Below are 72,089 nucleotides of genomic sequence, written 5' to 3' on the forward strand. Positions count from 1 at the left end.
ACTGGAAACCAGTCCTTTAGTCCCGAAGCTTCGTCTCCCTGACGGCACATCGGATTGTCTAGATTATGTCCTCCGGTTCTATTTTATTTTATTTTTCTTTATTTAGTTTTAAAGACAAATGGTTAGTTTATTCAAATTGTTTAACCTCGTGGTTACAGGCTTCAGTTCAAGGTACATATTGGTTTGAGAGTGATGGGTGGTGGTAAAAATTACCCAAAATAACGAGTCATGAGATACCTGAGCTTGAAAAAGATACGGCACTCCTAAAAATACCAATTTTTATCTTTTAGAAGTTGATCAAATTTAAATACATGTTTTACATTATATGTGTCAGTCTACCTAGTTTATTTCTCATAATAGTTTCTGAAAACTACCACCGTAACAGGGTTCATTTCCCAGAGGGACTTAGACAGTGAAACCACAGCCATCAAGCACCTCGGTCACTCAAACTCATTTTTATGTGGTCTATGGTCTCTCTATCGCCCCATCTGATCGCCACACTCTCCACCCTTAAGAAAATTCATTTTCGGGGGCACCTGGGTGGCTCAGTCGGTTGAGCGTCCGACTTCGGCTCAGGTCATGATCTTGCTGTCCGTGAGTTCGAGCCCCGCATCAGGCTCTGTGCTGACCGTTCGGAGCCTGGAGCCTGCTTCGGATTCTGTGTCTCCCTCTCTCTCTGCCCCTCTCCCGCTCATGCTCTGTCTCTCTCTGTCAATTATAAATAAACACTAAAAAAAAAAAAAAGAAAAAAAAAAAAAGAAAATTCGTTTTCATAACTAATGTCCAGACTATGGGATCTATCAACCTTCGGCACTTCTGCTGCCCCAACCCTCCCTCCCCAACCCCATCACACACACTTCATTACAAATTGGTACATGCACAGAGCAACCTTAAGGAATTTAAAATCTGCTGGTCTAATATCAGGTCGCTCTTTAAAAACTTTAGCAAGCATAAGGTTACACAGAATTTGTTACTCAAGGCAGATTTTCATGCCTACTCTCAGAGCTTTTGTTTCATTTATTTTAAAGATTTTATTCTTTTCAGCAATCTCTACCCCCAGTGTGGGGCTTGAACTCACGACCCTGAGATCAACAGTCGCATGCTCCACTGAGGGAACCAACCAGGTGCCGCCCCAGAGCTTTTAATTTCATAGTTCTCGGTGAGGAATCAGCATTTTTGACATTTTATTTTATTATTATTTTTTTAAATTTTTTGAAAGGAGAGAGAGAGCGAGCAAGCACGAGTGAGGGAGGGACAGAGAGAGAGAGAGAGAGAGACAGACAGACAGAATCAGAAGCAGGCTCCGGGATCTGAGCTGTCAGCACAGAACCCGAAGCGGAGCTCGAACCCACCAACTGTGAGATCATGACCTGAGCTGAAGTCAGACACTTAACAGACTGAGCCACCCAGGCGCCCCAGTTGTTGGCCTTTTAAACTGCAGCTTGTCTTCTGTGCCCCAGGGTAGGTCCCTCAGTCCTATTCCTCCCAGCTGCAGTTCACAGCTTGGAGTGGGGTTCCCTTCCTTACTTGCCTCCTACTCTCTTGCCCTTCTCGGTGTGGTCTCTCTACCTTTTTTTAAGCAGAAGGTGTTCCGTCAGCCCTCAGTTCTTCCTCAGGAGGACTTGCTCTCAAGTCAGTGTAGAGTTGGTGTGTCCGCGGAGGAGGTGAGTTCAGGGCCTTCCTGCATCGCCGCCATCTTGCCCTGGAACAGAGCCCTCCTCCAGTTCTGCGTCAGCCTGAGACTCTCTCACACCACCTCGGCTCCGGGGCTCACTGTGGTAACGAGGCTTACCTTGTCTCTGATGGTTAAGCAGCTGGCCTTTGCCAATGAGTCTCCATTATTCCCGCTGAAATTAGGGAACCGATCCCAGCACCTGCTGTCACCTCCAGTGGCCATCACAGGGTACTTCGAGGAGGCTGGCCCTCGCCTCACCAACTGACACCTTAACAAAGCGTGAGTCTTTCAGCTCTTCCAGGGAATCCAAGTTGGATCCAGTTCCGACATAACTCATTACCTGGAGCCTTAGGAATTCCTTCCTGATGACCTTATGCTGGGGAAGACCTGGCATTTCGACCTCAGGGATTGCAGGCCCGTGGTTCTCAACCTTCAGTGTCCATCACAATCACCTGAAGGGCTTGCAACACACATTGCTGGGCCCCTTCCCCACGGTTTCAGATTTGGACGGTCTGGGTTGGGGTCGGTGATTCTGCATTTCTAACAACTTCTAGAGTGGTGTTGGTATTGCTACTCTCGGAACGCCCACTAAGCAGGTCCACGCTTTCATTAGCCAATTTAGCAAATTACGAATATTACTCAAGTCTGCTTCGGTCAAACCATTAGTGGCTGCACCCGTATCAACGGACGTGGCTGGATCAAGTCTTATATTCTATCCCTTTCGGTCTGATATGCTTAGAATTCACTCCCATGTATACCCCCCAGATTCTTACTAATACAGATTAGCAAGACACTGTAACTCTTTGGTGTATAACCAGGCCTTCTACCTCTCTCACTGAGTTATTTTGGGGTCTGATGGTCATCATTGGCCGAGGGGCGATGAGAGGTGGAGCCTGAGGAGAGTCATAGCAGCTTGTGAGATAATTAGCTCTTGGGACATGGCCATTTAAAAGCCTTTACAGGGCGCCTGGGTGGCGCAGTCGGTTAAGCGTCCGACTTCAGCCAGGTCACGCTCTCGCGGTCCGGGAGTTCGAGCCCCGCGTCAGGCTCTGGGCTGATGGCTCGGAGCCTGGAGCCTGTTTCTGATTCTGTGTCTCCCTCTCTCTCTGCCCCTCCCCCGTTCATGCTCTGTCTCTCTCTGTCCCAAAAATAAATAAAAACGTTGAAAAAAAAATAAAAAAAAAATTAAAAAAAAAATAATAAGAGCCTTTACACAGGGGTGCCTGGGTGGCTCAGTCGGTTGAACATCTGACGTCAGCTCATGATCCCGCAGTTCGCGAGTTCAAGTCCCATGTCGGGCTCTGTGCTAACAGCCTGGAGCCTGCTTTGGATTCTGTGTCTGCCCCTCCCCCACTTACACTCTGTCTCCCCTCCCCTCTCAAAAATGAACAAACTTAAATAAATTTTTTTTAAATAAGTAAACATTAAAAAAAAAAAAGCTCTGGGGCGACTGGGTGGCCCAGTCGGTTAAGCGTCTGACTTCGGCTCAGGTCGTGATCTCACCGTTTGTGAGTTCGAGCCCCGCATCGGGTTCTGTGCTGACAGCTTAGAGCCTGGAGTCTGCTTCGGATTCTGTGTCTCCTTCTCTCTCTGCCCCTCCCCCACTTGTGCTCTGTCTCTCTATATCTCTCAAAAAATAAATAGATGGAAAAAAAAGTTTTAAAAAATAAAAAAAATAAAATAAAAAAATAAAAGCTTTTATGTAGAGAAAAGTTTACTTCTTGGCAGGGCAGGGTTAAGGAAGGTTGGGAAAGCATGTGTCAGGGGGTGCATTTAGGGGAACTTGGAGGCTCAGGAATTTGTTTATTAAGACTTTGAGAAATTTCATTGGCCTTAGAATTTGAAAGTCTCCCCACACCCACCTAATTCCAAGAGAGAGGCATTTGCGAGGCTTTTCAGTTGAAAACAAAAAACACTTAATTTTAGAATCATTTTAGATTTACAGAGAAGTTACAAAGATAATACAGAGACTTTCCATACACTCTATACCCAGCTTCCCCTATTACTAACGTTTTAGATTCATATGGCATATTTGTCACAATTGATAAACCAATACTGATACATTATTAGTAACTAAAGTCTATACTCAGATTTCCTCAGTTTCTCACTTATCCCTCTTTTTTTCCAAGATACCATCCAGGATACCAGTTTGTATTTAGTAGGAATGTTTCCCTAGGTTCCTCTTGGGTTCAACAGTTTCTCAGACTTTCCTTGTTTTTTGTTTTTGTTTTTATTTAATGTAATTTACTTTTTTTTTTTTTAATGTTTATTTATTTTTGAGAGAGGGAGAGAGAGCAAAAGCGGGGAAGGGGCAGAGAGAGAAGGAGACACAGAACTGGAAGCAGGCTCCAGGCTCTGAGCTGTCAGCACAGAGCCCGACACAGGGCTCGAACTCTCGAACTGCGAGATCATGACCTGAGCCAAAGCTGGACGCTTAACCGACTGGAGCCATCCAGGTGCCCTTAATGTAATTTTTAAAAAATTTTGTTTTTTTTAACGTTTATTTATTTTTGAGACAGGGAGAGACAGAGCATGAACAGGGGAGGGTCAGAGAGAGGGAGACACAGAATCTGAAACAGGCTCCAGGCTCTGAGCTGTCAGCACAGAGCCCGACGCGGGACTAGAACTCACAGACCGCGAGATCATGACCTGAGCCGAAGTCGGCTGCCCAACCGACTGAGCCACCCAGGCGCCCCTGTAATTTATTTTTTTAAGTAAACTCTACACCCAGCGTGGGACTCCAACTCATGAGCCAGAGACCAAGAGTAGCATGCTCTACCAGCTGAGCCAGCCAGGTGCCCCAGACTTTCCTTGTCTTTTGTTGTTGTTGTCGTTGATTTTGTTGTTGTTGTTTGTTTACAACCTTTACTGTTTTGGGGGTACTGGCCAAGTATTTTGTAGAATGTCCCTTAATTTGAGGTGTCTGGTATTTTTCTCATGGTTATACTCGGGTCGTGGTTTTGAGAGAGGAAGAACCACAAGAGGTGAAGTGCCATTCTCATCATGTCGTATCACAGTACATGATATCAACATGACCTTTCACATGATCCTGACCTTGATCACATGACCGAGGTTGTGCTTGTCAGTGTTTATTGATTTATTTTGAGAGGGAGGGAGGGAGGGAGAGAGAGAGAATGAGAGCAGAGGAGAGGGACACAAGGAGAGGTAGAAACCCAAGTAGGCTCCACGCTCGGCATGGCCAGATGCAGGGCTTGCTTGATATCATAACCGTGGGATCATGACCCAAGCCGAAATCAGGTGTCAGATGCTCCGGGCCCCTGGATGGGTCCGTTGGTTAAGTGACTCTTTTTTAAAAAACATTATTTATATTTTTAAATTTACATCCAAATTAGCACATAGTGGAACAATGATTTCAGGGGTAGATTCCTTAAGGCCCCTGACCCATTTAGCCCATCCCCCCCCCACACCCCCTCCCATAACCCTCTGTTTGTTCTCCACATTTAAGAATCTCTTATGTCTTGTCCCCCTCCCTGTTTTTTATATTATTTTTGCTTCCCTCCCCTGTGTTCATCTGTTCTGTGTCTTAAAGTCCTCATATGAGTGAAGTCATATGATATTTGTCTTTCTCTGACTAATTTCGCTTAGCATCATACCCTTTAGTTCCACCCACATAGTTGTAAATGGCAAGATTTCATTCTTTTTGATTGCTGAGTAATACTCCATTGTATATATACACCACATCTTCTTTATCCATTCATCCATCGATGAGCATTTGAGCTCTTTCCATACTTTGGCTATTGTTGATAGTGCTGCTATAAACATTGAGGTGCATGTGTCCCTTCGAAACAGCACACCTGTATCCTTCGGATAAATACCTAGTAGTGCAATTGCTGGGTCATAGAGTATTTCTATTTGTAATTTTTTGAGGAACCTCCATACTGTTTTCCAGAGTGGCTGCACCAGCTTGCATTCTCACCAGCAGTGCAAAAGGGATCCTCTTTCTCCGCGTCCTCGCCAACATCTGTTGTTGCCTGAGTTGTTCATGTGAGCCATTCTGACAGGTGTGAGGTGGTATCTCATGGTGATTTTGATTTCTATTTCCCTGATGATGAGTGATGTGGAGCATTTTTCATGTGCCGGTTGGCCATCTGGATGTCTTCTTTGGAGAAGTGTCTATTCATGTCTTTTGCCCATTTCTTCACTGGATTATTTGTTTTTTGGAGTGTCTGACTCTTGGTTTTGGCACAGGTCATGATCTCATGGTTTGTGAGTTCGAGCCCCACATCAGGCTCTGTGCTGACAGGGCAGATCCTGCTTGGGATTCTCTCTCTCCCTTGCTCTCTGCCCTTCCCCAGCTTACACTCATTTCCTCTCTCTCAAAATAAATAAGTAAACTTAAAAAAAAAAAAAAAGAGTCAGACACTCAATTGACTGAGCCACCCAGGCGTCTATATTATCTTTCAAAGGTATTAAAATAATAATAAAAATGTCATGTTTACCCATGTAAATTACCCTTTTTAGAGATTTTTATTTCCTTTCTGTAGATCCATATTTCCACATGATTTTATTTCATTTTGGCTTCTCCTTTAACATTTCTTATGTTGTGGGTCTGGTGATAATGAATTCTTTTAGCTTCTGTATGCCTGAAAATATTTTATTTAGCCTTCATTTTTGAAATGTATTTTAATGGGTATAGAATTCAAGGTCAATGGTTTTTTTTTTCTTTCAGTACTTTAAATGTTACTCTGCTGACTTCTCACTTGAATTCTTTCTGATAAGAATTCTACTCTCATTTTTATCTTTGTTCCTCTGCACATAGTGTGTGTGTGTGTGTGTGTGTGTGTGTGTGTGTGTGAGTGTGAGTGTGTGTGTGTGTGTGTGTGTGTGTGTGTGTGTGTTTCTGGCTGCTTGTAAGATTTTCCTTTATCATTAGTTTTGAGCTATTTGATTGTGATATACCTTATAGTTTTCTCCATATTTCTTGTGCTTGGGGTTTATTGAGACATTTTGGATAGCTTCTATTGTTGTGTCTTCAAGGTTACTCATCTTTTTTTTTTCTGCAGTGTCTAATCTGCTGTCAATCTGTTCAGTATATTTTTCATCTCAGACATTGTAGTTTTCACCTCTAGAAGTTTGCATGGTTTCTGTTTTTGTTTCTAACTTCTTCTGTCTCTTATGTTTTGGACTATGTGGGACAGACTTACAATTGTTTTAATGTCCTTGTCTGGTAACTCTAATATGAGTCAATTCTGATGGACTGATAATTCTCCTTATTCTGGGTTTTACTTTTCTGCTTTTTTGCATGCTTTTTTTTTTTTAATCAGCTTCCAGATATTATGAATCTCACTTTGTTGGGTGCTACAGTTTTTATAGTCCTATAAATATTCTTGAACTTTGTTCTGGGGTGAGTTATTTGGAAAGTGTTTGATTCTCTCAGGTCTTGCTTTTTAAGATTTGTGATAGCGGGACCATATCCATGCTCATTCTAAGTCTAGTTATTTCCCACTATTTTCTGAGTACTCTATCCCATGCCCCTCGGATCATGAGGTTTTCCGGTCTGCCTGGTGGGAAGGGGCACTATTCCCAACCCCATGTGAATGCTGGGCACTCTTCCCTCTAATCCTTTTGAGTGGTTTTCTTCTGCCTCAGCTAGTTTCTGCACATTCTTGGGCTGATCAATACCCAGCCAAATACTCAAGGGGACCCTCTGCACATCTCTGGAGTTCTTCTCCTGTGCAGCTCTCTCCTTTCTGGTACTCTGCCCTGCAAACTTGATCTGTTTCATCTTCTCAGAATCAGCTCTGTTTCCTCAACTCAGTTTGTTGGGCTCCACCTGGGTTCCCTTTTCCACATCACGGCTGGGGAACTCTTTCAGGGCAGTAAGCTGGGTGATCATAACCATACTACAATCAGCAAGCTGGCTCATCTCATCTTTCTCATCTTCAAGTTTCACTGCCTTTCATTGGCCGGTGTCCAGCGGTGTTGAAAACTGTCGCTTCATATATTGTGTATCGTTGGTTGTTGGTCATTGGCAGGAAGTGGAAGACAGCAGTCCTGCTCCCCAGTGGTCACTGGCATGTCCCTAGTTGCACGTTAATAGTTTTTAATTTCTGTTCTTCCCCTATGTGCTCTGGGGTTCTATGTCGGCCAGAATTAAGTCAAGGAACGCAGAACTACAATGGATATTATAAAGAGTTTATTATAAGAATTAGATTTTGCTCCAGTGTTCTCAAAGTGCAGTCATTAAACCAACAGCATCAAGAAGCAGCATTACCTGAGAGTCTGTTAGAAATGTAAATATCCAGGGGTGCCTGGGTGGCTCAGTTGGTTAAGCATCCGACTTGGGCCCAGGTCGTGAACTCGTGGTTCACGACTTTGAGCCCCGTGTCAGGCTCTGTGCTGACACCTCCGAGCCTGGAGCCTGCTTCGGATTCTACGACTCCCTCTCTTTCTGCCCCTCCTCCATTCGCACTCTGTCCCTCTCTTTCTCAAAAATAAATAAAAACTTTTAAAAAAAGAAAAGAAAGGTAAATGTCGAGGCCCCACCACACCCCTACTGACCCAGAAGCTCTGAAAGTGAGACTCAGCAAACGAGTGTTAATAAGCCCTCCAGCTGAAACAGATGCAGGTTGAAGTCTGAGAGTCACTGCTTCACATATTGGAGAAGAGACTGGAGAAGTAATGGTTCAAATAAGTGTTGGAAAACCAGCGGGGGGGGGGGGGGGGAATCACTCATAGGCCCTTTTCAGCACTAGCCTTGGTGAGCAAGTTAGTGCTTTCAGGGAAATGTGGAAGTGAGGCACATCAGCTGCTGGAATGGGATCACAGAGGGGACTGGAGTAGACGATGGAAGGCTGTTGTCTCTTCATAGCTACACTCTGTGAATTCACAGCAGAGTGGTCTGGTAACGGGTCTGGGATTGCTTCTTTAGCAGAACTAGCAATAAGGAAGGAGAGTTGGACAAGGGAGAAACAAGAAGAAGGATGCACAACAAGGAAAAAGAACAAGGGGAAACTAGAACTTTCTGGCACCTATCACCTCTGACCATGATGACCTTTATATTGTTAATGCAAGCTGCTTCAGTCCCACCTCCCAGATCTTGTGCAAATTTTCTTTGGGCCAACTCTGATCCCTAGCCAAACAGGGAAGGGGATTCTGGGAAAGGCAGGTCCAGATTAGCCCAGCAAACAATTTACAAAACCACAACCCTCCACCCTATGTTCATCTGACATTCAGTCACACTTCTTTTAACCGTATTTAACTTCCAAATAAACAGCAAAATCATGTTTCTGGTTAACATACTCCATTGTTCATCAAAAAATCAAAAGCATACTCTTTTCCCAAAAGAGGATACAAATTCTTGTTTTCTATTTTGAGAAAAAGAGAGAGAGAGAGAGAGAGAGAGAGAGAGAAAATCCGAAGCAGGCTCTGCACTATCAGCACAGAGCACGATGCAGGGCTCAAACCCACGAACTGTGAGAAATAGACCTGAGCCGAATCAAGAGTCAGACACTTAGCTGACTGAGCTACCCCAGGTGCCCCAAGGATACAAATTCTTATGTCACATTATCTTCAGATGATGTTCAAGCCTTTTCTAAAGTAGGTCAAAATTCCCTCTAATCTTTATTGATACATCTTAGATGGTAGAATGAGAAGAGAGAAAAAGAGAATTAGTTAATACATACCTAGTAAGCTTATAGTAAGAAATGTAACTATTATACTCATTTCTACAAGTGGTCATGTGGTCATAAATGGTATCTAGAATTTCTTTCTTCCTTCTTCCACCACCCATTCCATATTTTCTTTGCCCTCTGCAAGGACCTTTGATAGTCCTGATCCCTTGCTTGGAGGAATGACCCAGACCTTCATTCCTGAAGGGTCTGGGCTAGTACTAGTCCAGCCTGTACTAAGTTGTGGTTTTCCACTTTTTGTCACATTATATGGTAAAATTAAGAGTAGCCCCAGAAAATCTGCCGCATTCCGTTCATATTCTTACCTTCTTTGTGTGATCACAACCCAATTTCCCCTTTCAAATCTGGATCAATCACCACAAAGCAGCCCGTTGGTTCATTAGCATAAGAAGCCCAAAGTAGGCAGAAGCCCATGTGGCAATCTCAATTTCCAGTTTAAGGGAACTTCTGCCGAGTTCTCTGGAGGGGCATTCCTCTCTTGGGAACTAAGACTGTTGGACCAGCAGAACCCAAACTTGCCTGATGGCTTGCAGGCAACATCCAATTCATGATGGGCAATTCAGGTAACTTGGTAATGCTTGGTGGTCAGCATTCAGTCCTTCCTAAGGCCCAATAGCAAGCTAGAAACTGTTTCTCAAATGGGGGGAGTAGTTTTTGTCACAGGATGACATAGCTTTTCTTCAAAATCCTAAAGGAGCCTGCCAAAGGCTCTGTACAAGCATCCCTGTCATACGTACTTCAAGGTCGCTGGATCTGCTCCATCAAACAGCCAAGCTGTACTGCAGCTTGGACCTGGTGCAGAGCCTTCTCGTTCTGGGCCACACTTAAAAATGGCGACAATTCAGGGGCACCTGGGTGGCTCAGTCGCTTAAGTGTCCGACTTCAGCTCAGGTCATGATCTCACGGTTTGTGAGTTCGAGCCCCATGTTGGGCTCTGTGCTGACAGCCTGGAGCCTACTTCAGATTCTGTGTCTCCTCCCTTTCTCTGCTTCTCTCAACTCTGTCTCTCAAGGGTAAATAAACGTTAAAAAAAAAAAAAAGGCAACAATTCAGATTTCTCAGCAAATAAGTTAAAGTGGCACACCCAAAGTATATATTACCTTCAAAATGCAAAGAGCCCCACTGGACATTATGCCCCTTTCTTGGCGGTAGGAGAGGCCCGATGTAGCAATTTGTCCTTCACCTAGAAAGGGATATTGCAACATACCGTGGTCCTATGGATCCCTAGAATTCCACTGACGCAGGTCCATGATGTTTTGTTAAATCTATTTCCTATCCTCTAGCATGCTTTTTTATTAAAGCATCTAGGTAGATGCTATATATCCTCATCACATCCATAATATAGTGGGCCAGCATGATATCCTGTAGAATTCAGAGGTGACCAAAGTCTGTGTAGACCAGTAAGAGCGGTAATAGAGACCTGACGTAGGACAATGAAGTCATATTGCTGGTTGTGCCAGTTGTATTGCTGGTCTTTGCTGGGGGGGGGGGGGGGGGGGGGGGGACCCGGGAAGTATTCAACACATCAATAGCTACATACCAGGCCTAAGAGGATGTGATTTTCTCCAGAAAAAAACAAAAAAGCACTTGTGGGATAGCAGTTGAAGTCATCATAATCCACTATCAATCTCTATAATCCATTTGTCTTCTGCATAAACCGAACGCACAGGTGTTGAAAGATATGGTAGGAACAACCAATGTTTCAACTTTCAAGTCTCTGTTGGTGGCACTTTTACAATTTTATCTTTGCTCTTTAGATGGGAAGGTTGATGTCATGTCCCCCTACATTTCCTCACACACACTGTATTGCAGTGAAAGAGGTAGATTTACAACTTTGCTGTAGCTGAGTTTTCAAATCAGGTAATAAGCCCTTTAATTTTTTCAAAATTGTTATGGCATTCCATGAACACAGCACACCTCAAATTTCTTTCATCAGCATTTTTGCAGCTTTTGGCATACAATTCTTGCACACTTTTTGTTAGTTATACCTATTTTTTTGGAGGTTGGGACAAAGCTGTGTGTTCAGCTGTATCTAAATTTCTCATTTAGGTCTTTGATTTCTCATCAGTGTTTTGTGCTTCTTAACATACAAATTCTGTTCATACCGTTAGATTCACTCCTAAGTGAACTTCGTGGGTATGTTTAGCTTACTGAAACATCTGATACCTCACTTCCATGTAGCCCGGACTAACATCTCTCCAAATGATTACTATCTTGGTTCAGTTTAGGTAACGAGAACTGAAAAACTGAAATGAAGATGGTAGACGTTTTCTACACTGAATGAAGGTGCCCACTCAGATTTTATTCAACTGGGCTTACAGAAGTAGTGCTGGGAATGTCTTAACGCCACATCATGTGAATTACTTTAGTAAAATGTTCTCAAATGCAAGCATTCCTAAACACACACACACGCATTTGGAGTTCCAGTGGGCTTTTATTGAGATAAATTAACAAAAACCAAGATTTTATCAACCATTTTTTTCTGAACCTTCTAAACTCAGCAGAGACTCTGGTCCATATATGTGTACATACAACATAACACATCCCAACAAAAACAGAGTCCCACTGGAACATTTGCCAATTAACAAAAAGCCAATTTTCCCTTTCCCCAATGTTTTCAAAATTTTGAGTCCCCACTGTTCACTTCTCAGTGGAACTGGTCCCTTGTGGCTAGGGACATTAGAATTCCATTCCATTTTTACTGAACAAAAAAATATTTTTTCAAGTTTTAGTTTTGTTTCAAAAAAGGGAAGTGACTTTGTTTTCTCCAGGCACCCCTCCCACACAACCACTGGTTAAAATACAGCAGCCTGTATCTTAATAACCCGGCCCCTACCCCCTCCCTTTCCCTGCCCAGTATTGTCTACTGGAGAATTTAAACACACTTCTGCTGGAATCTGTCAGCTGTGGAGGGGCAGAGTCCAGGTGCCAGGCTAGCTCCCTCTAACCTCATGAACTGTTATAACCTTTGGACACTTAACCCTTTACCCCAAAGATGAGTTTTTAGACCAGAGATTTTTCTTTGGGAGTTTTAAAAAGCAATTCTTAAGGATATAAAGTAGGATACAAGCTCACCAGAGTCCACTTAAGTTCACCTAAAAGTTGACTGACTTCAGCTCCCATGAAGCCAAAATTTTGCTGGACAAAAGTGTTTTGTCACAAAATGATTCCACAGTAACAATTTTTAACATACACAGAACGTTGAAAAAAGTAGCAAATTAAAATAACATGGCTTAGTTCCCCCAAAATTATTTCATCTTTTTTTACTCATCTATAAGGTCAGGAGTGTGGCTAAAGGCCATTTCTGATGAGGTTATGAGCTTCCAAAGTGTTTCTAAATCCTTAGTGCAGACACCCTCCCTTTTGGGGCATAGTAACCTCCCTCCCACCCCTATTAAAAAAAAAAAAAAAAAAAAAGAAAAGAAAAAGAAAAAGAAAAAAAAAAAACTAAACAAAGTGATCAGAATGAGATGTTTTGATTCCAACCAATTTACACTCAAGGCTTTGTGCTGAATTGTCTGGTTCTGACCCAAGCATGATGGTATCAAACACAAAGCACACAGCAAAGGAAAGATGCTCCCATCTCATTCTGAAAAAAATAATATTGATAACCAATTGCCTCCCCCCTCCCTCCAGCCACTGGGGCCCACCCATATGATGATGCTGGGACCAACTTGAAAATAATTAAGAGACATATTTAGATTTCCTTCTCCCTTAACTTCTTCCCATGGGAGATCATTTTAGAATAAGTTTATTCCATTCCCAAAGGAAAGCCAAGAAAGTTTCTCCATCAAAATATATGGGAAGAGAAAAACTAAACAGGCCCAGAGGCATCAAGGTGTGTAACGATCCATAAACCATTACACAACTACTACACCACAGGCAAAACCATGAGTTGGACATAATTTAAGTATTAAAAATAGGGAAGTCTCATTCAAATAAACCACTGGAAAAAAAAATACCGCCATTACTTAAAACAGCCAATATTGGAAAGAACACAAAAACAATTTCCAATAACAATACCCCTTAATAGCCTGGGGGGGGGGGGTGTTAAAAAAAAAAAAAAAAAAAAAAAAGAGACTAGGCTTTGACCTAGTCTTTAGAGCATCTTTCCATTTAGCAATTCCTATTCAAGAGTCAAGCACCAAAACTGGACAGCTGCCTCTACAGGACTGTGTCCAATAGTGGTGTCCCAGATAGTTTAAGTGCCACTCCTCATCAGAGGCTATATACTTCAGTAATACTTTCAGTTAAGTCTGTGCTTTAAGAGGGACCCACAGGCATGTGGCACCAGGCACAGTCTGAGGATGGCAAAGGAGACTGCGCGGTTTGTTGTCACCCACACACTCTCTAGCGAGATACCAATTTGCATTTACAAGCTTTTCTTCTATAATGAATGATCCCTCTTATCTCGCCAGAGGTGGGGGAGAAAGAGAGAGCTGCATCAGTACAAGGACAAGATTTTTTGGTCAAAAGTTGATGCCTTCTAAATTCCCTCCCCCCACCCCTCCCCGGAAGAAAAGGATTCCTTAATTAGGGTTTGTATTTAGTAACCAACATTGGCTGGAAAGAACATAGCTTGGATACCAAATATTTGAGCTTATTCTTTTTGGGGTTTGTACTGTGCAGCTCTTGCTACAGTTTTTTTAAGGAGTTAGGGCTATGTCTGATCAGGAGGCATCTGCAGGATTTTGATCCTAAGGAGTTTTGGGTGAGTCACAAATAGTTTTGCTTAGAATTAGAACTAGGCAAGAGTAAAAAAAAAAAAAGCAACTTTGAATAATTGATTTCTTTACCCAGATGAGTTAAGCATGAAAGCGTATGCAGGATTTATCTTGTAATATTTTAGGGTCTGGAAAAAAATGCAGTATGGAAATCAGATTTTTTTCATATTATTTTTTTGCTTTTTTTTAAAACCCTAGATGCCTCCTGACTGACCTAGTACACTGGGTTAAAAGGGAATTAAAAACATTAAAAAAAAAAAGTTCACTGGTTTTGATTCATCTCACTCCTTTTGCCTGGAGATCAGGCCAAACATCAAGCATGTTGGGAGGGGCACAATTTAAAGCAACACTATTAACTGTAAAGCATTTGCCAGCAATTTACAATGCAAAATGACAGATAATTCTTGTCACAAAGCAAGAGGATGGCAAGCAGCTTTCTGTAGCGTGAAAGTTAACAGCTCTCAGGAGTTGCCCATTCCTGGAAGTTTATGTATCAAGGTGGGCGGAGGGCAACACACTTACAGAGTATAGGAAGTGATCCACAGAAAGTAAGCTCCAGAACTGCTAACGTTACCAAAGCTGGTACTGGCTAGTATTCTGAAATGCAAATCCATGCTTTGTACATACACTGCTCAGACACTGCCACTCAACTGAATCCCCACACTGCAAGGGAGATTAATCTTTGTCCCCTTTTGCTGAGCTTGAAAAGTTCCTCAAACTTTTTTTAAGAAGGGGGAAGAAGCACAGTCAGAGAGAGCTTCTCAAAACTAGCATCTTGAATCAGAGGTTTTTGAAGTTTCCTTGCTCTCTCTCGCAGGTGTTCTCCAAAGGTATCAGATGATACAGTGTGGCAGCAAACAGTGAATCCCAGACTTCTGGGTCCCTCTTCCAACACAGGGTCCCCACAGAGGTCTGCTCTCTATAGCAAGAGGCCAAAAGTACTTTTTAGAATTTAGTGTTGCGGAAAACTGAGCCCCTCTCATCTTTAGCTGCTCCCATAATCACTCTAATCCCCTTAATCCCAGCAACCTTCATCCAAAAAAAAAATATATATATATGTATATATATATATGAACCCAGAAAAAAACTTATTTACAAAGTTTATACAAGTATACACACCCAATTTTCTATGGGACACGCTCTGCCACAGAGGAAAGAGGGTCAAGGCTCTGACATGTCTACACATCAAGTGCCATAACTGCTAATGGAAGCGTATGTAAACCAGTCTTTAGTGTTCTGCTATAGAGCACAAAGGCGTGTCATATGGCTCCTGCAATGATAGACTGCTCTTTCCTTTGGGAGCGATGATGTTGGAATCTACTCAGCCCAGAAGAAATTTTTACTTGGGATTGTTTTTTTTTTTTTAAATACATGTATTTACAGTGCGGATGAACTGCAGTTGCATATCAACTCCTCCACATAAACAAAAAGAAAATGGTGTTTAACATTACTAATATGTTTCATCTTCCAGCCCTGGGCTTGAGTACTGGGTAAAAAGGGAAGGGAGAGACTTCAACTTGAAACCAAAATGAAAAGACAAAAAATTTTTAAAAGATAGGAAAAAGAAAAAAGAAAAAAAGCAAAGAATTACTATGTTGATTCCTTGGGCTGTGTCTAAAAGATGATACTCTGAATGGTCTCATAGCATAAGGCACTTCGCACAAATAAGTAATAAGCTCTTCAGGCTTAAAAAACGGATGAGTAATTAGGGAGAAGTTGAAATGCACTCAAGAGTCAGCTGTTGGAGAATTTTGAAATTGTAGACAAGCTTGTGTGTTCATCAAGATTCTTCTCTTTTTAGGGTTTCTCCCCTTCTCTTCTTTCTCCTCCTTCCTTGTCCCCCTTCCCCAGAAAACATTTTTTAAAAACCAGCAGTTAGTGCAACTAATGTTCAGTCAGCACACAGTGCAAACAAGTGGAACAAAAAAGGTAAATTCCTTCTTTTCAGCTTTTTCTCTTCACCAGTTAAAAAAAGAAAAAATGTCTGAGCTCTTTTAAGTCTTCATAGTTCCAAAATAAAAGAAGATGAAAAACCCACAAAGAGAAGAGCATCCCCCCCAAACGATGTGTCACAGATCCAAACGAGCCTTCTGTAGTTTGTCAAAGCCTAAAGAAAGAAGGAAGAAACCTAAAATTAACTTTTGTGAAAGCAACGAACTAGGGTACCTACTTTTTCACAATCTCCATCCCAAATGCTCTTAGTAGCTTCTACTGAGCCTATGCCTCCCACAGAATCCATTTAGGATGAAGGAATTTCTGCTAGGCATCCCAGAGATAGAATGAGAGCCTGAAAGTTCTGGTATCCAAAACAAATAAAATCAAGAATTTTTTTTTTTTTTTAACCTTCCACGAACTCAACAGCCTACCAATACACCAGCAAACATTGCCTACTTTTAGGTTTGCCTGAGGGCTTTGTGTTTGACATTTCAATTCAGGAGGGGAGGGGAAAGAAAGACTAAAGCGAAGAGAGGATCTTAGAAACTTAAAAATAACAGGTAAAAGGTTTATTGCTAATTTGGAAACAATCATCTCTCAAATCAGATTTTCCTTACAAAAAACCCTGCAAAATAGCCTATATTCCTTTATGTTGAGCTTTCTTTTGAGCATCAGTATTAGAGCCTGATAGTTGATAGTCATCAAACAATGAAATGAAATGGTGCAGGAAACCAGAGTGGGCAGTTAAAAAAAAGACAATTATCCTCACAGCCTGATTACACATTTGGCAATGAGGCAGTGTAGGTAATTTAACCTGATTTATTAAGGAGGTGCCTGGGTGGCTCAGTTAAGCGGCCAACTTAGGGCCAGGTCATGATCTCACTCGGTTCATGAGTTTGAGCCCCATGTCGGGCTCTGTGCTGACAGCCTGGAGCCTGCCTCAGATTCTGGGTCTCCCTCTCTCTCTGCCCCTCCCCTGCTCACATGCACACACTCTCTCTCAAAAATAAACATTAAAAAAAAAAAAATTTTAACCTGATTTATTAAGGTGGCCAGTAGAAATTAAGAGTGATGCTAACAACAGAGAGATGACTGAGTGATAAAGGAAAGACAAGAAATATTTTCATATTCAAACCGCTAAAAAAGATTCTTTGCTTTCATTATTTTGGAAGTATGGACTTGTCTTAAGTACTCCTCATATATCACATTACACAGGAAGACTGCATTCAAGAACAGCATTTACAGATTCTCTAATGAGACCACAACTTCACCCAAGCAACAGGTCCCAGTTTATTTATTTATGCCAACCGGTGTTTTACTCTATCATTGTTATTATATGTAGCGCCACATCAGATTTTCCCCAGGAAAGAGGATTTTGGTTTCTTTCTTTTCTTTAAACATTACACTCACTTAGCTACTGTTCTGTCAGGTACGCACATGCTTGTTAAGGTTTCTCATCTTCTACAGGCTCGCTATGGTATTCTGCCACATACAGACTCTTGTCAATGTTGCTTGGGATCGGTTTAATTTCTGTTCCCAGCTGCTCCTCAATACTTTTCAGGTTGAAGCGATCATCATATGTGATCAAGTTGATGGCTAAGCCAAGATGACCAAAGCGACCTAAAGAAAAACAGTTTTTAATAAAAATGAGTTAAATAGGAGAATCAATGTGTGCACGCAAGTCTATTAGTGGCAAAACCATACAGGACTGTTTTTGTTCACTGCCACTGTGAGTGTATGAAACCACCTGTGGTCTCATACACACATTACAACTTTGTTTCACGCCCTAAGTAGTACCCTCATTTACCTTTTTCAAATGACAAAACAGATGTTCATTTATGTCAAAAGTTGCCACAAAACATCAACAGTAGTTTGCACCACCTGAGAAAAGCATGCCTCTCATGCTTTATATATATATATATATATATATATATATATATATATGCTTAAATTTTCCCTCACCTTAAGCACATATAAAGTTATTTTAACTTTTCTTAAATGCTCTAGAATAGAAATCAGTTTTAAATATCAAACAACTAAATTAGTTTTAATTCACTGTTCTCACTGCTAGTATACTCTATTTCACAAAAGAACAGAATTTAGTGATTACACTTCTCAAAACACTTCCGTGAAGAACATCTTCCTGGGGTGCCTGGGTGGCTCAGTCAGTTGAGCGTCCGACTTCGGCCCAGGTCATGATCTCGCGGTCCATGGGTTCGAGCCCCGCATTGGGCTCTGTGCTGACAGCTCGGAGCCCGGAGCCTGTTTCGGATTCTGTGTCTCCCTCTCTCTGACCCTCCCCTGTTCATACTCTGTCTCTCTCTGTCTCAAAAATAAATAAACGTTAAAAAAAAAAAAAAAAGAAGAAGAACAACATCTTCCTTTTCCTCACCTGATCTTCCAATACGATGGAGATAGGTCTCTGCCAGCTTTGGGAAGTCAAAGTTTATTACCACATTCACAGCTTGTATATCAATACCTCGGGTAAACAAATCTTAAAAAAGAAAGAGAGAATCTCCATTATATCTTTCAATTTAAGCATGTTTCTTGGTACCACAATACTCTTTAACATGTCTTTCTAGTGCAACCTAAGTTCTCATTCATTAGGTATTTTAAATGTACTTGCAAATTACTAGCATTATCTTTACTGCACATTATCATAAATAATTTTCTGCTAGCCAAGTTACCTTTTCCTAAGTCCCATAATTTTTTTTTTTGAAACGGTGTAAGGTAACTGCAAATGCAGGAAGAGATCAGAATGACTGTTAAGCTACAAACTCATTATAAATGAGTCTCAGGAGTAACCAGTAATTTTTAGTATTCAATCCAAGATCAAAATAGATTAACCAAGAATACTTTGAAAAGAAGAGATAAGCCACTAAGAGTAATTACTTACACTTTTAGAATTCATTCATCTCATTCTAAGTGATTTACAAGTCTGAGGTTAGCGCCAAGGCCACACCTTCTCTTTTCTAGTTCCCCAATTACCACGCTAATTTAGGCTATGAAAACTACAAGTAGAAACAATTACAATAGACTAATAACTAGGTTTTAGGGCTTCTATCAGTTCCACACTCCAAAATAATCCACAATGGTGACTACTGTTTCCAAAATACCGCTTTGAATTTGTAACTCATTAATTTGCCTCTGGATAAAATGTAAGATTGACATACAAGGTCCTCCACCCTACAAGTGTTGATCCTAATATACTTCTCTAACACATGTCCTCAAACCCCCTCCATGAAATTCATCCACTTATCTTTCCTTAAATGCATGTTCTTGAAGCCCTCTATGGATCATGTTTTATACCAGTCCCCTAACTGAAAACTCCTTATTCGTCTAAAACTTATATAGTTATGAAGCCAGTTAAAATTCCAGCTCTTCTCAGATCACCACAGCTAATTAATTTCCTTTCCTATGAAAATTTAGGACTTTTTTCCTACACACACCTCACATTTGCAAATTACCTTTACCCCCTTGTAGACCCAACCGGCAGCCTGTTTTAATAAAGTTTTACTGCCACAGGACCATGCCTGTGTGTTTATGTACTGTTTAAGGGTGTTTTTAAGCTAGAATGGCAGAGCTGAGTAACTTGTTTCAGAGACCTTATGGTGTACGAGGTCTAAAATACCTACTATCCGGCACTTTAAATTTTTTTTTTTTTCAACGTTTATTTATTTTTGGGACAGAGAGAGACAGAGCATGAACGGGGGAGGGGCAGAGAGAGAGGGAGTCACAGAATCGGAAACAGGCTCCAGGCTCTGAGCCATCAGCCCAGAGCCCGATGCGGGGCTCGAACTCACGGACCGCGAGATCGTGACCTGGCGGAAGTCGGACGCTTAACCGACTGCGCCACCCAGGCGCCCCCTATCTGGCACTTTAAAGAAAAAGGTTGCAGGGCCTGCTTTAGACTCTCAAGGTTATCTTTTTTATCTCTGATTAAACCATTGGTCCTTGAAATAAAGAGTGACACTTCGCATGTATTTATACACTTTGTACACATACGTTATTCAGTACTTATTTATAATGACATTAAACATCTTCTGTTTTCTGTCTGCACATGCTGAATTTGCTTAACAACTCTCAACATTTCACCAGTGAACTAGTTCCTTTTCTACATTATAGGTTCCCCAAGGGCAGGGAGTATGTGTGTATGTATTTTTAATTATGGTAAAATAGACATAAAACTGAGGAGTAATATTTTTCCAGCACCAACTAACTAAATACCTGGCAGAATATTGGTTGAATACTATTTTTGAATAAATAAAACACATATTTGTTCAGAATTTGGTTTAAAGCATTCTCATTTTACAGATTAAAAAAAAGGCATAAAAGAAAAGCATGACTTGAAGGGTAGGACTTGAACCCTAATCTTAAAATTCTAAAAGTCTATGCTTCAATTTTGTGTCAGCCTCTCTCTCTGCCCCTCCCCTGCTCACGCTCTCTTTCTCTCTCTCAAAAGCAAACCAACATTAAAAAAATTTTTTTAATAAAAATAAAAATTCTAGAAGTCTAATATCCTTTCCATTTATTTCAATATAAAGGTTAGAATTGCTGGTAAAGTAAACATACATGAATTAATTCACAGCTGTATTGTTAGATATAAGACAGAAAAAGGTAAACTGGAAGCACCAAGGATACCTGGTTCTTGTAGATTAGCAAATTCAATATTCCGTTAGTAAAAATTTGGAGTTTATTTCTAGAGCAGCATTTTAACAAATTCAAATTGTGAACTACTCTACATTTTGATCTGGATGATAGTTGTATGGGTGTATACATATGCAAAAAGTCACTGAGGGGTGCCTGGATGGCTCAGTCGGTTGAGTGTCTGACTGCGGCTCAGATAATGATTTCATGGTTCATGGGTTCGAGCCCTGCATCGGGCTCTGTGCTGACAGCTCAGAGCCTGCAGCCTGCTTCCGATTCTGTCTCTGGCTCTCTCTGCCCCTCCCTCACTTGTGCTCTGTCTCTAAAATAAATAAACATTAAAAAAAATTTTTTATATGTAAAAAAAAGTCACTGAATGATATCCTTACAATTACTGTATTTCTCTGTGTATGTGTACCTCAATTACAGAAAAAAAATCCTTGGGCCGCCTGATTTGTGGGTTCAGGCTCCACATCACGTTCTGTGCTGATAGCTCGGAGCCTGGAGCCTGCTCCAGATTGTGTCTCCCTCTCTGTCTGCCCCTCCCCTGCTGTCTCTCTCTCTCAAAATTAAGCACTAAAAAAAAAATTTTTTTAAAAATCCAGATTCTTCTCTACCCAGAAGCCTAGTTTAGATGATTAATCTCATACCAATACTAAGATTGTACTTCCAGTGTAGAGATGGAAGGATACTCATTGTTCTGAATGTCCACCTGGCTCCCGAGTTGAAGTTCAGTACACTAAATATACACCAAAATATAGACTAGTCTGTTTCTGGCAAAAAAATTAAGAGGCCACAGTAAATAATTTCCAAAACATAGTTTCTTAACGTTAATTTATTTTGCATGTACTACATACATCTCATTCCTGTATGCTAAGGTTATTCAGAAAACACACAAATTCCACAACTGTTTAAAAGACAGAGATGAGGTATGAGCGTCAACAAGTGTTCTGCAGTTTCAGATATGGAAACTAGTTTCAGGAATTAAGCTCATTTCAACTTCAGAAATTCCAGAAATGGTATTAGGGTGAGATGAACTCTGTCACAGACTCTGATGGAAGATATGGATAGAGGAAGCAGAGCAGAACTAAAGAGAAAACCAAGGGGTAAATACGGAAATACTTACCAGTGCAAACAAGATTGCGGCATAAGCCATTTCGGAAATCATGAAATACACGATTTCGATGTTCCTAGGAACAAAGTAATGCACTTGGTTTGTTTAAATCTCATACACATAACCCTAATTTTCCTATCATTAATTTCTCCTATCCAAACAGTTTAGTATACCCGAAATTTACACAAATGAGAGAGGAGCCAATTCAAAACCCCTAAGTTAAAAACAAAAGATAAAAAAGTTAACCATATATTAGTTTCCCACGGGAATTAATAAGCAACTAAAACATATTTTAATACGTATCTTCATGTACCATTTATCTTAACTCTTAAGGGTATTTTTTATCTTTTTTTGCTGGGTTTTAAGCAACAATTTTCACCATGTTTTTGTGTATCTATTTTTTCAATGTTTCAAACAGAAAATGACAGAAGTTTGGCCTGATCTAAACATCTACTACTTGTCTTTTGAGTTACCTGTATGCAAAAACAAAAATTTACTTTTCAATTAAAATACAAAAATGAAAACACATACATAATGACTCTAAAAAAAGTGAAATAAATCTATCATCTGGCAAACTCATCTTTCCTTTCATTCAAAGCAACATTTTTCCAGTTGGAAATATTCTCTACACCTTAATACATTCATTTCCTGTGACAATTTCTAATATTAGGGTCCACATGATGATAGCTGATCCATTTTCAAGCTGCTTTGAAAACCGTATGTGTGCTGATTAACTTAAGCTCTTAATCTGTTAGTCTACAGGAACTGCTTTCTTTCACAAAATTTCACAATGTTTAATTAGCACACACACAAAAATCTTATTTTTATAGTTCTGCGTTTCTTTAAACTCTTGATTTAGTTCTAAAATTTAGAGATTGTGCCCTTAAGGCAAACAGTGAAGAAAAACATAAGGGCTGAGGTACATAAATTAAAAATCTAGAGCAGTGTTATCCAATAGAACCTTCTGCAATGATGGAAGTGTTCTATATCTGTACTTTCTAAAACTGTAGTTGCTAGTCACATGTAACATGGCACTTAAAATGTGGTTAGTGTGACAGAGGAACTAAATTTTAAACTTTAATTTTAACTCCTTTAATTGCCACATGTGACTAGTGGTTACTGTATTAAACAGTGCAAATCTGCATTACCTGGGAAAGGGAGTAAAATCTCATATTTGTATCATGCTCAATAGTTTACAATAGTTACTCATTTATAAACTCATTTATAAACTATCTCCATCTTCCTAACAACCTTGTGAGGGAAGAGTGTGTATACCATGTTTTATAGCCAGAAAACTGAACCACAGAGGTCACAATGAAAGGTCCCTTGCTTACTAAGGAATAATTCATTCTTATGTTTAGGACATATGGAGGAGCATTAAAACAAAAAACAGAATCCAAGAAATACTTAGAAAAAGATTTTAAAAATCCGCACACAAGTTCCAGTTTTATACTCACCTGCCTCATTTTAGCATGGATATAGAAGCAAGAATAACCCAGTTGAGAAATCTTCTTGGCTAGCAATTCAACTCGCTGAGAGGAGTTACAGAAAATGATCGACTGGTTTATCTGAAGCTAAAGGGATAAAAAAAAAAAAAGATACGAGAAAGAAAAACAAAAACCTTCATTTTACTTTGCCAAATCTTGAAAATAGTGACCGACAGATGTTAAAAATACAGTCTAAGACTTAGAATCGCACGACACAACAGAGATGCAAAATTGTAAAAATCATCAAGACTAAAACACATTCAATTCTCATTATATGCAATAATTATGTTCTATAACGTTGCCACAAACACTGGATATGTGAAAAAAACAAAAAATACTGAACACGTGAATACAAAACCACTGCTCCCAGGAGAGATAAAGGATTAGGTTCCTGTGAGCCTCTAGTCACATCTTTTTCACCAATCCATCAACAGATAATCTTATGTGTGTTGCTATTCAAAGACCCCTTATTTACTCATGGCCAACAGTGTAACTCCTGCCTGGCTGTAAAGAGTTTATCCAATACACATTTTCTCTGCAAGGCACATCAGTTTTTTTGTGCTTAGGAGTGACGGAGAGCACTAAGCTTAGGAGCCATTTAAAACTGTGAAACAGGGGCGCCTGGGTGGCTCAGACGGTTAAGTGTCCGACTTCAGCTCAGGTCATGATCTCGCGGTTTGTGAGTTCAGGCCCCGCGTCGGGCTCTGTGCTGACAGCTCAGAGCCTGGAGCCTGTTTCAGATTCTGTGTCTCCCTCTCTCTCTGACCCTCCCCCGTTCATGCTCTGTCTCCCTCTGTCTCAAAAATAAATAAACGTTAATAAATAAATAAATAAATAAAACCATGAAATAAACAAAAACCAAAACATTAAAATGAAAAAAATGTGGCATTAATGTGGCACAGACTACAAGAAAGACAAGTATGAGAGCTGAAATAAGAAGGCAGTGTGTCACCTTGTTCAATCTCAGTTGGGATTATGCACAACTGCTGTTATTTTCCATTGTACTACTAGTATCCACAAATGACTTCGGTAGCACGTGCGTATTGATCACAAGTTACAAATAAATTTTGGGGAGCAGCCAAATTTGCAAATACAGAATATGCAGATAATGAGAGCAACTATAAAATCAAGGTCAAATTATCTTAGGATTTAATTAAAAGTACCTTTGACATCATACTGTATCAACTTCAGATCAACAACCCAAACTATCTTTTAAGAAAAAGCTGTGGACTGTTTTTTACATTGAAAATGGTAGGAAAAATAGACACAACTGTTTAATTGGGGTTAAAATATTCAGTAGCTGAAGCCCATTACTTACCCTGGAGAAAAGTGTGTTGAGGCAGTGTACTTTTTGGCGCTCAGTTACATAGGCATAGTACTGGGTTACTCCCTTCAAAGTTAGTTCCTCCATCAGGTTAATCTCATAGGGTTTCTGCAAATGGGAATTCTGAAAGAAAGAAGAGTCATATAATTCAATGAAAGCAGAGTGTATCTCTGGAACTCAAAATATACCCTACAATTTTCTGATAAAACTATCGCTTTAAAGGGATGCAGATCTCTTCTCTTCAAAGTATACATAATCTATGATGGAAACAAGTTACCATATAATGGAAGATCTAACATTCAGATATGTAGCTAAGTTCCTATTTTGTGCTTTGTATATAGGATCACACTATAATCAATTTATCCAGTATCAATGATTATATGTCAGCCTGACACCAAACGCTAAGTGAATAATCAAATTACTATTACAACTAAAAAAATAAGTTAATTTATGCACAACAAATCTTAACTGATCAGCTGACGAAAAAGCCAACAACCTGAAACAATCAGCATAACGTAGAGACTGATTACAGGATGTAATTATGAATAAAGGTATACTTGTGGGCAACAGAATGGCACTGCTTCCATGTAGATTTATACTCACCATGAACTTCTGTACACTAAGAGGAAAAGTAGCGGAGTATAATAAAATCTGTCTGTTTTTAGGTAGCGTGAGAATAATATCCTCCATTATCTGCACAAAATCCTGTGACAGCAACTTATCTGCCTGCAGTACGAAGAAAAGACAATTTCAAAAACAATTAGTGTTTAAGGTCTTTGGTTAGTAAGGCATCATCCAAGAGCATTCATGTAATACTCCTGGTTGTAAAACAGTAAGTTCTCTAACATCATCCAGTCCGATGGCACCAAGACACAGTCCCAGGGATTCAGAAGGTGGATAATCTATAATACCATATTCTAGATAGGCAAAAAAAATCCTAGAACAGAATTTTAATTTAGTTTGAGAGACAGTGAGAGAGAAAAATGTGCATGCGTGGGAGGGGCAGCAAGAGAATCCCAAGCAGGCTCCGTGCTCAGGGCAGAGCCCCACTTGGGGCTCTGTCTCACTGTGAGGTCATGACTTAAGCCAAAATCAAAAGTCAGATGCTGAGCCACCTAAGGTCCCCCATAACAGAATTTTAATGTGATTTCCATGAGAGACAGTACATGGCTGAGAGTACAATCTGCAGAGTCAAATTACCTGAGTTGAAATCTAGTCTCTTTGACTTTTTAGCTATGTTGGCAGGTTATTTACACCCAATACTTCAGTCCACAACTTTAAAATTAGAAATTTCACTTATTGTTAACTACTTTATAGGATACCTACCTTACAGGGTTGGTGTAAAAAGTAAATGAAGAAACATGTTCAGTACTTATTGCTAGCCAATAGTCATTAATAAACATTCTCTCTCCTTACTCAAAGATAAAAAAACCTGTCTGATAGACTACAATAACCTGATCTAGTTATCTAAGACACAAATCAAATAGGAAAGCAACTTTATTTCAAAAACATTAACACCCATAGACTTTATATACAAAAACACTGCCAGATCCCACAAATGCAGAGCCAGAGTAAGTTCTTAAAAGGCACTTACAACCTGGTGAGATAACACATATACTGGAGATGAAAAACCAAACAGTACAAAGGACATACTAGGGGCATCTGGGTAGTTCAGTCAGTTAAGCATCTTGACTGATCTCACGGTTTGTGAGATTGAGCCCTGCACGGAGCCTGCTTGGGACTCTCACTTGCTCTTTCTCAAAATAGATAAACTGAAAAGAAAAGAAAAGAAAAGAAAAGAAAAGAAAAGAAAAGAAAAGAAAAGAGAAAAGAAAAGAGAAAAGAAAAGAAAAGAAAAGAAAAGAAAAGAAAAGAAAAGAAAAGAAAAGAAAAGAAAAAAGACATACTAAACGAGGGGTGAGAGACATTACATGTCTTTTAAGACGTATTACTGATTGGAAAGAGACTTAGAATGAATTTGGCTTTAAGGTATTCAACAATTACTTTTCTTGAAAAATAAAAACAAAACTTATAAACTATCTGGCATCCCTAAGAAAAAGACCCAAGGCTGAACTTTTCCTATAAATACCTGTCACCTATTGCCTTTAAAAAGTTAAATGGGTTTTATAAGCAAATTAGTTTGAATTGACAAGAGTCATGCATTTATTAAAGGTTCACAAACACAAAGAGCTTTTGCTTCATTCACTGACAGTTCTAAACAAAGCACAAAATAATACTTTCCAAATAAAGAGACATTACCTCATCCAACACTATCATCTGGACATGATCAACTTTTGCTACTCCTTTCTTGATAAGATCCAGGATTCTTCCAGGGGTAGCTATCACCACATGCACTACACAAAATTAGAAAATATGTATTCTCATTAATTTTAGCTTAGGCAAACATGATACAATAAAGATTTATCATACATATTTTATCAGAAACACTGTTGTAAAGGTAGGAATAATACAAACAGGCAAAGACGTGTTTTAGGATATGGATTTTCATCTCATCTTAGGTTGGCCAGAAAATACTTGTTTCACTTCTACGTGGGGTGAGCTAACAGATTCCCAAATCACCTGCTCCAAATAAGGGGCATACTTGTATTAAAACAATCCCCAATGAGTAACAAAGGCATACCAGGCTTTTGGTACAGTTGCTTCCGTCTAATCTAGAGGAATGGCCTTCAGAAGATTATTACAAAGATGAAATGAGACAATCATTTTAAGTAACTGTGCAGTATGAAGCACATGGTAAGTAATTTACCAGATGACAACCATATATAAGATTCTGACTCAAACTTTATGTATAATTTTATATAAGTTAACTTCATGCTTGGTGTTTTGTTATCTTTTTTCACTTAATGATGTATCCTGGAGAACTCTTAATGAAAATGAATACAGTTCAGCTTAATTTTTTAACAGCTTTGGAGAATTCCATTCAGACTACACCCCGATGTATTTAGCCAATCTCCACTAACGTTTAGGATGTTCCAATTTTTTTAGTACTACAAACCATACTGCACTAACCTGACCCTGCATTTGCCTATTTCTTCAGGAAAGATTCTTGAATATATACACTCCTAATTTCAAAACATAATCACAAACTGCTCACCATAAAGACTGTATCAATTTATACCCCCATGCTACAAGATAGCCTGTTTCTTCTCAAACTTTTATTATTGGTTACTACTATTTCTTAGTCTTGCCAATTGGATAGGCATGGTATCAAATTGCTGTTTTCATTTACATTAAAAAAATTACCGGGAAGGCTGAATATCCTTCCAATTAATATCAATTTGTCTTTTTTCTCGAATGAAATGGTCATTTCCTTTACTCATTTTTCTACTGCAATATTTCTGGTCCTTAATTCTCAAAAACAATTTTTAGTAGGTTTAAAAGGAAACACCTGTGTCTGTAATTCCACTTAGAGCCAGGCCACCTTAGAGCAATCATTTCCTACCTGTGTCATCAAGCCTCATTATGTCATCCCGTAAATTGGTTCCTCCTGTGGTTGCCATCACTTTGGCCCCTCCCATGTGTTTGCTGACCTGGATGCAAATTTGACTGACCTGTAGAGCAAGTTCTCTAGTGGGAACAATCACCATTGCTGGAAAACAGAAAAAAAGAAAACATATTTTAAGAGTTTTTAATAAGCTACAGAAATACTGCCCCTTGCAATCTAGATACTCAGGACATTTTAGAAAATTGAATCATAATAGGCCTGATTCTGAAAAGTCAAGTAAGTAAATTTCCTTTACCAAAAAAAACAAACAAAAAACAAAACAAAGAAAACAACCAAAAAAACCCACCTATTACAGTATTGCAGATTCAGACTTTTCCTCAGCAGCACTGCTATATAAACCTGGTACTCTTTAGTTACAAACCTTTAAAGGGTTCTTTGAGTTGGTAAAAACTAGCCCAAAGTTTATTAATTTTTCACCAAAAGATTCACTAGTCTAAACACCTGAATAGAAAACTCTTGCTGCCCAGGTTCCATTTAAATCACATGAAAGTAGGTAAAGGGAAAATGGAAGAAATGATCATTATAGATCAAGACCAATTTATGAAAATTTCAAAAAAAGCTTTAGAGGTCAAAAATTATGGGATGCCTGGGTGGCTCAGTTGGTGGAGTGTCTGACTTCGGCTCATCATCTCATGGCTTGTAAATTCGAGTCCTCCATCCGGCTCTGTGCTGACAGCTCAGAGCCTGGAGCCTGGTTTGGATTCTGTGTCTCCATCTCTCTCTGCCCCTCCCCCACTTGCGTTCTGTTTCTCTTAAAAATAAACTTAAAAAAAAAAAATGAACTCTATTAGCTTGCTCTGCGTACAACTATGGAAATTTTCTTCTCCACTTCCTAAGCTCTTAAAATTCCAAAACCACAAGGCTTTATACAGAAGAAAAAGTTCATGAGCTCTTGCAGACACACAGGTGCCACAAGAAACAACTCAGTTCCATAATTTCTAAGTAGCAATGTCAGGTAACTTCTCATGATCTTAGCTTTCCTATCTATAAGGCAATAATGCTTATATTGCCTATTTCACTGGAATGTTATCAAAACTGTGTAATATGTAAAACTCTTCTGAAAACTAGAAATCTTTCCAAAAGCTGGATATTTTGTAAGACAACTGGGCCCCAAGCTGTGAAAGGATAGGTAAATACTAACTCCAGATTATATAAATTCTGACTAAAAAAAAGATGGTAACATCTTCCACATAGCTCCAAGGTGCAAACTGCAATTTTTAGTTTAAACAAACAACTAACTGGGACACCTGGGTGGCTCAGTCACTTGAACCTCCAGCTCTTGATTTCCGCTCAGGTCATGATCTCACACTTCATGACTTTTGAGCCCCTCATTGGGCTGTGCGCTGGCAGTGCAGAGCCTGCTTGGGATTCGCTCTTTCTCCCTCTCTGTTCCTCCCCAGCTTGTGCTCTCTCTCAAAATAAATAAATAAACTTAAAAAAAAAAACAAAACTAACCTTGTATATTGTCCTTCTTCAGGTCTAGCCGTTCAAGTAAGGGAATGAGGTAGGCACCGCTCTTGCCTGTTCCATTTTTTGCTCTAGCTAAGATATCCCTACCAGATAAAGCAATGGGAATGCTCTCCTCCTAAGAGACAAGAAAATGAAAATTACTCATGAATAAAAACAATAAATAAGGAAATTATTCTTTAAATGCACTGAAGGTATACCTCTTTGGTACAACTTTAAAGTGTCTCACATTTGCATTTTACAAGAATAGGCAGAGGTAAATTACCAAACAATGTCATCAACACTGCCAACCAATACTGATCAGAACTGCGTACAGTATAAACTGTATCCCAATGTAATACAAACTGTATATGTGAATTTGTACGTGCAAGAATGTGTATGCCTAAGGAAGCTGGGCATCTAAACAAAGAAAACAACAAATGAAAAGGAGGAACCTGGGCTGACACACAAATAAGAGTTGAATAAACAGAAAAAAAGCAAAGGACATCTCACAATTAAAAACTGGAGAAGAAGTGATACAAAGAATACAAAGGTAAGACTGTACGTTTTGAGACTAGGAAGCCAATTTAAATTTAAACACAATGAAAAATTGTGCCTTGGGCAGCCCATCCTTGCAAAAAATAGGAATCAGCTAGAAAGTTTAACTTTAGTTCCTATTCGATTTTATTACATAAGTTCACAATGTCAATGTCAATGTTTTCACATGCAACTTCTCTGTCCTGAAGCGTGCTCAACTGGAGGCCCAATTCTATTCCAGTTATCTCCATCGATGGTCACATCAGAGACTGACTTTTCACTTTCACATTTAGCTTACTGTGTCAAGTGTATTTTGTAAAGATAACATTTCCTATTTGGACAAATCACCTAAATAGCAAAGGCCTCCCCAAAATTACTGAAAATTATTCATATACAGAGAGAAATTTAAAAATGAGAATAGGTATCAACAGGGAGGAAGCAGAACACTTCCATTTCTAAAACTAAAAATTTTAATTTCTAAAACCAAAAAATTAGGAAAATAAATTAGGAAAGAGATTTATTACCACTTTAACAGTTTCTATGCCTGAGCTAATAACCAAAAGAAGTATCTCTAGCACTTTAAAGTTATTATACAAACATTTAACTAATAAACATCATTACTTGCATTTTTTCCCACTGTGGTACTCATTCTACCTAGAACCCATCACAGGAGTCAGATGGGTTCCATATTATCAGAAAAAGAAACACAGCTGCCAAAACAACGTAAAAAATGGTCCAATGACAATACTCTGTTACCCTCTCTTCCTACAACCAGCATTAAGCACTCTGCTTATCACAGTAAAGCAGGTCAAAGAAAAATCCTTGGCTTTGACTCTTTGGTCTTAATCTCCTCCTACTTTGAGTCAACTCTGTTAATCTTCAGTTGCTCTGGAGGCCTATTACCTCCACGGTTCATTCGTTCGTTCGTTCATTCATTCATTCATTTAATCTCTACCCCCAATATGGGGCTCGAACTCACAACCCCGAAATCAAGAGATGCATGCTCTCCAACTGAGCCAGTCAGGTGCCCTATCTTCTAGTTTTTAAATAGGCTACGTGCACACTACTCAGTTCTAGAGCAGGATAAAAGGGTCTCCCAGTGACATCCTGAGTCAGGTTCTTTATTTTTCTTTATTATTGTATTTGTTTAAGCAGGCTTCACACCCAGCCCTGAGCCCAACACGGAGCTTGAATTCACAACCCTAAGATCAAGACCTGAGCTGAGATCAAGAGTTGGACACTTAACTGACCCAAGCCACCCAAGCAGCCCTGGAGTCAGGTTCTTTAAAAGAATAAAACTTTTAATAAAGTGAGGCAGGTCAGAATTAGCTTAGGGGTATCCTAATTCCCATTTTGGGTTCACCTTTTAACTTGGATTAAGGCACTGACTTCTGTTCCCCTGCACTCTCTGATAAGGGCTTATAGTCTACAGAAACTGTTTATAAAGTTTTTTTTGTTTTTTAAACCAAGTAAACTAGTCTTTAAGATACACATATATTTGCCCCATATGGTAACCATTATGATTAGCAAGCAGGGAATTCAATACATTCACACCGTCTCTCACCACTGTTTCCTAGGAAGATTAGGTAATATGAAGAAAGAGAATTCAAGTCAGGTTCAGACAGCTTTGAAACCCAAGAGGAAATCATGGGAGCTACCAGGGAGAAAAGAAAGAAGGAAGGAAACAAAAAACTTTAAAAACTTACTGTGTGTCCTGCACTCAGATACTTTATATTATTTATATCCTTTCAAGTTAGGTACTTTGTTTTATAATGAAAACCTCTCCACACAAAAACGTGTCCATGAATGTTCACAGTAGCATTATTCAAAATAGCTAATAGCAGAAAAAAACCCTGTCGACTGATAAACCAAATATAGTGTAGCCATACAACAGAATTATTATTCAGCAACACAAAGGCAAGGACTGATACATGTTACAACATAGATGAACCCTAAAAAATGCTAAGTCAAAGAAGCCACTCACAAAAGACCATATATGCTAGGATTCCATCTAGATGAAATGTGGGGAACAGGCAAATCCACGGAGACACTAAGATTAGTGGCTGGTTAGGGCTAGGGGAAAATGAAGGGAGACTGCTAAAGCAGCTTCTTTTTGAGGTGATGAAAATTTTCTAAAATTGATTGCAGTAACAGTTGCACAACTGTGAATATACTAACCCACTGAATTATATGCTTTAAATGTGTGAAATCTGTGATATGGGATTTGTATCTCAATCAAGTTATCAAAAAACCCATGCCAACCCTACAATCTGAGGTCTGATTTTGCCACCTTATCTCCCCAAGTCCATGTTCCACTGTAAGGTCTAGGGACTTATCCACTAAGTATTCGTTGTGTTTTGGTTACCCTAGGATTCATTTTCCCTTTCCCAGTAGCACCCTAACTTCCATCTGAGGAACTGCATCTCCCCACCGGACACTCTAGCCAAAGAGGAAACATCAACTGAAGCCAGACCAGCTCCATGCTCCCTTCTTAGAATTTAAATTGTTAAAGTACATCCTATAACAATTTGTAGCTTTCTAAGCTCTTCACAGCTGCCTCAGTTCTTGGTCTATTCCAAGTGTGTTTCTCCAGATTTTTCTCACTCTTGTGAACTCCTCTGATACTCTTTCAAGAAATTTCCCTTTGCTTAAGTTAGCCCAAGTTGGTTTCTGTTGCCTACAACCAAAGCACAGTATACTTCCCAATTTCCTAATACTGAGAGGCATTTGACAAAAGTGTCTTACCTAAAAAACCTGAAAATTGCCCAATTAGCTGCTTTTGGAGTAGCTGCTTCTTTTTACCTCCTAGTGCTACGGAGCCTTAACAATATTAATCTCAGGGGAAAAGACAGTATGCCTATGGTGGAGAAGATGGCAATGGTTCTCCCATCCAAGTACTAACCAGGCCCAAACCTGCTTAGCTTCTGAAATCAGATGAGATCAGGCATGTTCAGGGTGGTATGGTCATAGACAACGGCAATGGTTCTCATAGGTATCTAGTGCTACCCAAAAAAAGGATATGGAAGATAATAATTTCAAAAACATCTCTAACTTAGGAACACACTCCAATTTTGCCACCGTAACCAATGAGGAAATACTTTTAAACACTTTTCTGCAAAGTTAGGAAACCAATTCCTAGAGTCATAAGAAATCTACATTAGCAAAAGGAATGATTTGCAAAGGATTAAGGATGCTATAATTCCTAGCTATCAACAATAAACTATCAATTTTTATTAGACCTGGTTGACAAAATAATTTCTCAAAATAGTTGAGAAATTTTGTTGCCAACAATAAGGAACTTCCATGTCTCCCTCAATAATGGACTACTTGCCATTTCGTCATTACATAAAAAGTCTTCAAAGGTTGTACGTGGGGTCTGGAAGCAGTAAGAGCTGTCATTTTCAACCATCTCGAAGTAAACAGTTGACCCCTGAACGAGGGAATTACAGGCACTGTTACCCTCCCTCCCGTTCCACCCCTCTGCATCACGGCAGACTCAAAAATCCATGTATAAATAACTTTTGACTCCTCTACAACTACGAACAGCCTACCGTTGACTGGAAGCCTGATATTGGTAAGGTAAACAATCAACACATTTTGTACGTTATATGTAAATAAATAAAGTAAGCTAGAGAAAATACTAAGAAAGTTCTAAGGAAAACACATTTACAATACTGAAAAAAAATCTGTGTATAAGTGGATCCATGCAGTTCAAACCCTTGTTGTTCAAGAGTTGACTCTGTAAGGCTTCACGATGTTAAGCAGAATAAAACAGTAGATTCTTAGGCCTTCCAAAGAAGTCTGTGCTCCTATAAAGCTATGCCTTTAGAAAGGCATAGTTATGCTAGCTCTGGGGGATAGCATTCAGAACTAGAACTAGAGTCACAGATGGTTGCACCAAAGAAAGATGTGTGGAAGCAATCTGTAGTATATATGGTTCCAGACTGTCAGGGTACAATCTTTTTTGAGGATGTAATTTTAAGTGCTTCATTGTCCAATAATCTTACAGCCAACAAAGTCACCATCTCTTAAAAAAAGATTCAAATGCAGATGACACCCATCTGATCCAAAAGGCTTTTGTATTTGGGGAAAAAATGTCTGGACAACATTGTAAAACTAAGTATTATAGAACACCTTAAAAACAACTGGAAAACAAGGAGAGAAAAGTAGGTAAGAACAGAATGAATAGAAGACATCCAGTCATGAGGTTAGATTTTACTAGAGGGTTTCTAAATTTCTTTGTTTCAAAATCTTAATATTTATGGTTTGTTAAACTGAATTAATTCTAAGGACCATCTTGTATTTTCCACAGATTCTCAGGCAAAATAGTGAAGAAAAAGACAATGGGAATGGTGGTCCCAGGTATCTAAAATAATACTTTGTACACTGCTTTGCTATGTCAAAATAGTTTGTTTACAGGGGTACCTGGGTGGCTTAGTCAGTTGAGTGTCTTACTTAGGCCCAGGTCACGATCCCATGCTTTGTGGGTTCGAGTCCCACGTGGGGCTCTGTGCTGACAGCTCAGAGCCTGGAGCCTGCTTCAGATTCTGTGTCTACCTCTCCCTATACCCCTTCCCCACTCTATCTCCCCAAAATAAATAAACATTAAAAAATATATATTTTGTTTACAAATTGCATTTGATTCTCACAAAAACCCTGTGAGGAAGATTACTTACTTTTATTTTACAGAGAAAGCTAGATGTGAGACTAGTTAAGTGGCTAGAGAGATAACTATCTCTATGTTATATTAATACTCAGACGTGAACAACAATGTCAATTTTAGGGGTGCCTCGGTGGCTCAGTTGGTTTAGTATCCAACTCTTGATTTCCGCTCAGGTCATGATCTCACGGTTTGTGAGATCAAGCCCTGCATTAGGTGGGAAACAGGAGCCAGCAAGGCTCCATTAAGAATTCAGTCTCCTAAATGAACCACTGTCTCTTTTTTTTTCTTTTTGAGGAAGGCAGGGGCATTTATTCCTTCCTGCCTCCCCCCATTTGCTTTGTTCATAAAACAAGTCTATGGAATAACAACCCATACCAATTATAGAGCATTCAACATCTACGAGGCACTATACCAAGCATACTAACATGAATGACCTCACTTAACCTTCACAACAACTCTATAATATATATCATATATACTGTTATATCAATTTTACAGGCCAGGAAACTGATGATTAGAGAGATACCTCAAATAATCAACTTAGAAAGGAGGTAAGTTGGGAATTCAACCTGGACAGTCTGACTGCAAAACTAGTGCTGTTCAATAGTTCTACAGACCAAGGTTGCATGTGGACATGTCAACCATAATTTCACAACATTCTAAATAAATACTACTGAGTATCAGAAGGCCCATTTCCTGCCATGCACCTGAATACTGGAGATACAAAGTTGAATGATACAGTCCCTATAACAGAAGACTCATAAAACTTTCGTCCCTGTAGATAAAATGGATTAACATGAACTACATTATATAAAAATAAATTCCGAAGTATTTTTAATGTATGTACTCAAATTGTCTGATGATATATAACCTTATCTTGATACTTTCTCCAACCATAATAAACCTCTTTAGTTCATCCACAAAGGCACACAAAGTTTAGAATCTCTAGGCAATCGCTATCCCAGTGTCTCTGGCTTAGAATATGGATCACTTCTTCCAGGTCATTCCATCTTCTTTTAATGGCTACACATATACACAATTTCAACTAGAAGAGGGCTCATCACAGCACACTGAAAGTATCTGTACAGTTAGTAGTCTCATCCACCTGGCTGTGAGGGCAGGAACCCTATCTGTCTTGTTCATCACAGTATCTCCAGTGTCTAACATTTTCTGGGTCACTCAGTACATGTTTGTTCAACGAAAAAGTGCTCATTGTCACAGGGTTTGTCCTTACTATAGCCTGGAACCAACACTGTGAATTAACATGCATGTTTAGGCCTACATGTATGTGTATGCACATATACATTTCCACCTAAAGAGTCAAGGAGCAAACAGTGCACTCAGTACTCAGATGTAAGTCTCTAATACTGCTGTCCCACTGACAATCAGGGTTCCCTGGAGAAATGACTGATTCCAAGGCTGGGATAGCATAGGTGCAGATAAGCTTGACACCATGATATACCAAAAACGAAGTACTCAAGGAAAAAGAGGGGATAGTGAGGAGTGGACAGGCAGAGCACAGAGGATTTTTAGGGCAGTAAAACTACTATGTGTGATACTACAATGATGGGTACATGTCAGCATACATTTGTACAGCATACTATAAACACACTACAAACTTTAGGTAAGGTTAAGAGAGGTTCCTTAGTTATAATAAATATATCACTCATGTGAGGGATGTTGAAAATGAGAGGTTATGCATGAGTAGGGACCAGGGTTTATGGGAAATACCTTTTCTGCTCAATTGCTATGAACTTAAAATTGCTCCAAAAGATAGTCTATCAGAAAAAAAGCAGGGGGAGGTGGGGGAGTGGGGGGATATTACAAAAACACAGAAACCAGCTTGAAGGAGCTCACCATAGCCAAATATGGGACAATTTGGCCACAAAAATACCACCAGGGGAAAAAAAATTCATGCGTCCACACTGATAACATATAGCTACATGAGAAGATATGGGAAGGCTCTTCTTCACAAGGCCAAACGTGCAAGGAGCACTACCATTGGAAATCCATCATTACCCACCAGAGTAAAGATTAAAGTATGCAAGAATCAACAATGGATACTAAGACTAAGGGGAAATTTTGATGGAAGAGTAAGATACCTGCATGGTCTTAAAGGCTCCCCATAGACTGCTTATTAGTTTTAAGGGAAGGGGGAAAAAACAGTTAATTAGGGGTGCCTGGGTGGCTCAGTCAGTTAAGCGTCCAACTTGATTTCAGCTCAGGTCATGATCTCACAGTGAGACTGAGCCCTGTATTGGGCTCCACACTCACAGCATGGAGCCTGCTTGGGATTCTCTCTCTCCTCTCTGTGCCCCTTCCCTGCTCACGCATGTGTACACACTCTCTCTCTCTCAAAATAAAAACTTTAAAAAAAAAAATCAGGCACCACCTTGAGAGGGTAACCAAAATTAAATTCACCATTGAGAAACAGATGGACACTGTATATACCTCCCAATGAGGTAGCTCGAGAAGGCTACAACGTGACTTCTACAGTCCCCTGGCTAAGAATGCATAGCTTGAGTCTCATCACATACAGACAGGAGACAAACCCCAAATGAGGAATGTTCTACATTAAAAAAAAAAAAAAAAAAAAAAAAAAAAGACTAGGGAAATGCTCACAACTGCAAAACGTTAAAGAAACGTAACTAACTATATGTAATACAGGTTCATAATATGAAAAACCTGATCCTAGGATGCATCCTGTACAGAAAAGAAAAAAAATCCTATAAAGGATATTTTAGAGTCAATTAAAAATCAGAATACAAATGACAGATGAGATAAAAATACTGCATTAAACTGACCAAAGGTAAGTATACTATGGTTACTCACAGGCACCTAGGGGCGCCTGGCTGGCACAGTTGGTAAACAGGTTACTCTTCATCTCAGGGTTGTGAGTTTAAGCTGCACGCTGGGCACAGAGCTTATTTAAAAAAAAAAAAAAAAAAAAAAAAGTCCTATTCTCAGGAAATACACACTGAAATATTTAGAGGCAATGGGCCATGATTCTGTGACTTATCCTTAAAAGGTTCAGAAAAAGTGCCTATGTGTATACACACACACAAAAGTGTTGGATAACTGTATCACCCACACAGATCAAAAAGTATGGATTGCTTAACTCACAATATTTTATATGGATAAAAACAAGAAACATACCTGAATAGGAGATGGCTTTTCCCAGCCCATTTCAAAAATTCCCATCAGTAACTCCCGTTTCAAACAGTAATCTTCAAACTCATTTCCTTTTGTGGAAGTCACATCCTACTCAGACAAACAAAAGAAATAAAACAACAACAAAATAATAAAGTACAACTGTGTTCCTTAGGTAGCTAGTATGCTTAAGAAAATTTGTTTCAGGGACTAATTTTTAACTACCCCATTTAAAATATAAATATATGCAAATTGCTTGTCTCGATCTATATTTCAAGTATTCCTAAAGAATAATTTCTAAAGAATAAATAACTACTCTTTAACACACACACAAATCGTTTAAAAATTGTTTTGGGGTGGGGGGTGCCCGGGTGGCTCAGTTGGTTAAGCGGCTGACTTTGGCTCAGGTCATGATCTCACGGTTCCTCCAGCCCCATGTCACACCCTGTGTGGACAGCTCAGAGCCTGGAGCCTGCTTCAGATTCTGTGTCTTCCTCTCTCTTTGCACCCCCACCCCCCAACTCATGCTCTGTCTCTCTCTCTCAAGAATAAACATTACATTTAAAGAATAAAATAAAATGAAAATTGTTTTGGGGAGTGGTGCCTGGATAGCTCAGTGGGTTAAGCAGCTAACTCTTGATTTCAGCTCAAGTCATGATCTCACAGGTTCATGAGTTCGGCCCCTGTGTCGGGCTCAGCACTGACAGCGCAGAGCCTGCTTGGGATTCATTTTCTCTCTCTCTCTCTCTCTCTCTCTCTCTCTCAAAATAAAGACATAACCATTTAAAAAATAAAATAAATTGTTTTGGGGAAAGGCCACCCTACGGTCATATTCTTGTGAGGACTGGTAGAATACTGTTATTTTTACAAATCACAAGATGTGAAGTCAAACCCTAACTCCCACTCGCTGCCTACAAATATCCTATCCTAAATAAAGGTTTCTCACACTTAGCACTATTGACATTTGGGCCAGAAAATTCTCTGTTGTAAGGGGATGTCCTGTAGCATCCCCCCAGTTGAGTTTAACCAGCTGAGTTAACCAAAAATGTCTCTAGCTACTGCTAAATGACCCCTAAGGGACAAAAATCACCCCTAGCTGGGAACACTGTGCTAAGAGAACTAACCTTTCAACCTTCCTTGTTCTCATCCACTAAACAGGGTTAATACCTAACCTGAATCTTACTATGTCGGTGGGAGCAAAAGAGAATTTTGAGAAAATGCCTTGCAAATCATGAAAGTACTCTGTAAGTTACATAAAATACACACGTGTAAACACAGTATTTAATATACAGACACACATTACTGTATTAATAGAATTCCTCCAAACAGTGAAAAATTTTGGCAATTCATCATATATAATCTATATAATTTCAACCATTTCAACCTATTTCAGAGTAAATACACAATGCCTATTGTTAAGTAACTACCTCATTTTTAGAGTTTCCACACCATTTTTCCACTTGAATTTTACAACCAACTTACCGAAGTTTTGATTCTTAGATCCTTTGGAGGGAGTTTTAAAGTCTTTTTCCAGTCATCACCAGGTCTACAGAGAATACAGTAAAATCGAAGCATGAGAATTCACAGCATCACTCTTTTTTAATTTTTTTTTTTTTTAACGTTTATTCATTTTTGAGAGACAGAGCATGAGCGGGGAAGGGGCAGAGGGAGGGAGACACAGAATCTGAAGCAGGCTCCAGGCTCTGAGCTGTCAGCACAGAGCCCAACGTGGGGCTCGAACTCACGAACTGCGAAATCATCACCTGAGGCGAAGTCGGACACTCAACCGACTGAGCCACCCAGGCGCCCCCACGGCATCACTCTTCTAATAATACAAAGATGATTCACCATAATTATAATAAACAGTAAGTTTAATGTATTGCTATTTACTTCAGAATACGGTTAACAGACATAAACAGCTTTAGAAAAACCGCTCTTCTTACAAAAGAACAACAATCTAGAGAGGATTTAAAAAAAATCAAAAATAGAAGGGAACAGGCAGGGGTACCGTGGGTGGCTCAGCTGGAAGGACATGTGACTCTTTGATCTCAGGGTCATAAGTTTGAGCCCCAAGTTGGATATAGAGATTACTTAAATGAATAAAACCTAAAAAATAAAAAAATAAATAAATAAAAAGAAGGGAATAAGGCACTTAACCAGCCCCCCACCCCCACTTTTTTTGGACAGAGAGTACCCGGGCCAGGGAGATGGACAGAGGGAGGGAGAGAAAGAGAGAATCCTGAGCAGGCTCCACACTGAGTGCAAAGCCCAACACAGGGCTCAATTCCATGATTCCAGAATCGTGACCTGGGTCGAAATCAAGAGTCAGATGCTTAATATACTGATCCACCCAGGCACCCCTGGGCATCCATCCTCTTAAGAGCAGCAGTGTAATATATAGTACAACTGTTCTCAAAACTGGTAACCCATGTGTTTTGTTTGATGTACATAGTGTGTTTTCATTTAAATTAGTTGCCAACATTTAAACATTAAAAGATTTCATATAAAAGTCCACATTCTGGCTTTTCTTGAAAAAACTGGAAGCTTCATCAACACTAGTTCCAAACTTCTGCATGTCAACAGTTTGAAAGAGCTTAATAACTGGGAGTTTAAATCAAGCAGCAGACTCCTTTAGTCAGAACAAGTAAGTACCCTCTCATTTGGCACAGTCTCCTGTAAGTTAGCATCTGAGTTTCTAACTTCTGATGACTAGTTAAAACTAAGGGCTCTAAAGTTTCAAAACTTTAGGTTTCAAACCAGGTCAAGCCCTGACTCTACTATTTATTATTTCTGTGATTTGCAGCAGTTACCTTTCTAAGCCTCTAATTCTCTCCTATATAAAGTGGGTTAAGAATTATATCAAACAGGGGATGCCTGGGTGGCTCAGTCGGGCAAGTGTCAGACTCTTGATTTCAGCTCAGGTCATGATCTCATGGCTCCTCAGATCAAGCCCTGTGTCTGGCTTGCGCTGACAGTGCAGAGCCTGCTTGGGATTCTCTCTCTCCCTCTCTCTCTGCCCTTCCCCACTCCTGCATGCGCTCTCAAAATAACCATTAAAAAAAAAAAAATTATGGGGCGCCTGAGTGGCTCAGTTGGCTGAGCGCCCGGCTTTGGCTCAGGTCATGACCTCACGGTTTGTGAGTTCAAGCCCCGCATTGGGCTCTGTGCTGATAGCTCAGAGCCTAGAGGCTGTTTCGGATTCTGTGTTTCCCTCTCTCTCTCTGCTCCTCTCCTGCTCATGTTCTGTCTCTCTCTCTCTCAAAAATTAATAAACATTAAAATAATAATAATTATAGTAAATAATTTATATAAAGCACTCAGCACAGTGCCTGGCAAAATAAGAAGTCAGCGTTAGCTGTTAATGAACAACTCCCAATCTATTTTACTGAGAATGTTTGAAATCATGAAAGAGAAACATGTAAAACAAATTTCCCTTTTGCTCAGGTGAAAACTTCAAATTACACCCAAAGCATCTAATAGGGAAAAAAAATGTCAATAAAGCAGACAATGCTTTCCACTGTGTCATCTTTATAAAATAAACAAAAGTTTTCACTGATTTCATTACAGCAATTCTTATATAATCAGAGCCCTCAAAACATCTCAAGAGTCTTGATTTAGAAAGATGAGCCATTTTCCTTAAAGCTAGGTCCCATGTAATTTAAGATACTGTAACACGGGTAACTATTTGCTACTAATTCCAAGGGTACCAAAGTCTTTCACCTCTGCCTACAAAACACACCAAGGTTTTTGAACAAAAAATTTAGTTGTACATCCTAGTAGGCTAACTTGCCGCTGTCAAATTCAATATAAAGTGAATAAAAATGCAGAAATACAATGGAAAATCTTACCACATGGAACTTATAATCTTAGGAGAGAAAAAACCCAAACCATTTACAAAGAGAAAATAAGTGATAAAGATAAGTATTAGAAGATTTCTGAAGACAGTGATGGGATCTAGAAAGCTTCACAGGAAGAGGACAAACTGAGATTTAAGGAACCTAAAGAATTAGGGGCACCTGGGTGGCTAGTTGGTTAAGCATCCAACTTCGGCTCAGGTCATGATCTCATAGTTCTTGAGTTTGAGCCCCATACTGGGCTCTCTATTGTCACGGGAGCCTGCTTCAGATCCTCTAGATCCTCTGTCTCCCTTCCTCTCTGCCCCTCTCCTGCTTACTCACTCTCAAAAACAAACGTTAGGGGCGCCTGGGTGGCTCAGTCGGTTAAGCTTTCTACTTCAGGTCAGGTCATGAACTTGTGGTCCTTGAGTTGGAGCTCCGCGTCAGGCTCTGCGCTGACAGTTCAGAGCCTGGGGCCTGTTTCGGATTCTGTGTCTCCCTCTCTCTCTGCCCCTCCCCCGGCTCTCTCTCTCTTAAAAATAAACATTAAAAAAAAAAATTAAAAAAAAAAAAAGAACCCAGAATTAAAAAGAAACCATTAATCCCAAGATGAGCAAAAGAGAGAAAGCAAAATCTACTGTTGTCTCAAGCCAGAATTTAAGTAGAAAATAATGAAATAACACAGCTTTATGTTTAAAAATAGCCTAGGAGCTCCTGGGTGGCTCAGCTGGTTAAGCGCCTGACTTCAGCTCAGGTCACGAAAGTTTGTGAGTTCGAGCCCCACGTCGGGCTCTGTGCTGACAGCTCAGAATCTGGAACCTGCTTCAGATGCTGTGTCTCCCTCTCTGCTCCTCCACAACTCATGCTCTGTCTCCCTCTCTCTCAAAAATAAACATTAAAAAAAATTTTTTTAAAGATGTCCTAAATTTTGCTAACCTATTCATATTTTGTCAAGAGAAACTACAATTTAGAAAATATTTTTGATTTCTATACTAAAGCATTCACCTTAAAAATCATAAAATATGCACAAGAAATAACAACCATGTATTGATGCCAATTCTCTCAATGACCAAATCAATTCCATTGGAAGTTAATTTCTACAGGTCACTAGCAAATCACATACCAGTAACCACCTCTATGATATTCAAGGGCTACTTTTCTTTAGAAGTGCTTCCTAGGTATGGAGAAGATCTAGGTTGTAGTAATACATACACTTTAGTTCAGTGAAGCAGTTTCATCATATGAAGATTTCAAGAGTAAATCAATCTCTACGACTAGAATCTTAATAAAGCCAAACATGAAGTGGGGTCAAGAGTCGAACTGAGTCTCTAGTCTATTAACTGAATCTCTAGAGTGATAGTTATCATTCAAATAATTTAAAGTGTACACTTAGATGACAAATAGCAGATTTATTTTTTTTTTTATTTTTTTTTTTCAACGTTTATTTATTTTTGGGACAGAGAGAGACAGAGCATGAACGGGGGAGGGGCAGAGAGAGAGGGAGACACAGAATCAGAAACAGGCTCCAGGCTCTGAGCCATCAGCCTAGAGCCTGACGCGGGGCTCGAACTCACGGACCACGAGATTATGACCTGGCTGAAGTCGGACGCTTAACCGACTGCGCCACCCAGGCGCCCCAGACAAATAGCAGATTTAAAAGAAAAAATTATTCTGTGGTAAGATGAGGCTCCTAAGTTTTTAAGAGTCAACAAAGGGAATTGGGACTATTCAGAGATGTACATTTCCATTAGTTCAAAATCTTGAGTTCCCTATGATACATAACAGCTTGTAATACTGTATATGTGTAAAACGAGAAAGCTTATAAAACAAAACTAAACTACAGGTAACATAACCTTAAAAAAAAAATAAAGTAACATTATCTTAAAAAAAAAGTTATGGATAAATTTCCTCTCAGTAAGTATGACTCAAAAGGCTGGGTAAGTCTTTAAATTTAAAACTTGAAATTGGCTCTAACTGCCACTTCATCTAGGGTAAGGTACAGTTACAACACTAGGGAAAAAGCCATACTGGCAAAAACAAGATGAATCTGAGCTAATTATGAAAGCCAGAAATGTTTCAAAAAGTAATGTATACAAAATTAATATATATCATCTGTGTCTGTTATTTAACAAGCCTGTATTAATTACGACAAAAATACATTATTCCATTGCAAATACCCACTGCCCATAATACAAAGCCATCTGTCCTCTATTTGCAATCAAAATGGTTAAATAAGGTATAAAGTAGTCAACAAAGTAACAAAAAGAAATCTCCTTGGTCTCCCAAGTGTGTTGATTTATTCTAACACTTACTTAATAGTGGTGGTCATACTCTGTGCTTGCTGCTGAGTGCCATTATTGATTGTGTTGGTATTTTTCAGCTGGTTCATCTGTTGCTGTGTCTGTGTGCCCCCTCCTCCGGGGCCACCACTGGGCTTCACAGGGCCCCTCAGCTGACCATTTTGACTGGAAAGACCCATTATAACAGGGTTCTCTGTTCTGGCCGTGCTCATGCTGTATTAATTGTAAAGGTGTCTCTTTCAAACTTCAAAACTTTTGAAAGTCAGTAGAGAAACTGTAATAACAGTTTATTAGGCTCTCCAAAACGAAGAGATAAATATAAGTCTTGCTCAATGTATGAGTCCTTTATTGCAATGCAGGCAAGCACCTGTAAGTCTCTGAACGGTAAGCAGCAGTAACTTGCTCTCATGCACCGAATCAACTTTTTATTTTTTAAAAAGCCCTCTAACAAGGTTGAGTTATGTATCTGAATTCACTCACTTCAATCTGAAACAAAGAGAAAGTTTAATTAGCAAACACAGGAAAGTTAGAAACTTTCCCTTTTAAACAACCCCTTTAGAGGAAATCACTCTATTAAAGAATTAAAAATATAGATCTACTTAGACCAAAACTAACCATGCTACGAGAGACACACAAAGATTAACTGCCTCAAAAACCAGGCCAAATGAGACCAATCTCAAACATCTTAAATTGTCAGTTCAAGGCAACCCAAAGATGATTAGGTAAAAAGACATTGTGATTAAATTAGCATTAGTTGTCAAACGATAATATCTTCCCTTCAGTTTCCTCCCTCATGAATTCTTTAAAAGTCCCTGACACCTCTGAAAGTCAATGATTCATTACACTTAATTGCATTACAACTCAAAGAAGTATCACACAATTTTGCTAATTGTAAAATTAGTAAAATTTACAATACACATCTTAGAACAAGGCAAGACAATGTATTATTTTTCCCCTACTTCTGACAGCAACTGAGAATTCTTGAAATTGAGCTTTTGACTTAACGTTATGCTTTCAGGAAGAAAACCCCACATTTGTGCCTTTATGAATTTCAACCATAGAAGTTGAACTTCATGAAGAAAAATAAATTTTCTTTTTTCTCTTGGGTTTTGCCCTTTAAAACTATAGCTGAAGTAGTCAAGAGATACACGTCTGTATGTCACAATCTTTTGCTTGAGAAAGAGCCAAGAAAATCTTTAGCCAGCTTAATAAAATTTGAATACTAAAAAACTATTAGCCACATACATTGCCAATAACACTTTTCAAAAAGTATATCCTAACTTGAAATATTTCCTTTGTTATTAAATATACTTATCTATAAAAACACAAAAAGGAAATTGCCTGTTGAAAAAAAATGTGGTAAAAACTAATATACACTAGTAACTTTAACCAAACTTTCCAAGAAATCCAGAGTACTAATTAATAGTTGTTTTAAAAAAGAACTGGCCAAACTGCCATTTTTAATTATTTCCCAAATCGAACTCTTATTTTACAATGTAGTAAATAAAACAATTTACAAAGGCCAGAAAATAAAGGACTACTCTCTTGGGTTCTTTTTAAACTCCTTCATATTTCTTACCAAAAATACACCAGCTTATTGATTGGTGTTGATTTTCTGGCCAAACACCAAGGATTCAAAAACAACAGAACTTTTCTAAAAGACAACTGGTTATGTCTTTTTTAAAAATTGTAAATAAAATTGCTGACAAGCAAATCCTGATTATTACATATACAAAGCTGTCTATTCTAAGTCTCTTAGAATCTGATCCCTTATGCAGACCGTGGTTAATAGCATTTCAAGGCATTAAACAGTTTCCTGTATTGACAGGTTTATATTATGATCAACAATATCACCGAGTTCACACAAGACTTGTTCGCTTGCGAAGCAGTTAAGAGGATGAAGAGGGCAGCCTCTAAAGATTAAAAGATATCATTATTGTCCCTCCAGCACGTAAGACCTCCTATCTCCCTAGATCCAAAATGTAACTAGTACTCCCTTCTTACTTGAACCAAAACCTGCACTGCAGCTTTATGTCTCAGAGAAGGAAATAATCCTCCTACCCCTTCCCAATTTAGCCTTGCAAGTTACATTCTACATTTTCAAAAATACGAACGGAACGTAGACTAGCTGGGAGGAGCCCCTTGCCGAGTTAATTACAGCGCTTCCCAGATTGTAGTTAGCAATTGACAGTTTCACACCCAAAACAGTATCGTCATCTCAGACAAGAGCTTTTGTTTGCAAATGCGGCGCAGTTTCTCTAAGCTTGGTCTGCAAGTTGGAGTGACTGTTTTATTCTGATGGGAAGAGGGGACCGTGGAAGAGAAAAGGGGGCGAGCGCTAAGGGAAAGAAACAAGCCAGTGATTTGAGCCCCGTAATAGTGGGGCAATAATTTCTCGCTCCCCCCGTACGCCTCCCCCCGCCCCCAAATCCTCACACACTTCAAGTGAGCCCCCTGTGACCATCAACACAAAGGGGTTGGGGCCCTGAAATCGCATCTGCGCCACAAGAGCAGGAAACCAACTCCGCGGACAGAAAACAATAGGGATTCCCCCTGTAAGGCCCCAAAGAGAAACCCTTAAAGTCAGAAAGCCCCTCTTTTCCTCCACGACTCGGGGGCTCCACAATCGGTCTCTTGTTACCGACCTACGAGGCCTTATTCCAACCAAACAGCAGCGGGTCCTCTTCCAAAGCGAGCCCTCCGACACTGCATATCCCTGCCGCCCCCTATAGGGCCGCCTCGTACCCTATAACCTCCACCATCCCCCTAAGTCCTTGCCGCCCCTGGGGTCCCACATCCCCTCGACTTCCATAAAGCTCCTCCGCGTACTCCGCCCGCTCCCTCTCCGGACCCCGCCGCGCACGACATTCCCATATTCGACTCCTCTCAGGCGCCCCCACCCCGCACGGCAGCCGTCCGCCGCCCGCCTTCCTCCCCGGGGCCCGGCCAGGCCTCAGGCCTCCGCCTCAGAGCGCCCCCCACGCCAGCCGAGGGGCTTCTCGCGGCCCCGACCGCACCGCTGACCTCGACCCCACCACCTCACCCCACTCCCCGCGGCTCGGGCCCGAGTCCTACCACCGAGGCCACTCCCGCTCGGCACCCTCGGTCCTTTATTGTTGACTCGAAGCTCCCAAAATGGCGGCGGCTCCTTCCTCCTCGGAAACCTCCGCCCGCCCCCACTCGGCCCCTCGCCGCTGCCTCCTCCTCCTCCCGCCCCCGCCCCCGCCCCCGCCCCGCTCCGGGGGCCGCTCCGCAGGGCCGCCCGCGCCCGCCGGCTCTCCGGCCGCCCAGCCCTACCTCCGCCGCTGCCCGCTCTCATGGCGCCGCCAGAGTCGCCGCCCGGGCTGAGCTAACTCGGCTGCTCTGCCCCTCCCCCGCCCGCCCGCCGCCCCCTCCCCCTCGCCTCCCCCTCCCCCTGCCTGTCCGCATGGCGGCGGCCGCGGCCGCGGCTCCTCCTACAGACAAGATGGCGAGAGCTCCGCCACCGCCGCGCCAGCCTCGGAGTCACGGCCTCCCGGCTTCGCGGCCGGAGGAGAAAATGGACGGCCGTGCTCTCACACAGATGGGGGCCCCGAGGACGGAGACTCGAGGGGGCAATACGGGTTCCTTTCTGAGCGGGAAGCGGGGCTGGCTTTTTCCACAGCTGAGGAGAAACGAGGGGGACACGGTGGCCGGGAAGAGTCCACCCTGTCTTCGCCCCTTGGCAGTGGAAATCGGGGGTTGTGACCAGAGGAGGAGCTGCTTGTTCCTGAGCAAGGACTCGTTCCGAGAACGAGCCGTCCGGGCCGCGGCTGGGGGACAGGAGAGCTGACCTGACGTCCCCCGCGGGCCGCGGAGGCTGCTGCAGGACCGCGGTGTCGCGTCCGAGCCCCTCCGGGCGCGCCTCCATCCAGGAACGCGCGGAACTGGTGGCCCGGAGGTGTCGGCGCGCGCCCGGGAGTGGGGACCGGAAGGGGCACGCGGGATGGGGGCGCGCGGGGGCCCGGGGCTGCGACCTGCCTGGCCCCGGGAGGCCAGGCCGGGAGACGCGGCGGGGGGGGAGCCGGCCTGTCCCGAGGGGAAGGGAGAGCTGCTGAGGAGTCACTTCTGGTGGAAGTAGGAACCAGAAGGCGGAGGGCGATTCTTCCCCAGGCCTGACTCTCCCTAGGATGCTATTCCAGGATTTGTGCCCATAAATACTTGTCGTGTCCTGATGCGTCGGGAGCGCTATTTTGTCCCAGCTAAAACAAAAATTTGAAGCTGGGAAGCTTCCTAGGTCAAGAGAAGAGAAAAACCTGGGTCTCCCCCAGCCGAGAGACAGTACAGGACAGTGGCCAGACCGTGTGCGACAACAGAACTCCGACCCTCCACCTCTGCAGCAACCGGCTTGGGAAGCCAGACCACAGCCTCTGCAGTGACGGGCCCAGAACGAGCAGCGCTTGGTCACTGCCTGCCAGCTTCCCCGGTTTTTGCCCCTGCTTCCAACCCGGGGCCAATCAGAGAAAGCCAAATATGTTCCCCAAACCAATCACAGAACAGCGCCTCTTCCGGTTAGCCTGCCTCCGGCTTCTCAGGCCAACAACCTCCAATCAGAGCACACCTCAAGCCTCCCCGTTTTCCCTGCCTGCCGTTGAGTACCAAGCTAAGTGAAGGTGGCCGGCTCCCTCGCTTAGCAAGCAGTGAATAAATAGCCTGTTCTCCTTTGGTCGTCTTTGTTTATTTTCACACAGCCAATGGAAAGGTAGTACAGAAGTGTAAAGAGCCTATTCCTGAGATCACGAAGAAAGTTCCCCTTAAAACTTTTTTGTTATAAATTTAAATTTAGAATGTCATCTCCCACCCAGATTTTAAAACATCCACTCATACAAGGGAATAACCCTGCATCTTGTGCCCGTCCTAGAGAGAGGATGGCTAAGTTGTTCCTTTTTTTTTTTTTTTTATGTTTATTTATTTATTTTGAGAGAGAGGGAGTGGCACAATTGGGGGAGGGACAAAGAGAGGGACACAGAGAGAGAGAGAGCATCCCAAGCAGGCTCAGCTCGGTCAGCGCAGAGCAGGGATGTGGGGGCTGGATCTCAGGAACCAGTGAGATCATGATCTGAGCCCAAACCAAGAGACGGTCGCTTAACGAACTGAGCCACCCAGGTGCCCCTGTTCCTTAATAAAATATTAAAGCGTGAGGCCTTGTTTCCTCACTGCCTTTCCAAGTAGCAGGAATGTGAAGGGAAGGAGGGCAAAAATAAGTGGGAGGGAGAGGAGCCTAAGAATTTAAAACCGGCCACTGCTTGCTGGTGGGTCTCTTTGCCCAGGCCACTCAAGAAATGAGACCAGGGGCGCCTGGATGGCTCAGTCATTTAAGCCTCTGACTTCAGGTCAGGTCATGATCTCACCTTTCCTGCGTCTGAGCCCCGCATCAGGCTCTGTGCTGACAGCTCAGAGCCTGAAGCCCACTTCAGATTCTGTCTCCCTCTGTCTCTGACCCTATCCTGCTTGCACTCTGTATCTCTCTCAAAACCAAAGAAACATGAAAGAAAGAAAGAAAGAAAGAAAGAAAGAAAGAAAGAAAGAAAAAGAAATGAGACCAGGCAAAGGAAAAGGTTTTGTGTTCACAAATAAGTGATTACTTTCAAAAGGAGTCTGGCTGAGGTCATGACAAAAAACAAAAGTGAGGAGGGAATATGAAATAGCTGCCCTTTCTCACCTAGGAATCCTGCCAGGGCTAAAACTTTTAATGATTCTGCATAATGTTCTTGTAAGATACTCAGATATCCTTACAACTTACTTATGTCAGCCCTTTGCAGTTTTCTGGTAAGAAGCATAGATGGTGCAGAATTAAGTTACGAGTCCTTGGATCTTCTTCTGGGTTCCATTTCAGTGTTTGGTAGGTCCAGTCTCGCTGTCTCCATATATATATATATATATATATATATATATATATATATATATATATATATATTCTCCCCAGTTCAAACAGATTAGTGAAAATGTGACACTTTAGGAATAGAGATGAATTATATGATAATGTACACAGTATCCTTATATTTATAAATTGTATTTAAGGGGCGCCCGGGTGATTCAACTGGTTAAGCAACTGAAACTCTTGATTTCAGCTCAGCGTGATCTCACGGTTCATGAGTTCAAGCCCCATGTCAGGCTTTGTGCTGACAGTGTGAAGCCTGCTTGGGATTCTGTCTCTCTCTCTCTCTCTCTCTCTCTGCTCCTCCCCTGATTGCTCTCTATCTTTCTCTCATAATAAATAAAAATAAACTTAAAAACAATAAAATAAAAATAACACACAAATCCAGTCCTTGGGACTTTTAGTTACTATTGAATATAGTAGTTTGGGTGATCTGAGGTAAATATGGCTTCTGGAGGCTAAGTTGTCCCCAATGAGGTCACTTATTAATTGCAGTAAAGTGCTTCCCAAGATGTCTTGGCCATTTCCATTTGTTTTCCCCATACCCTACTTATTGGCTTTCGAACTATGAAACCGTTAGCTAAAGTGTTAGGCCTGCTTTGTTGGCGGGCTCCTAGAGAACTGGCCTGTAGGAAAGATATTTTTAAAAAGAAAAACATTCATAAACAAACTTGAGGTTTTCATCATCTCTGTTTAAAACACAGAATTCTTTTTTTTTTTTTTTTTGTAAGTCATGAGCTGCAACTAGAAAATGCTACTTGGAAATTGATCACCATAATGGGTCCTCCCAGCAAATATTCTTTGCCAGTCTCATGTCCTATCCTCATTTATTTACCTAAAAATACCTAGAAGGGAAAAAAAAAATCCCAGGTTAATTTATACATGATTTCATTTTTTTTTAATTTTTTTTTAACGTTTATTTATTTTTGAGACAGAGAGAGACAGAGCATGAACGGGGGAGGGGCAGAGAGAGAGGGAGACACAGAATCGGAAGCATGCTCCAGGCTCTGAGCCATCAGCCCAGAGCCCGATGCAGGGCTCGAACTCACGGACCGTGAGATCGTGACCTGAGCCGAAGTCGGACGCCCAACCGACTGAGCCACCCAGGCGCCCCTATACATGATTTCATTTTGACTTCAATTTAAAATATTTAGAATCTAGAATTCCAAGTAATTTCAACCTGGAAGATATACATCTGTGATGCTCTGTTAAAAACCCCAAATGTTTCCTTTTTCTTTTTAAGTTTATTTGTTTATTGATTTAAGTAATCTTTACACCCATCTTGGGGCCCAAACTCACTACGTGGAGATCAAGAGTCACACGTGCTCCTCCGACTGGGCCAGCCAGGCAACCCCCCCCCTTAAAAAAACTCCAAATGTTTTCAACATGCTAAAACAGATTTCATGATTTTAGTTTTCTATAAGTTTTTTTTTTTAAGGAAATGTGGTTTTTTTTTAACTCAAGCTATTTCATTATTTAGAAGAAAATATGTTTGCCCATACCATAGTCTCGATAAAATGATTGATTATATCACACCTGCCTAAGCTCTGTAGTACAGCATTTTCCCTCTTACATGGTTTGTGGGCTAATATTTTGATTTTCCAAAAGAAGGTTCAACAGATAAAGTTCTTCTCGAAATATGCTCAAGCAACATCTGGTAGTGGCTAACTAAGACTAAAGGCTAATGGGCCCATTTTCTTTGGCCTCGTAGCCGGTAAAAATTGCTTCTTCAGTTTATACACGCGAGGAAAATGAAGCAGTATCAGCCTCCTACATGCTTAGCAAAGATACCCTCAGAGAGGTCCAGGCACCGCATAGACGTTAATGCAAACTAAGCAGATGTCTTTAATCACTGAGAGACCACACCAAGCACATTTTGTTGGGGTAAATGCTTCACTTCCAGGATAAACTTAAGTTGAAAAGTAGGAAAGCAACATGACAACCAGAGAGGGAAGTGAGTGGGTTAAACACATTTCCCCCAAACTGCCAGCTTTAGTTTGCAGAATTCATATTCCCTCTGACAGAAAAAAAATCTCCCCGTTCCCAGGGTACCATAACCAGCTAGCTCAGCTCACCAGGTTTCTTGCGACCTCATCAGGTCCCAACATTTTTTTTTTTAATGTTTATTTTTGAGAGAGACAGACAGACAGAGTGTGAGCGGGGAAAGGGAAGAGAGAGAGAGAGAGGGAGACACAGAACCCAAAGTCTGCTAGGCTCTGAGCTGTCAGCACAGAGACTGACGTGGGGCTCGAACCCATGAACCATGAGATCGTAACCTGAGCCGAAGTCAGACGCTTCAGTGAGCTACCCAGGTGCCTCAGGTCCCAACATTGTTTTGGTCATCACCCAGAGAATCCTACCGATTTGTTTTGCCTCTTCGGTTCTCCTAAAATTACTGTGCACCAATTTGAACTTATTCACTAATTTGAAAATAATGTGTGGCTGGGCAGACACGAAAATCTGAAAATTCGTTCTTTAGGTATACATTTCATTTGGTCTAATCAGATCAAGAAAGAACCTACACCATCCCCATCTATGATGCGTTGGTCCCCTTGGGTACTTTTTGAATTAGTTCAGGGGCGGTTGGTTGTTGACAGGTGATGTTGATGGGGGTCCATGATGAACTTGTGGGATTGTCATGGTATTAGTATGTGTACCATGCCTCCTTTGTACCCAGGACCTTATAACAAAATTCTATTTCTGAATAACCTTCTCTTAAAGGGGTAGCAACATTTGTGACAAGTGTCCCACCCTGATTTCCTAACACTAGTCAATTTGCAGAGCCTTTTATTGGTCTTTGAAAATAGACTGTGATCTTAGGTATGAGCCCTGGGAAGGTATCTTATAGCTAAAGAGTGGGCAATGTCTTCAGCCCTGAGTGCCAAGTTTGGAGTAAGTAACATCTCTGGCTACCAGGACAAGACAACGAACACGGGGAGAAAACAATATTTCAGTGCAGAAGTCTCCCCAGTGACCTTCTAGCTCTTCATCTGGTTGATGAAATTTAAACATTGCTCTTTATCATGTCAACCATCCCCTACATAACCCTTTAGTGTCTCCTAGATTCTTTTTACCACCTGGAGATATGCCATTGACAGATTGAGACTGCCAATGTGCCCATCCAATTTGGTTTCCCATTCTTCCTCCGATACATCAGGGGCCTTGGTCTCTTGATAGGAGACCCATCCCCTCACTTTTCATTGTTGCCCTTGGAAACCCTCTCATTTTCTTTCCTCTGGGTCTAAGTCCCATTCAGAACCCAGTAGATTGTCACAAGCTCCCGTCCTCCCAAGTTTCCCACTTTGTTGCTCCTGCCCAACCAGAGTTCAGGCTCCAGAGTCAGTCAGATATGGTTTCAAATCCCAGTTCTGACACTTACTAACTCTATACACTTGGGAACGTTTCCTTTTTTTTTTTTTAATATCTATTTATTTATGTAATTTCTACACCCAACATGGGTTTGAACTCACAACCCTGAGATCAAGAGTCTCATGCTCTTCTGACTGAGCCAGCCAAGTTCCCCTGGGAAACTTCTATGCTTCACCTTCCCATATATGAAGTGGGGATAATGGGAGCCACAGCTGTATAAGAGTAAATGAGAATTTGTATAAATCCCTTATTTTAGTAGTTGGTAGATGGCACTTAAAAAAGTTGCTTGGTATTGCTATTGTTATTTTATTAGATTTCGTCTGAATCTATTCTTATTCTATCAGATTAGAGCCTATGGTTGGCCAGTTCAATTCTTTTTCCCCAGTCTCTATCCTCACGCACTTCTTCAGCTTAGCGTCTTACCAACCTCAAACAAGTGCCACGCTCTAATTTCACAGCTTCTGCTCCAGGAATAGTTGGTGCTGGAGAGAGGCGTGTAACCAAGCTGATTGTTGGCTCAACAACAAATTCCTGTTCCCACACCTCAGCTGAGCCCTCTGCAAGCCTCTTACTGGTGGTTCTCAATCACGGCTGTTCATTAGCGTCAACACAGCCACTTTATAAAAACACTGGTGCCTGGGCCCCATCCCAGAGGAATTATATCAGAATCCTTGGGGTTGGGCACCCAGCATCATTTTTTAAGTCTCCCAAGAAGATCCTAATATGCGGTCAAGGATGAGAACCAACCACTCCTCTTAAAGGGTACTTTTTTTTCCCCACAGCAGCATTCCAAATCTGTCCTTCTATCCATAAGCCCACCTTCAAATCAAAGCCTTACCATAGAAGTTTCATTAACTTTCCACCTCCCACATGCAGACTTCTATTTGTTCCTACCTAGGACGATGAAGCATCATGCCTCCTATCTAAGGCTAACATGGCCCTGACATCCATCCTTTTTAAATAAAATATCCCATTGGTTACCACCTTTCCTTTTCTTTTTTCTTTTTTTTTTTCTTTATTATTTATTTTTTTTTAGAGAGAGAGAGAGAGTGTGCCCTAGTGGGGGAGAGGGGCAGAGGGAGAGAATCTTAGGCAGGCTCCACACTAAGCATGGAGCCTACGCAGGGCTTGATCCCAGGACCCGGGACCATGATCCCACCCGAAATCAGGAATCCCAGATGTTCAATAGACTGAGCCTGCCCCTCCTTTACGTTTTTAATATCTCCCTCGCTGCCGGTTCTTCCCCATAACCTGGGTTCATGCCCAACATTTTCTCCCTTCTAAACAACAAACAAAAACAACCTTCTCTCACTCTCATTACCTGCTGAGTGGGAGAGGAGGGAGGAACAAGCATTTACCGAGGGCCTCCTAGGAACAGGCATTATGCTAGGTGACATCCATTCTTGCTCTGGGGTATCACTTCCTTCCACTTCTGCTTCTTCATTATTACCAAACCCCATGAGTGGGAGGCTGGCCCTACTGACCTTGAAGATCACTGCTGGGATGAGACTATTCTTGTGACTTGTTTTTCTTTTGTCGTTGAATTTCTTGATCCTTCTCATCATTCAAGTGTCAGCTTAAATGTTACCTCCTCTGAGATGCCTTAGTCCTCCTCTCCACCCCCGCCTCACTGTTTACCCCTTGAGGTACTGGAAATTATTTTGTTTACATGCCTATTGCCTATGCTGTCCCCTGCAGCAAGCCCAGCTCAAATCCACTTCTGTCCCCGGGCTTCCCTCATTCATCCCAACTGCTCCTTTGTCTTCCTACCACTTCAAGCTCTTTCTTTCCTTTCTTTCTTTCTTTCTTTCTTTCTTTTTTAAACTTTCCTTTAAAAAAAAATTTTTTTAACGTTTTTATTTTTGAGAGAGACAGAGAACATGAGCGGGGGAAGGACAGAGAGAGAGAGGGAGACACAGAATCCAAAGCAGACCTTAGGCAGGCTCTGAGCTGGCAGCACAGAGCCCGACATGGGGCTCAAACCCACGAGCTGTGAAACCATGACCTGGGCCAAAGCCGACCGCCCAACCGACTGAGTCACCCAGGCGCCCCTCACTTTAAGCTCTTTCATTCGTAAGGTGATACGACCTGGTTTGTTCAGAACAGTTTGGGTTTATGCTTGGGTTTGTCTTCAGTAATTCTTAATATCCTGTTGATTCTCAAAAGTGGCCCAATAAATTATATAATCATTGTATTTATAGCCCTGTATCATAGCCATTTGTATTTGTATACATGTCTATTTTCTGAATTCATTGAGGACAGGAACAAAGTCATGTTCATATTTCTTTCACCAATAACACCTAGTAAGGTATTTTGATTTGGGTTTATTTTTTTTTATAAAGTTTGTTTATTTACTTATTTATTTATTTAGAGAGCACATGCAGGAGGGGCAGAGAGAGAGAGAGAGAGACAGAGAATCTCAAGCAGCCTCCATGCTCAGAAGCTGATGTGGGGCTTGAACTTAGGAATCATGAGATCATGACCTAAGGCCAAATCAAGAGTTGGATGTTAACCGAGGAGCTGCCCAGGTGCCCCTGTTTATTTATTGATTTTTGTAGGCTTCATGCCCAGCATGGAGCCCAACGCAGGGCTTGAACTCATGACCCTGAGCTGAGATCATGAGTCAGAACCCTCAACTGACTGAGCCACCCTGGCACCCCTGGTATTTTGCATAAATGTAGTAGAAGTTCAGGAAGTGTTTATTGAATAGGATTGGATGATTTGTTAAAATGAGATCATGTATGTGAAGAATGTAACATAATATCTAACACGTAATGTGTTAGGTTAAAAAAAGACTCAACAGATCTTACTTTTCCTTGTTCCACATGACGCCAAATGTCGTGTCTTCCAAATTCTTTGTTTATAGACACACAATTCAGTCCCCAAGGACACACTGGCTAGTTGTCTTTGATTGAGTTTTTGTGGTCTTATTTCTGATTTTTGCTAAATTGGAAACTCTCCGAAGGCAAGCGTCATGTCTTATAACTCTCCAGTACACATAGCAGAACTATGAACTAATCATCTCTATAAATTGCTTGATATTGACATGCTCGGTACTCACTGGTGCAATTAATTTTCAGGAAAGAGTGAAATGTTGGCAATGGTAGAAAACATTGGGTAGGTGACCACAGTCAGTGACACTAGAATCAAAGATCACTGTCCCTATTTGTGGATGCACGTCTCTTCTTCCAGCCAGCAAAAGTAGGAGCTTTTGATATCTCCACTCTTAACATTTTCAGGAACTAAAAGGGCACAGGTTCAAATGCTCAAGCAATGTTTATACAAAAGTATAGTGTCTTTTAAAAGTAGGGGAAGAATGAAAAGTATGCATAGTGTTGAGATCTGACTTTGGAATAATTAGACCTGGGTTTGAATGCGTAAGCCATTAAGCCATTCAGCCTCCCGAAACCTGTTTTCTCATCTGTATAATCAGGATGATACATCTGCCTCTGGGGTGATTGTAAGAAGAGTGAAGGAGAAACATATGTAAAATGTTTAGCATAGGGCCTGACTCATTGCAAGTCTCAATAAACAACAGCTATTTTTATAGTGCGTAATCTAGGCAGCTTCAAAACCTGTTTCAGTGCTAAAGGTAGGGTGGCTAAAAATATAATTGTTTTCAAATTTTCAGTTACATCTTGTTCCTACTGTCAATGATAAACTATAATTCTTGTTCATTCATTTAACCGTTCATTCTTTTGTGCATTCATTCATTCTTTATTCATTCATTTATTCTATGCCAGGTACACAGTAAATGCTTATTAAATGCTGCTGAATGAATAATAGAATAATAAGAAGTAACTTGGGGGAAATTAAGATTGGGGCGGGGGGGGCGGAATATGCCCATGCCCTCAGTCATATCTCTGGATGATGAAATGCCCTGTGACTAGAACCAAGTCATCACGATGGATGCTGAAGCTACAAATCCAGCCACCCCACCTCTGGAGAACACAGCCAAGAATATACAGCAGTTCTTAGGTCTTCTAGTGCCTACGCGTAGCAAAAGACTGGCTCCTTCTTCATGCAAAAAAAATCAAGGTCATAGAGCTTGGGATTCCTTAGTTTCCCTTCCCCACCTCTACACTCACCTTCCACAGAACCTAGCCTTACCTTCTTCCCTGACGCCTCTTCCCTCCAGTACCCCAGGCAGCGGGAAGCACTCCCACCTCTGTGCCACGACTGTGCAAATTTCTCTTACTGTGCGAATCAGGTGGCATCAGAGTTCGTTTGGTTGTAGGTTTGCCTTTCCACAAGGACTGGCTCTACCCATGCCTTTGTCTTCTCCGCATGTCCAACACCCAGCACGTGGCCTGGCATTTGGAAGGCACTCAGTAAATGTTTATTAAATGGGCTCTCGAGTCAACTGCACTTTCTCTTTTGTCTCCTCTTCAAAAATAATCCTTCCAGGGGCGCCTGGGTGGCTCAGTCGGTTAAGCGTCCGACTTCGGCTCAGGTCATGATCTTGCGGTCCGTGAGTTCGAGCCCCGTGTCGGGCTCTGTGCTGACAGCTCAGAGCCTGGAGCCCGTTTCAGATTCTGTGTCTCCCTCTCTCTCTGCCCCTCCCCTGTTCATGCTCTGTCTCTCTCTGTCTCAAAAATAAATAAACGTTAAAAAAAAAAATTTAAAAAAAAAATCCTTCCAGAAGGCCTGCATATTATCTCAATCTTCCCCTCATCTCCCATATCCAATCCATCCCCAAGGCCTATGGGTTCAACCTTTGAAATATTTCCTGTATCTGTCTACTCCTTATTACCCCATTGCCTCCACCCTCAGCCACAGGGTTGTCTTTCGTTGACCTGTTGACTGCTGTAAGCGCCTAGCCCAGACTCCTCTATTCCCTCTTGCCTGACCCTACTCTGCATCACTACCGTCAATTTTCAGTAGCTTCCCGATGAGCTGAAGGTGCACTCTGAATTCCCTGCCCTGGTCGACAAGGACCTACGTGATCTGAATCCTGCCTACCCCTCCTATATCAGCTCACCTTGCTGCAGCTGCAGTGGCCCTCGGAAGTTCTTGGATCACCCAAACCTCTTTCCCACCTCAAAGCTTTTGTACTTACTATTGTCTCTATCGAAAGCACTCCCCCCACCCCTCCTCACACAGTTGGCTCCTTATTCTTCATAGCTCCAAGCAAATGGCATTCCTTAAAGACCTCTGTCCCCTCACACACACCCCGACCTCCATCACAGGACCTGATTTATTTCCCTCCCGGTTTTTTTAAATGACCATTTATCTATTTGGGGGGGGGGGGGGCGGAGCAGAAGGAGAGGGAAGGCAGGCGCCACACTCAGTGCAGAGCCTGAGTCAGGGCTCGATCCCACGATAGCAAGACCACAACCTGAGCCGATGTTAAGAGTCCGCTGCTCAACCAACTGAGCCGGGCAGGCACCCCTTGTAGCTCTAATGATTAGATCTTCATCCGCTGACTTGTTTACTATTTGTTAGTATATAAGCTTCAGGGGCACCTGGGTGGCTCAGTTGGTGAAGTGTCAGACTCACTGAGTGATTTCAGCTCAGGTCATGATCTCGTGGTTCGTGGGGTCCAGCTATCAGCACGGAGCCTGCCTGGGGTTCTCTCTCTGCCTCTTCCCCGCTTGTATGCACATGCTCTCGCTCGCTCTCTCTCTCTCTCCAAAATAAATAAATACACTTTTTAAAAAAAAGAATATAAGCTTCAGGAGAGCAGGAATCACGTGTATTTTGTTAGCCACTGTACCATATGTGACTAATACAGTCCCCGGAGCAAAGGATACAGCAAACAAATATTTACAAGCGAACACACGAACACGTGTCCTCATTATCTTTAACTGCAAACTGTCTAGTTCTTCTGATTCCTTTCTTTCAACTTGCAAATTGGTGGAAGACTCCCCAGACTAAAGACGGCCTTCCCTCGACTTAGTCTTCTGCCTACAGCTGCTGCCCTATTCTTCTTCCCCTAGGCTGCCAAAGAGTAGATTGTCTGTCGAGGCTTCATCAACTCCCACTGTATGAAATGGCTCTCAGTAGCATCATCAATGACTCCTTTTCATCGTTAAATCCAAGGACGTATGCTCTGGTTCCCAGCCTACTTGACCTTTCCGCGGCCACATTTCCTCAATTTTGTTCTGCGAAACGCCAGTTCCTTGAACTCCCCTGGCGAACACGTGTGTCACATTCGTCCTATTAGACGCTTTTGTAGGAAGTACCCTGTGCTTCAGCTCCGCAGCGTTTAGCACGCTGGCAGTTAATTAATTTGTTCAATTAATGTCTGACTGTCCCGAGGAATGTGAGTTCTTTATTTTTGTTTTTATTTTGAGAGAGAGAAAGCATGAGCAGGGGAGGGGCAGAGGGAGAGGGAGAGGGAGAGAGAGAATCCCAAGCAAGCTCTATGCTGTCAGCGCCGAACCCGACTGTGGGGCTCAACCTCTCGAACCGTGAGGTCGTGACCTGAGCCGAAATCAAGAGCCGGCAGCTAAACTGACTAAGCCACCCAGGCACCCCAGGAATGTAAGTTCTGGAGGACAGGAATCCTGTCTGTTCTGTTACTGTAGCAGCCCCATAATTCCAGCACATGAAAGATGTTTCATTTTTACCGAAGTGAATAAAGGAAAATGTTTCCCTTTGGGAAGTTACAAGGTGGATTCACATCTTAAATGTAAAATCCTGAACAGAAGAAATTTATTCAAATTTGTTTAACACGCGGTCTTTCCAACTGGATCGCCCATACCTCTCTTTGTTCTCTCGCTCCCAGCAGAATACCACCCAACCTCCTGAGGGCTTTTACAAAACACACACTAGCACATGTTGCTTTTTGGCGTTTGATATTGTCGCATACCCACTATTTCTCCATATTTTCCTTTCTTGGCCCCCAGGACTGTACTTTTCCTAATTCTCTTTCTTCCTTTGGAGACTATCTCACCCATAATCATGAGGTCCCCAGGCTGTAGTGTGTTGGCAATCACTCAGATACGTGGCCCCTAGCCTTGTGCCGCCGTTTGGTGACTATGTATTATTCTGGTTGTCTCACTAGCCCTTCATTCTGTCTGAACCCTTTTGCCCAAACCCTTTTGCCCCTGTTGTCTCGTATATTTTTTTTTAACGGTATCACCAGTCATCTAAGCCAGAAACTTAGAGGTCTTATCCTTCATTCCTCACATTATCTTACTCCTCTGAATTAAATCGATGACCTTACTTCAGAAATACCATTTATAACTTAGCTCTTTTGTCTATACCCACTGCCATTATTTTGATGTACACATTTATTACCTATTGCCTGCATTACTGCAGTAGCCCTCAGAAAGTCCTCTCATATGCCAGTCCTCCCCCCTTCACATTGCTCTTAGAAATGGCTTCTTAAGTCCAAATCCCTCCCCAGCCTGAAGACCCTGCTAGTTCTGGTTTTCCACAGAGTGAAATCTAAATTTCATAGATCGGCACACAAGGTGCCTTCTTCTCCCGACCTCCCCAGACTTAGCTCTCCCACCTTCCTTCTCTCTTCACATCCTCTCTCCCTCCTCCTTCATGCCTCACCGATGAAGAATTGCAGCTTGGTTTAATAAACATTAACTGGACATCCACCATGCGCTAGTAGTTATACTTGACTCTGGGGAGTGAATATGAATGAAGGCAGAGAGCTGACCTCAAGGAGTTTACACTCTAGTAGTAGCAAATATAGACATATAGACATATTCTTCATATAGACATATGAAGAATAATATAATGATGCGCTCTAATGAAAAAATGTACGAAGCTTCTGTGAAGAGGAAGAAGAAGAAGAAGAAGGAGGAGGAAGAGGGGGAGGAGGAGGAGGAGGAGGAGGAGAAATGTACTAAGTCTGGAAGGAGTACTGAGGAGGGAATAATGAACTCGACAAGCAGGCAGGAGTGCGGTATTTCAGAAAAGGTTTCAAGATGAAATTCAGAGCAGGATTTTGAAGGTTGAGTGGGGATTGGTCAGAGGGGCCAAGATGGAAGAGGGTTACTGGCACCGTCAATAGCAAGTGAACTAGGGTGGGGAGTGGGAAACCCCAAGTAGCCTCGGTGTAAACATGTGGGGGGGGGGGGAAGACGTGGCAAGAGCTGAGGCTGGAGAGCCGGTCGGGAGTCACTCTATAAACAGTCCTTATATTAGGCATTGAAGTGTTTACATTATCCTATACGTGAAGGGGAGCCATTGAAGATTTTGAAGATGAAGGTGACTTATGGGGAGATTAGGAATATTACTCTGATAACCAAATAGGGATGGATTTTGGAGGGACCAAGAAGATCACTTAGGAAGTTCCACATCGTCTCTCACTTAGATGGTTGAAAACACCTCCTATCTCCTTGGTCCCTCTAACCCATCCTCCACCCAAGCATGAAGGCTTAGGAAGAGAAGGCAGGTTTGGGAGATCAGTAGTAACTTAAGTGACAAAACGTGGAGATGGGTTGGATTTGGGAAAGCAGGGTGAACAAAGGAGAAAGAACGATGTCTAGGTTTCTAGGTCTGTGGACTTGATGAGGTTCGAGGCGACAGCCGCTGTTGGAATCTAAGAAGCAGATCAAATTTCATGGTGGAGATGGTAAGTAATACCTTCAGAGATGGTTAAGTTGAGTGCTGAATTTGAGGTACCTCTTGGGCATTGTCTTAATCAGTTCAGGCTGCTATAATACAAAATGCCATAGACTGGGTGACTCATCAGCCACAGAAATTTCTTTCTCACAGTCTGGAGGCCTGAAGTCTGAGATCAGGGTGCCGGCATAGTCAGGTTTTGGTAAGAGCTCTCCTCCTGGCTGTGACAACAGTTGACTTCTCATTGACTTCTCACATGGTGGAAAGAAAGCCATCTAGCTCCCTAGCATCTTTTTCTAAGGAAGGGCACTAATCCCATTCATGAAGCTCTAACCCCAAGACCTAATGACCTTCCAAAGGTCCCCCCACCCAAATACCATCACATTGGGAGTTGCAACATATGAATTTGGGGGGGGGGGACACAAATATTCAGCATATTGTAGGCATCCACCTGGAGATGTGGAACTGGAGGTCAGGGGAGAGGTCAGAAGTGGAGATAGGAACGATGTATTCTTCACAGAAATGGCAGTTCAACAACAGGATGGACATCACCTCCCAGGAAAGGTGAGTGGAATTGAGGCAGGAGGAGAAAAGATAAACTCAAGGAAGAGCACGCTGGGGGAGTCAGGCAGAGGAAGAGGATGCCGGCAAAGAAGGCCTAGAAGAGACAGGTCGGGGACAGCAAGGAGAAAGTGGGGATCCAGCAGCCACAGGGAGAGGGAATGTCAAGGAAGAAGTCGTGTCAAGAGTCACAAGAGTCCAGTAAGATGAAGACCGAAAACTACCCTTTGGGTGTGGCAACTGCAAGATCATCGCTAACCTTGGCCAGGGCATTTCCAGTAGCAAACCAGGCAGAATATAGATTTTAGTGGCATAATGTTTATTGAATGCTTATTATGTGCCAGGCACGTGCAAAGTGTTTCATGCGAATAATCTAATTGAATGCTCACAGCAACCCTCTGAAGTGAGGTAGGCAATTGTCTCTTTTTACAGGAAAGGAAATTGATGCTTAAAGAAACGAAGCACTTTGGGTTACTAATAGCAAGAGTCAGCTTGGATGTAAACCTAGGCGTTCTGACAACAAAATCTGTACTCTTAATCACTGAGCTTTACCCCACCTTTCGAATGAATGGCAAGCGAGGGAGCGGAGACAGAAGAATTTTGGCTGAGTAGAGGAGAAAAATAGGGTGATTCAGAGAAGGGAGAGAGCAGGGTTGACAATTATTTTAAAGGCATGAAAGGCTAGAGTGTGCTTATGTGCTCAGGGTAGTATGCATAAAAAAAGTAGCAAGAGGACTAACAACCTGTAAGGAAGCGATTTCTGTCTTTCCTGTAGGGAATGTGTTGTATCACAGCACATCCCGTAGTCTCTGGCTTTTCGGTATGTGTTGAATGAATGAATCAACAGATGACACTAAGTAGGATGTTTTGAAAGTAGGGGACCTTTCAAAGGAGGTGGAATAGCACCTCCTTTGAGGTGAATGGGGGAGGGGCAGAGAGAGAGGGAGACACAGAATCGGAAACAGGCTCCAGGCTCTGAGCCATCAGCCCAGAGCCTGGCACGGGGCTCGAACTCATGGACCGTGAGATCGTGACCTGGCTGAAGTCGGATGCTTAACCGACTGCGCCACCCAGGCGCCCCTAAAGTAGACTTTTAGATAAACAAAGAATAATATTTAGCATAAATATGCCTCAAAATATTGCATTGGGACATACTTGTACAAGAAAATAATTTGTTGTGTACCTGAAATTCAAGTTTAACGGGCTTCCCTGTATTTTTATTTCCTGAATCTCTTTTTAAATGTTTCTTTAAGAGAAAGAGAGAGAGAGAGCATGAGCAGGGGAGGGGCAGAGAGAAATCCCAAGCAGGCTCCATGCTGACCATCGGGCTCGAACCCACAAACTGTGAGGTTATGACTTCGGCTGAAACCAAGAGTTGGACACTTGGGCACCTGGGTGGCCCAGTCGGTTAGGCGTCCGACTTCGGCTCAGGTCATGATCTCACAGTTCGTGGGTTTGAGCCCTGCGTCGGGCTCTGTGCTGATGGCTCGGAGCCTGGAGCCTGTTTCAGATTCTGTGTCTCCCTCTGTCTCCGCCCCTCCCCTGTTCACGCTCTGTCTCTGTCTCAAGAATAAACATTTTTAAAAAATGTAAAAAAGAAAAAAAGAGTTGGACACCTAACCAACTGAGCCACCCAGGCACCCCTGTTTGCTAACTCCGCCAATCCTACCCAGGAGAAGCTGTGGGGTACCACAAGAATGCTGTCCAGCCTCTGAACATGTGCACACCTGGGCATTAAAGAATGAATCTCTTTGGGACACCTGTCTGTCTCAGTTGGTAGAGCGCATGACTCTTAATCTCAGGATTGTGAGTTTGAGTCCCATGTTGGGCTTGGAGCCTACTTAAGATGAAAAAGAATAAAGAACGAATGGTCTGGCATGGGCACTATGAGAGAACAAGCGCCTGGGGAGGGCCAGGTCTCAGTCCAGAAGGACAGGATGGTTGCTTCCTGAACTAGGTTAAAGTAGTAGTGACCTAAATAATTGGTAGCACAGATCTCAGGGTTAGACAGACCTGTATTTGACCTGGATCATTTAATAATTATATGATTTGGGGCAAGTTGCTTTGTATTTCTTTTTTTTTTTTTTTTTAATTTTTAAAAATGTATTTATTCTTTTTAAGTAGGTTCCATGCCCAACGTGAGGTTCGAACTCACGACCCTAAGAATCGCATGCTCTACCAACTGGGCCAGTCAGGTGCCCCCACTTTATATTTCTGAGATTTGATTCCTCACATTGACAAGTAGGGTTATGACAACAGTACCTATGTCTAAAGCTGTTGTGAAGACAAGATAATGTATCTATAAAAGCTTACCCCACGGTTAACTCATCCTAAGCCACATTAAAAAAAATGCATTTATTTATTTATTTTTGAACCTCATCAAGTCCACAGACCTAGAAACCTAGACATCGTTCTTTCTCCTTTGTTCACCCTGCTTTCCCAAATCCAACCCATCTCCACGTTTTGTCACTTAAGTTACTACTGATCTCCCAAACCTGCCTTCTCTTCCTAAGCCTTCATGCTTGGGTGGAGGATGGGTTAGAGGGACCAAGGAGATAGGAGGTGTTTTCAACCATCTAAGTGAGAGACGATGTGGAACTTCCTAAGTGATCTTCTTGGTCCCTCCAAAATCCATCCCTATTTGGTTATCAGAGTAATATTCCTAATCTCCCCATAAGTCACCTTCATCTTCAAAATCTTCAATGGCTCTTACCAGGCGCAGAGCCTGACACGGGGCTCGAACCCACAAACTGTGAGATCATGACCTGAGCCGAAGTCAGATGCTCAACTGACTGAGCCACCCCGGCACCCCAGATGCACTTATTAATTAGAAAATATTTAAAAGAAATATTTATCGAAGGTCTGTAGGTGTCAAATACGTTCTGGGCTTACGACAATAAAACAATAGATAAATAATTATAATATCGTGTGATAAAGTGCACTTACAGAGGAAATAGATAGAGTCCCCAAGGAGAGCCAGCAGGAGGGGCATAGAACTGGCACGGTTTCCCAAAGGCAATTATGCCTAAGTTGAGACCTGGGTCAGAAATAGCCAGATGAATGGGGAGGGGAGAGGGAGAAGAGCACACACAAAAAAACCTGAGGTATGATGGAGTTGAATAGGTTGGCTGGAGAATAGAGGACGCAGGGGCCAGATCCTGAAGGGTCTTAAGGGACAGCTAAAGAGTTTGTACTTTCCCCCAGACCAGTGGGAAGTCATTAAAGCAGGGCTTAAAAGCCCCGATGCCTTCAGGGGAGGGCAGGTGCCCTAAAAGAATGTGAGACAAGAGGGTGTGGCGGACCTGCAAAGACTTCCAGAGTACTCACTCACCTGAAAGGATTCAATCCAAATTTTAAAACCGTGAACTTGGGAAAGGATTTTATGCAGCAGAGAGCCACGGTCACATTCATAAAAAGAAACTGGAATGTGTGGAATGGAGCTAGACTACAGGCAGGACGATCAGAAGGGGATCCGGGTGAGAAGTGAAGGTGTGAGCCGGGGTCAGATGTGGAGGGACAGTGGCAGATTCTCGAGAGTTTCCGGAGGGAGGGTCGATAGGCCTGGGGCATAAATTTGATGTGAGGCCAAGGGAGAAGTCAAGGTTTCCTTATTATGATTGTTTAGTGCTGTTATTGCAAGGAGGATTCCACAGGACACCGTGAAAGAGATGGCCCGGAGGTCAATGAATGATAAGAGGAGCCAAGGGGAAGGAAAGGGTGAGGGATTAAAAGAATATGCGACTGAAAAGAATTGCATCTGGGTCTTTGGCCCTGGATGCAGAGAGTCGTGGAGGCCATTAGAAGCCTGGAAGTTTGAATGGGAGTTCCTGTAAATTGCCAGATTAAATGGGCATTTAATTCCCCACCCTTTCTTTTTTTTTTTTTTTTTTTTTTTTTTTTCAACGTTTATTTATTTTTGGGACAGAGAGAGACAGAGCATGAACAGGGGAGGGGCAGAGAGAGAGGGAAACACAGAATCGGAAACAGGCTCCAGGCTCTGAGCCATCAGCCCAGAGCCCGACGCGGGGCTCGAACTCACGGACCGGGAGATCGTGACCTGGCTGAAGTCGGACGCTTAACCGACTGCGCCACCCAGGCGCCCATAATTCCCCACCCTTTCAAAGCTCCACTGAGATGACAGAAAAAGGACAAAGGCAACAGGAGAGGGGATGAATATTAACTGCGTTGGCAGAACCGGGGAATCTGTATCCCAAACTGTCCGAGAGAAAACCAAGAAGCAACTTGATTTTCACCACAGAGCTCCCAGAGGCTCAGGAGCTGAGGGCACAGGAACCTTGGGAAGTCATGGGGTGAAGGGACTGCAAGCAAAGAGATTGGTTCAAAGTCTGCTTACTATGCATGTAGGTGCCCAGAACCTCTCTCCAGACCTGCTCATCCCTCAGCCCAGCAGAAAGCTGGAAGTCTAGTTTCCCGAGCAAGTAAAACAGAGGAGATCTAAAGTTACTGCGTTTAGACATTTCCTCCACAAAACAGCCTCGCCGGATCGGTAAAGTGACCAAACAATAAGCCAACACCTCCCCTCTGTCTTCCTTCCTCCCTTCACTGAACAGGAAGAAATTTGCCAACATGGAAAGGTAAACAACTGTAGTCTTGGGCGGAGAAATAAATAGAGATGCAAATGTGTGTATATGCTTGTACGTACTATGTGCCCATGTACACATATTCTCTAGGTTTATCTGCCAAGAGAACTTGGAGACAGCAATACTCCACCAGTGATTAAACACCCCTAGTGTCCAAACCTTGGTCTCTAAATACCATTCTCCACAAAAGGAACCAGGGATCCTTGGAGAAATAATGGGTTCCAGGACTGAGATGGGGAAAGTGCAAAATAAACCCGGACCATCTTTCTGTGCCAGAAAGTAAAGAGGTGCTCAAAGGATGGCGGAGACATGTCAAAACGATGCAGAAGGGGCTAACCACTAACCAAATCTGAGCATCAAAATAAAGAATGATAGGCAATGCTTATAATCCATTGAGCAAAATAGGAAACTGTATTCCATACTTATATAAATAAATGAATCAACAAATGGGGAGAAAATCGTTTCCTTACGGTAGAATGACAACTAATACAAATCACCATTTGGCAACCATCATGGTAAAAATTCATTCAGTCAAGAAAAACTAAGATTAATGAGTAAAAGTTTGATGAAGAACAGGATATAAGCATAGTCTCAAAGTACCTCCCCGCAAAATTCTTACTAATTACAAAGGGCAAAAAAGTGACCTCACAATGGAAAAACCTAGCAAATACCACTTTGGTCATGTGATCAAAGTTAACATTCTCAATGATGGGGCAAATTGAAATCAGTTACCACTTGAGAGGAGGCCATAAAAAACACACAGCATCACTTCTCTGCTATTCCTCACAAAAAAATTGCATAACCTGGGGCGCCTGGGTGGCTCAGTACGTTAGTTAAGCGGCTGACTCTTGACTTCAGCTCAGATCATGATCTCCTGGTTCGTGGGTTCGAGCCCCGCATCAAGCTCTGCGCTGACAATGAGGAGCCTGCTTGGGATTCCCTCTCTCTTTCTCTCTGCCCTTCCCCTGCTCGCGCGCTCTCTCTCTCAAAATACATAAATAAAATTTTAAAACTTGCATAACCTGAATTCAGTCATGAGGAAACTCAAACTGAGGGACATTCTACAAAATAATTGGCCTGTACAAAAAAGTGTCAAGGTCACGAAAGTTGAAGAAACACAGGAATAATTGTTCCAGATTGAAAGAGGCTAAAGAGACATGACAACAAATGCGAAGTATGGTCCTGGATTGGATCCTGTTATTATGAAGGACAGTACTGGGACAATTGGAGAAATGTGACTGGGCTCTGTGGATTAGATGGCAGTCATGTGTCAGTATTAATTTGTCAATTTTAGTGATTTAGTCCTGGAGATGATGGGTATTGTGTTGGCAATTTACTCTCAAATGATTATGGAAAAAAGTACACTTTTCTTGGAATCATCTGGAAATTTAAACTTCTTTCATAATCAAAAGAAAAATTAAAAATCTATCATTAATGGGACACCTGGGTGGCTCAGTCGGTTGAGCGTTTGACTCTTTATTTTGGTTCAGGTCATGATCCCAGAGTTGTGGAATCGAGCCCTGTGTATCCTTAAGATTCTCTCTCTCTCTCTCTCTCTCTCTCTCTCTTTCTGTCCCTCTCACCCAGCCTAGTCACACTCTCTCCCTCAAAAAAAAAAAAAAAGTACCACCAATAACCTCAGAGATAAGAGAAACTATCAAATTAATGAAACAAGAACAAGGCACTATAAAAAGAAACATTTGCAAACAAGAAAGAACTCTTACAAACTAGAAACAGAATAGGGGCACCTGGGGGCTCTGTCGGTTAAGTTCCAACTCTTGATTTCGCCTCAAGTCGTGATCTCACTCTTCGTGGGTTCAAGCCCCACATGGAGCTCTGTGCTGACATCATGGAGCCTGCTTGGGATTCTGTCTCCCTCTCTCTATCTGCCCCTCCCCCGCTTGCTCTCTCTGTCTCAAAATAAATAAAAATGAGGGGCGCCTGGGTGGCTCAGTCGGTTGAGCGCCCGACTTCGGCTCAGGTCATGATCTCACAGTTTGTGAGTTCAAGCCCTGCATCAGGCTCTGTGCTGACCGCTTGCTCAGAGCCTGGAGCCTGCTTCAGATTCTGTGTCTCCTTCTCTCTGCCCCTCCCCTGCTCATGCTTTGTCTCACCCTGTTTCTCAAAAATAAATCAACGTAAAAAAAAATTTTTTTTTAAATAAAAAAAAATTAAAAACAAAAACATGATAAAGATTTCAAAGACTACAGCAGGTAGGCAGAAGGGTGATTTGGTGGGGGTGGGGGGGTGGGGAAGGTAGGAGTGGGGAATAAGGCCATCGGTAACCTGTCCCTCCCTCGACACGTGATCCCGCCGGGTAGAAAGCAGGGACCCAAGGCCGACACTGCGCCCGGACAGGGATCTTCAAAAATCCATCTCAATTATTTGGGATGCTGCCCAGGTGGGATCTCTTACTTCTGGGAAGTCAGTGCCACCAAATTCTGAGGCACGCTGAGAATGTTGGGCAGGTTGTCCTCTATGACATGACTCAGTCTGGAGTGACTCTGAGGACTCAGCGTGGATCTGATCTGACGAGTCCCAGATCCTGGTCTGTGCCAAGTTGGTGGAGCCCTTCCAAGCCCAGGTACACTCCCCGTACCTTGTCCTTGGGGAGCTCCGGCACCAGGACTATGGCTCTGGGGTGACAGCCGACTTGTGTGGAAGGAATGAACCCACACTTGTTAGAACAAGCCACCCAGGAACAGATGCGGCATCAGCAAGACAGGGACAGCTGCCAGGGGGAAATGGCAGCTCCTGGCAACCACGCGCCCCCCCCCCCCCCCCCCCCCGCCCTCAACCTACTCCAGAGGCCAAGACCACTGGAGATGCTGGAGCCGATGACGAAAAATACAGAGCCCTCCCCGGAGTGACAACCTTTGTCCGGAGATGCAGAGAAGGGGGGGGGGGGGTGCTGCTAATTCGGATTGTTCCAGACATCCCCAGTTAAGAGCCCCCGGGAGGCCAAGTGGTGGGGCGCTGGGGGCTGAGCCTCGAGTGGGAATTTAGAGGGATCTGGGAGATCCTCGTGAAGAAAGGCCCCAGTGGGGGAGATCTTGAAAAAAAAAATACTCAAGAGAAAAGTTTGCAGGATAAAGTTGAGGAACTCTTACAGCGAGAAAAGGCAAAGATAGAAAATAGAGGGGGGAAACAAAACAAACTAAGTCCTAAGATAATTAGATTGGACCAGGAGATCCAGCATTGTAAATAAAAGGTACTCAAGAAAAAAAAGGAACAGAAAAATCAGAGGGGAGGAAATCACCAAATGAATAATTAAAGAACATTCCCTACAATTAAAGGATGTGAGTTTTCAGACGGAAACGTCCCATCTAGTATGCCAACAACAGTGAATGAAAACAGACTTACAAGAAGGCACATCATCAAGGAAGAAAACCGGCAGAGAGAAGAGGTCCTGGAAAGGGAAAAACAAAACTAATCTAAAGTAGGCCACAAAGAGAGGCTTAAGAATCAAAATGACTTTTCAAAAAAAAAATTTTTAACGTTTATTTTGAGAGAGAGAGAGAGAGTGTGTGTGTGTGTGAGCAGGGGAGGGGCAGAGAGAGGGAGACACAGAATCCGAAGTAGGCTCCAGGCCCTGAGATGTCAGCACAGAGCCCAATGAGGGGCTTGAACTCATGATCCATGAGATCATGATCTGAGCTGAAGTCTGATGCCCAATCGACTGAGCCACTCAGGCACCCTGAATCAAAATGACTTTAGATCAGTTAGCAGCCACACTGGAAGCTATAAAAACAATGAAGGGACACCTTTAACCTTTGAGATTCTGATCCTGGGTGGCTCAGTGGGTTAGATGTCTGACTCTTGATCTCAGACTCAGGTCATGATCTCATGGTTTGTGGGTTCGAGCCTCATGTCTGGCTCTGTGTTAGCAGTTGGCAGCACAGAACCTTCTTGGGATTCTCTCTCTCTCTCTCTCTCTCTCTCTGCCCTTCCCCCACTTGTGCATGAGCACTCTCTCTCAAAATAAATAAACTAAAAAAAAAGATTCTGATGGAAACCCCATCTGGAGCCTGCTTCAGATTCTGTGTCTCCTTCTCTCTCTGCCCAATATAACCAAACTGTCAATGAAACCCCAATATAACCAAACTGTCAATGAGATATGAAAGAAAAGACATTTTGGGGGCACCGGGCTGGCTTCAGTTGGTGGAACATGTGACTGTTGATCTTGGGGTCCTAAGTTCGAGCCCCATGTTGGATGTAGAGATTACTTAAAAATAAAGTCTCAAAAAAAAAAAAAAAAGCAAAGACATTTCCAAGCATGCAAGTTCTGTAAAAATTTATTTCCCAACTACATTTTATTCAGGAAGCTGCTGAGGGCCATCTTTCACTAGATATGAAGAAGTAGACCAAGGAGAACAACATGGGATGAGACTATGCAACACAGGGAGAGGTGGTGGGAGGGAATCTCCGCGTGACAATGGATGGAGGTCCCAGGAAGACAGCTGTGCATCGGGGCCAGAGCAGCCAGTCCAGACCAGAGTGGGTCAGATGGCTCCTGGAGAGATGTCTCCAGAATGAAAGCAAGAGGACACCCCAAGTACCTAGTGTTTTGAGTCAGGATTTCATAGTTGGAGGAGAGTTTGGGGCTGAATTAATGAGTACAGAGACAACTAAGCATTCAAACAAACTGAGTGTAAACTTTGGGGAAGCTGTCAGTTCTCCAAGAAAGGAAAAGCAATCACAGTGCATTCTAGTTCACCATGACTCAGTTGTGAATAGCGTTTACATGGTCTTAATGACGTAATGACCTTCCTAAGACTAAATAACCAAAATTAGGATATAATTATATTGGGGAATGGGAGATGAGACATACAAATGGGTGGTGGTGATGTGTATGAAAGAGAGATACATTTTCATCTTCTGTAATGGAGAAGCCAATAGATAATATCCAAAACGGAAAAGTTAGTAAGTAACAGAAGTGTGTTTTCAAGGTCTTCTGGAAAACATAAAGGAATCAATTAAAAGAGTAGAAAATGAGGCAGTAAAATGCAGAGGAAGCAAGAGACTACTATTTTTGGTTTTTCGTAAGGTCTTGTAGACTTTTTAAACATAGAAAAAAGGGAAGAAAGAATTAAGGAAGGAAGAAAGGAAGGAAGGAA

The 72,089-nt window shown here is 41.8% G+C and overlaps 1 protein-coding gene across 5 annotated transcripts; it reads right to left on the bottom strand.

Moving 5' to 3' along the window:
• Positions 1-11,741: 11,741 nt before the first annotated feature.
• On the bottom strand, positions 11,742-47,910 carry DDX6 (DEAD-box helicase 6). 5 transcript variants are annotated; one of them, XM_047877841.1, is made up of 14 exons: positions 47,829-47,910; positions 44,029-44,502; positions 39,363-39,426; positions 37,887-37,991; positions 29,540-29,669; positions 28,022-28,168; positions 26,818-26,912; positions 25,162-25,284; positions 24,553-24,681; positions 23,205-23,321; positions 21,760-21,823; positions 18,379-18,480; positions 17,397-17,606; positions 11,742-16,158 (listed from the first exon to the last, which is right to left on the bottom strand). In XM_047877841.1, the coding sequence occupies exons 2-13, from the start codon at positions 44,226-44,228 to the stop codon at positions 17,431-17,433; spliced, it is 1,452 nt and encodes a 483-aa protein (XP_047733797.1). In that variant the 5' UTR covers positions 44,229-44,502; positions 47,829-47,910; the 3' UTR covers positions 11,742-16,158; positions 17,397-17,430. The 5 variants fall into 5 exon arrangements, with proteins under 5 accessions (XP_047733797.1, XP_047733798.1, XP_047733800.1 ...); XM_047877842.1 differs by having other exon boundaries at positions 17,424-17,606; positions 47,829-47,909; XM_047877844.1 differs by lacking the exon at positions 47,829-47,910 and adding an exon at positions 47,314-47,380.
• Between the last annotated feature and the right edge of the window lie 24,179 nt (positions 47,911-72,089).

Source organism: Prionailurus viverrinus, chromosome D1 (genome assembly GCF_022837055.1).
Source record: "Prionailurus viverrinus isolate Anna chromosome D1, UM_Priviv_1.0, whole genome shotgun sequence".
Classification (NCBI taxonomy): domain Eukaryota; kingdom Metazoa; phylum Chordata; class Mammalia; order Carnivora; family Felidae; genus Prionailurus; species Prionailurus viverrinus.

Excerpts from the sequence above, each read along its gene's own strand:
- DDX6 (XM_047877841.1), bottom strand. The coding sequence starts at position 44,228 with ATGAGCACGGCCAGAACAGAGAACCCTGTTATAATGGGTCTTTCCAGT. Across the intron at positions 28,169-29,539 it reads GAAGAAGGACAATATACAAG|CAATGGTGATTGTTCCCACT; the intron begins GTTAGTTTTGTT and ends TCTGTTTTCCAG. Across the intron at positions 21,824-23,204 it reads TCCATGCTAAAATGAGGCAG|GAACATCGAAATCGTGTATT; the intron begins GTGAGTATAAAA and ends CTTTGTTCCTAG.